This window comes from Callionymus lyra, chromosome 14 (genome assembly GCF_982586985.1).
Source record: "Callionymus lyra chromosome 14, fCalLyr1.hap1.1, whole genome shotgun sequence".
NCBI lineage: Eukaryota > Metazoa > Chordata > Actinopteri > Syngnathiformes > Callionymidae > Callionymus > Callionymus lyra.
Window position 1 is genome coordinate 20,131,212 of NC_141831.1, and position 60,085 is coordinate 20,191,296.

Genomic DNA, 60,085 nt, shown 5'->3' on the forward strand with positions numbered 1-60,085 from the left:
TACACTGTATTCTTTTCACGACATATGTATTATGGTGTAAAAATATAAAATACATAAATGAGTATTTGAAAAAGAAATGTAATTATAAAATGATTTGTATAATGTTAATAATTTATTTTTTGTATATGTCATAGATGTTATGTATGTATAATATTTGTATGGTTATATTATTTTATACTTAATATTACAGACTTAAGTGTAGTATAAAAGGTAAAATACTCATCTATCTACTTGGGTATTTCAGCTAATATATACTGTTTATTGATTATTTCTATATGTATGCATGTGCACAATATAAATAATACCTTAAAGTAGTTTGGTTTAGCTTTAGTAAGGTAAGGAATTAATTAATTTTGGAAATAAATATTAGATAATTCAATGTTATATATAAATGAATGAAAAAATATTATAATAAAATAATGATTATACGAAAATATCACGTTAAAAGGACATTTAAAAAATCAAATTATTATATCAAATATAAGAACCCTAAAACAAGAAGAGAGCAAGTTCAGACGGAGTATGGAGCTTATGGTTGTCCAAAGTGTCTTAAATTACATTATACTTATTTGTATGTATTCAATTATAATTTAAGGAGAATTGTATCTATTTGATTTGTCAGGTGCTTCCCTGCTTCCCTTTGCACCCACTTAGAATTAACAAGAAGGATAAAAAAAATGGTAAATCTCCCTTAGTTAGTCTTCAATACATTTGTACTTTATTTCATTAAGTTTGTATGTATTTGATCTTTTCAATCACTGACAAAGTACTGAGGATAAAACACACACTGAAATAATCTTGATCAAACATTCATTAGAAGCAAAAGTTCAAGAGCCAACAGATCTTAGAGGAACTTCTTAAAAGATCCTCAGATTCTCCAGCAGCTCATTGAAGAAATGTTAAACCCTGCGAACATCATTCTTCTGACCTTTACATCCCTGACTGGCCACTTTAATTCTCTGTTCGCTCTTCATGGTTAAATTGTCTTGAAGCCGCACGTTTTCTCTTTTTCCGTCGCGAGCTCAAGACTCTGCGATGAAAGGCAGAAGGAAGTTAAAAAAAAAAAGCTTTGTGTGTGAATGCGTGTCAGGCTTGCGATGACATATGCTGATGTGAAAAGTGTCAACTCAACATTAGCCCGGAGGTCCCAGACCGTTGTTGGAGCACGGTCAGCATCTTTACGGATCTGCACCCCGACTGTGGATGGACATTGTTTGGCAAATATATGAATGAAATTTTAATTTCTGGATAAAATTCAATCTTTAAAAGTATTTCTTTAAATACATCATAATCCAAATTTAATTTCAATGCTTTTTAAAAAAAATGTTTTTCATGTATTTCTTTGTAGTTTTTAGTGAAATTAAGTGTTTCTGTTTTGAGTTATTTTGCCAACACAGACATATTCACATAACGATCAGATAACCTCCTTGGCAGAGTAAATAATTCATTTTTGATTCCCTGGTAATGATGGGTTTATAAAGCTTCAGGAAGCAATGTTATTTTTATTAAAGACCACTAGATGGCACTCTCTAAACAATTGCTTTAAACAGCTTTGATACTAAAACTCTTGTATCATTTTTAATGCACCACCTACTGAGCTCTAAAACAAGTTAATCAAAAGTTATAAGTCATTTGTTTTAAGAGCGTAACCCTTGTGCTATCATTCGGTTGCTGCAGACAAATGTGTTTGTGGTATCCCTTGTGTTGCCTGTGGTTGAAGATGAACGACCTCCCTGGCTCCCAGAGAAACATAAGCAGTAGCGGGTCACCTTGACCCAGATATAGGTTTAGAGGTCAGCAATAAAAATGCCAGACATTGAAAAAAAAACTCACCCAAAATGGATTCAAAGTACCCTAAAAAAAATCCAACGTTTTAATGGCCACACTTTTTCTGACGAGTGAAATTAACAGACTGTTTCCGTTCTGTCTTTCAATTTCTGTTGCTTCGCTCGGCACTCTCTTATCTCTCCACAACATTGACCACGAAGGAGAAGAGGGGGGGAGCATTTTCTCATTTATTTCCTTTCGCAACATCTCATTTACATTTCACAAACTATCCATCCATCCAATGGAACATTATCATCCTTCCATTTTTTTCACTTATCCCTTCCAGCAAAACCCCCTTATCTCCCTCCTGCATCCCTTATCCTGCTTTCACCTGCTGTCCCCACTACTCCCCCCCAAGTCTGTTTCCCTCCCGCCTCCTCCCTCTTGGCCTATTTTTCCACATCCCAGCTGTGTCTCACAGCTTCGCAACATTCGTTTATTCAGCATTAATCCAATTCTTCCCAATTTTCCCAACTGGCGGTTGCAAGACTATTCTTTGGAGCACCTCTTCACACCTGTCACCGGCGTGTCCTAGTTAGACTAATCCACCTCACTGTTTTACAGTTGGCCTTTTAGCCAAGTGCTAAGGGAACTTGATAGAAGTTTAAGGAACCACTGGATAAGTGCCTTACTTATGAAGGTGTGCTGATGAAGAACAACCATCCAAAAGTGGAAAAATGGACTCAGGCTGTATAGTTTGGTTTTACTTAAGGTAAAGTAGATCAGCTTCTGCTGATGTAGAAGGATGGGCCACCAAAGGAAAGAGGACCACAGGATCAGCGGGGTGACTCGGTTCTTTATTGAAGAAATCTCAGCTTTTAAATTCAAAACACAATTTGTTTGTTGACCAACGCCTGAGCATCATCAGCTCTTCCAAATCCTCAAATATATTCAAAAGATATGGGTCGGCCCTGGGAGGCATTTTTCTTGAATTAAAATGAAAGGAATTCTGGACAATCAAAGTCTACATCCATTAACGTCATGGAACCAGGCTCTTGGATTCCCAGATTTAACTGAAAACATAATTGTTTCGCTCCTTTCCTACAAGACATTAGATGAAAGACTTTCTGGCTAAAAACATTTACTGGATCGAGGAATTTTGACCCTTTCTGATCAGGGGTCGCGGAGTTCTTTCGCGGCCCTGTTGCCATGTCAACGTGTCGTTTTCGGGAGCGGCTCTACGGCCATTTAATTGCAGAAGTCAATGAGTTCCTTCGTGGCCTTTTGGCCACATACATACTCTTTTGGGGGCAAAAACTCTACAAATTCCCTAAAACTGCCTGGGCAGGATCTCCAAAGTGTCAGGGTGCGGAAGGAAACCCAGGCCCAGAAAGTGTCTGATTATCAAACTTGACAGATTTATTATCAGCAGGCAGAGGGATCGTGACAGGTAGTCCAGGAAATATACATCCGACAGGTATGATATCCAGAAAAACAGGTCAAGGGCACAGGCAGGCAGAAAAACGAGAAGATGTACCAGGGGTCAAAACTGGGAAGGCGAAACAATCTCGAATAGGGAGTCTAAAATGTGAAACACGAACTAGACAAACACGGGACAACAAGTGTGACGAACCGACAAAGACTGAGGGAGAGTGAGCAGAATATGAAGGCTGCCAGCAATCACTGGCAGCTGCAGAACACAAGACAGGTGGAGACAATAACAATCAGCAAGGGGAGGGACCGGAAAGGAAACCCCTGAGTTATCTATCATAACCTCAGGTTCTACGAGTTGGTGCGAAGCCCTCCAACGGCTTCGCTATGGGTTTACCCCGAGGCACCGCCTCGTCTCTGAGAAAGCTTAATGAACTCGCCACCCAGGAGGGGGCAGTACCTTCCTATAAAGGCGGGAAGCACCCGCCGCACTTTCTCCAACTGAAAACTCAGCGAGAAGGGCGGCCGCTGGGCGACGAGGTTGGAGGGCTTCGCACCAACTCGTAGAACCTGAGGTTATGATAGATAACTCAGGGGTTCTACGTCATTGGTGCTCCGCCCTCCAACGGCTTCGCTATGGGTTTACCCAAAAGGCGAAGCCTGACGGGATAAATGTACCCCCAGCTGGACGCCGCTCCTGGAGCAGCATCACTAGGGCCCCGCCGGCCCAGGGTCCAAACCCACTTGAGCCGTGGGCCCTGAGGGGGGCACAACAGCGCTCAAAATAGTATGAGCTACTGATCCCGCCGTTACGTCGAGGAGATAGGCCTTAGCGAAGGTAGACGTGGACGCCCAAGAGGCTGCCACACCCCGCAAAAGAGCCACTGAGGCTGCCACGCCACGGGTGGAATGTGCCCTCAGACCGCTAGGAGCGGATCCACCCGCTGCTCTCTGCCGCCAAACGTGACGTCCTCCACGGTGCCAGTGCTTGTAGACAGCGCTGTCGGGGAAGGAACAACCTCCGGTCAACATAGACATGTCCGGACTAGTTCCACTCACCTCATCAGCTGTCACGCTCTGTCGGGCACGAGCGCTGGTCGACGTGGAAGTAAACACAGCTGACTCAGCCGGTCTCGCGGACCTCTGCTCGTCTGTAAACAAAACACATGTGGTTGGAGTCTGCCCCTCATTCGTGTGGACAGACTCCGTTATTACAGTCTCGGCATGACCCGGGCGAAGGGGTTTAAACCCTCCTTCGAACTGTGTTCTGAGAGGAAATTCACGCCGTCTATGAACGGCGGAGCATGTTAGCTTAGCATTAGCGGCGAAAGTCTCTAATGACGCCTGTGAATACGTCACACTCACAGGCGGAAACACATGCACGCTACCAACATCTCTCTCAGAACGAACCACAGAAACGTCATACGTTTTCTTAGATTTATTTACATAAAGCCCTTTGAAAGAATAGGGGGGAGGAGGGCTCCCCCGAGAAGAAGCCTCGCCTCCCTCGGTCTTCGCTGGCTCCGCTGCGGCTGCTGGCTCCCCGGCTCCTGCTGCGGATCCCGGCGACGCTCGCTCGTCGCCCGCCGCGGCTGTTGCCGTTGCTGCTGGTGCTGCTGGGTTGGCTGGCTCTGGTGACGCTTTCCCCCCGCTTTCTCGGTCCACGGTGAGCCTGTCGAGCGCACCGCACAGGAGAGCCATGTTGTTTGCGAGGGAGACCACCTGCGTCCCCCCCGTATAGGATCTGTTAAACAACATCGCCGTCAGCCTGTCTTCAGCTCTAGGCAGAGCTACAGGGCAGCCTGGCCAAAGTCGAGCTCCCGGGTCGGGGGCGGCACGTACCGTATCCGAGGGCTCCGGGACACCGCGCCGCCAGTCCACCCCGTCCACACGGCAATAGGGTCCGTAGGATCCTACGGGAGGCCCTGAAGCCATGGGAAAGGCAGACCCTCGCCGCGCGTAGCCCCAGATCTCGTCCAGTTTAGGACAGACAACCCCCGGAACCGTAGGCCTGCGCGCTTCGTTCCGCCCGACCTTCACTCCGCATGTAAACGGTGGTGGCGCGAGTGGAGGTGCGGGGGGGAGTTCGACCCCCATGCGGTTCGCCGCGGCGGTGAATATGCGCGGCAGGGCGTCAAGCAGGTAGCGAGGAACCGGCCCGGTTCCCCCGACCGCTTCGACGTCCCCCGGCTCGGAACCGAACAGGGTGCTCGGATCCGCCTCATAACACCGCCGGTCGTCCTCCTCATCGTAGTCGGCCCACGACCTGACTGGAGGACGCGGCGTGCGCCGACGGGCCTCGTATGCTCCCCGTCTCTTACGGACCTCCTCGGGAAGCATACGGCAGGCCCCACAATCCGCAAGTGCGTGATCCGGGCCTAGACAGACGAAGCAGAGAGCATGCGTGTCCCCCCTCCCCAGGGGGGTGTCACACGTTAGGCACAAAGACATATCCACGTCAACGTTCATGCTCACGTCCGTCATGCTGTATCCAGGAGCTTTCTCGCTGAGTTGAAAATGGAAAAAGTGTGGCGGGTGCTTCCCGCCTTTATAGGAAGTGGACTGCCCCTGCTGGGTGGCGAGTTCATTAAGCTTTCTCAGAGACGAGGCGGTGCCTCGGGGTAAACCAATAGCGAAGCCGTTAGAGGGCGGAGCACCAATGACTTAGAACACAAAGGTTCATGGGAGGTTGTTTTTGTCTTGTTAGAGCAGGTATTCTACCATGTTCCGTAGGTTGCTAAACTTGAATTATAGGTACCAAATCCAGGCCTTTTTTGGGGGCAACAGTGGCTCGGGTTGAAAATAAGTTTAGGTAGTGCCCTTGAGCAAGACATCTTGCCCGTTTCTAGTTTGAATTGTTTGTGGATGGACATGGTGGACGTTAGTGGAGCTGTTTGGTAGTGATGTGCTCATGAAGATTCATGAAACAGTGTCCTATTTTAAGGGCTCAGAAGTAAGTAAGTGAGTAAAAGTTATTTGTAAAGCACCTTTCTAGACCAGGGTCACAAAGCGCTTGAACAATCAAAAACAATAGACAGTTAAAATATATACTTTAAAAGACACAAAACACACAAACACAGGAGTCCAAGAAAATCAGGGAAAAGCCTGCACAAATGAAAATGCCTTAAGAAGGTTGATTTTTTTTAATTATATGAGGTTTGAATGAGTTACCTTTTAAGTTACAGATTGAACAGCAGACAGTGACATCTAGTGGGCTCAAAAAAAATCTACTGCTTCATGAAGCTTCGTCAACCTATCACTACTATTCCGTACAAATCACCGCCAGGATATCAGCTCCAGACGTAGCTAGCCACCACTACTGTGATACTGAAATATGAATAAATACTGGTTTGTATTTAACTGGGTAGGGGTCTTGTTAAGAGAAATAAGTGGTTGTCATTCAGATGCACTTCCCACTAACTTCTTCTCTTTCTTCGCGTCCTCAACGTCCTCTCTTCCCCTCCTGTCTCCCCAATGAAACTTCTGATCCAAGTCTTTCAATCACTTTGAAAAAAGCTTTTGTCTGCAAATCAAAGGGGGAAAAAAGGGGGGCATCCACAATAGCGCGTCACAAAAATAGCATCAATAAGAAAAAAAACCTTCTGAAAGCAAGATGTCTTATTATACTTCCAAGAAGACGGATCCAGAGTTGGTTTTAAAGTCTGCTTTAGATCTTGATCTGAAGTTGAAAATAATGATTGCTGTCCTAATTGTTCAAGTTCAAACTGGATTATTTATGAATGAGTTACATTTCTATAAGTTGCAATTTCACGTTATTTTGACCAATTTTTAAAAAACTTTTTTCTGACAATTGAATTAGTTAGTCTTTTTTGTATGAATGCAAAAAAGAATAGAACAGAATTTCCCAAAACCTTTGCTGTTTTCCAAATGATTAAAATATATCAGTATAATTCAATGTATTCTAAAACTTTTCCAAATAAATGTAAAGGTTACACTAGTACATAAAGCATTTTTTTATATTCAGAAGTTCTATGGAAGTTAATGTATCACACTCAAGGTTTAAATGGTATGACATACAACAACAAATATAAACCCAATTTATTTTATTTTTTTTCACTGCCTGAGTAGCTTCAAGGTCCCAAACGAAACAAAAAAAGGAGGAATAATAAAATAATAAAATGTAAAGAAGGTCAGGTCTTTTGTGTTTTCTAACTCTGAAGTAAAAACTCCTTAAAACGAAAGTTGATAAGGTCACAGGGAGTTACTTATTCAGTTGTTTATTTTGCTTCTCTCGATTGTCTCAACCATTATATCTTTTTATAATTTGACAACTCGACAGTTGACAACACAAAAAATGATTAGAGCTTAGCAGTAATTAAGTACCACCGTAGGATATTAACATTTTTTCCCAAAAGGTAAAGTCTTGTTAGTCCTAACTGACGTCTGGAGACAACACGTTCAGTTAGGATTATAAATGTATCTGTAAATAGTCAAAGAGAAGCCCTCATATATATCACACAGTACATAAAGGTGGTCATAATGTTTTGGCTGATTATGTCAAATTGCACCCCGGTTTAATAATTGACAACAAAGTTATATAAAAGGCGTTTTTGTTATCTAGGACACCATAGAGATGGAGCAGCGGTGATGGTTGTCATGGTGACGGCAGTTCGATTTTAAAATGCGCCCCCCCCCTCCTTTTTAACTGGAATATTCTTCTTTGAAACAAAGCAGACACGACTTGTTCGACGCCACCACCGGATCCTGCATCACTTAAATGTATATATATATATATTCCTATATCAAATGGAGGGATTAGGATTATGCCGGGATTGAAGCACAATCTCGCTAACCCAGTGCAGTGTGAGCCAGCGTTCAGTTTTCATTTCTTTAAGACAAAATGATGTTTGCTGAAAGCACGTATTGTGGTGGAGAATTATGACATGCTGTGCCGGAGTGGTTTAATTAATGCTGAATAATCAATCTGAGTCAGGGAGAGTGATCCTGCAGGGATTATGTTGATGTTGCTTTCAGCCTGGTCATGCAAATCCACCCACTGGTGGGCTTTGACTGGAGACCGCCGAGTGTTTCCCGCGGCGATCACTATTGATAAACTATGACAGCGTGCGTTAAAAAGAAATGGACTTTAGCTACGTGAGGGTTTGAATTAGCAATGGGGATTTTTATATTGCTTTTTAATTAAATTGTTTAATAATTAACAACGTGAAATAAACACCACTAACTACTGGGAACTATTGGATTCATAGAAAAATACGATTTTTGTTTTCTATATGTTGCAATTGCTGGTGTTTGACTTATTTGTCATAAAAAAAATACCAAAATCAATAAATAAAGTATGTAAGGAAATAAAAATGAAGTTGAAAAAAAATATGTTTTAGTTATTATGACTGGATGATCATTAAAATAATTATGATTGCATATAAAACGTACGAGTAAAAACTATTGAAGTAATCAAAGTCGACAAAAAATTATAAATATATATATTTTTTTTATATGTATAGAACTATGTATATATATATTATTCAACAAAAGTGTGAAAAAGTCAAATTACGCATGAACTTTAAAAAAAATTAATTTCATATTGCAACAAAAACTTTTTCTTATAGAAGAACAATAAATAAGAATTTTAAAAATAATTATAAACACCAGAATAGAGAAGACATATTAACATATTAACTATTACTAAGATACTTATTTACATGTGTATTAAGAGCAAATAAACCACTTATTAACCATACAGAAGTATTATCGCTATTAACAATACTCTCTGGTCTCTTTTTAAGGAAAAAAGGAAAAATATACTAGTATTGATACCATCCCAATTACTTTAATTTATTAATTCAAGTATTTAATATTTGTAACGTCAAACATATTTAAATCTTAACAGTCTTTTCATACTGGGGGAAAACACTTATCTGCAAGTATTGACAACATCCTAATGACTTTACATATTCACATAGATTTTTGAGTAATAAGGACGATATGAAAACCTTTGATATACTTTTTAATATCATGATATTAAGGGTAGAATATTGTCACGATGAAAATACATATCCTGAACATGAAAAAGTAATTTGAATGGTGTAATAAATCCTACTATTTACACAAAAGTGTGTGATGAACCTGAAACAAGTGTGTATTTTCTCCGTGACAATATAATGATTGAGAAGAAACACCAGTGATGTGGTTTCTAGAAGCTCAATAGTTGTTGTGCTCGTCAGCGTGTCGATACTTCGATCCTGCTCTCTGAGCTCATTTCAAGACGACGACTGCTGATCATTGACTGATCGGCTGGAAGGTCGGCGCGAGTCGTTCCGGATAATTCGACTCCATCAAAAGTTGGACTGCGGCTGTTCGGGTTTCTGAACTTACAGCTCCACGGCACCAGGTCGGGAAATCTGTGAAGGGTTATTGAGGAATGAACCGCAGTTGAAGGAATCAAATCTGACAAGTTGATGAACCACTTTGAGTGCAGGTGATGATGCACCTGGAGAAAAAACATAACTTTAAATCTTAAAGATTGTCCCTCAAAATGTAAATATATTATCTATTTTTTATTTTTGTTTTCTTTTTCTTAGTTGTTTTTTATTGTAATTGTAACTTTTATATGACTTTGAATTGTTGTTGTATTTCAACTTACCATAACAGTCTATTTTTATTCTTTTTTTTTTATTACATTTTTGATATATATCGTTTATATTTGCATGTTTATTTGTACTTTTTTAATGTTTGAATATAGCAAGATGCAGGATTTACATTTAGTTATAAATTATTTTCTATAGTCAACACAATAAGAAAATACATATTTGTTTTTATATATATTTTTGTTTTCTTTTTCTTAGTTTTTTATTTTAATTTAACATTTATACATACAACCTTTTTAACTGTTGTTGGTGTCTTTCAATTTATTTTTATCCATTACAGTCTATTTTTATTTAATTTTTGTATTGTATTGTTTTATACATCTTTAATATTTGCATGTTTATTTGCACTTTTAAAAAAAATAAATTCTATATTTATTAAACTTTTGTTTTCCTCGCCACGATCTCGAACAAGGGTCGCCTCTGCGTTACAGCGCCATCTGTATCTTGATCTCCTGAGCTATAAATGTTTCTAACGGGGCAGTACATGAGCGCAATGTGTTGTTTTCATCCAACAGAAAGTCATAAATGATACATTTGGGCATCAACACATCGATCCTTCCATCCAAGCGGCCGTCCATCCTGCCAGTTTACAGTTTTTACCATCTGTTATTTCCAACATGTCTTATCTTCAGACGGCTTCTTTTCCAAAAAAAATCCTTCAAGAGTTTAACGTCTTCATCAGCTTTATTATCCTTCTGACTTACTGACTTTAAAAGTTAGAAAACAATAGTTATATATAAATATTTTTTCTTACATATTTTTTTCTTGAAATTTGGTCTCATTAAAAAAGGAATTATTTTTTGTTACAAAAATGAAACAGCCGCTCAAATGTATTTGTAAAAACACTAACTAAACAAACACATTTTTAATTTAATGAAACAGGTATTTGGTATTAAGATGTTAAAAAATTGTTTTACGTATTTTATTTCCATTTTAGGAACTTGATAATATAGAATAATCAGTACTGATGGGCTGATGAAGCTTCATGAAGCATTGGTCATGTCTTAAGCGGTCAGTAGGTGGCGCCATCAGTTTAGAAATGACATGGTGTTTCATTGGAACAGTTGTTCAAACAAAAAAAAACAGTGCAGAGACTGCCATCTAGTGGACTCTGAAAATAAGGACACTGCTTCATCAGACCATCACTACCAATGAATGACCACCTTCCTTTCGTTGGCTAAGTTCTGGACTTTCACTCCTTGTCCGACCGTCTCGATGGATGTCGTCCCTCTTCCCTGGCAGGTGTTACGAGATGTTTACAAGTCTGCTCCAACAAATATATAACCAAATAAATCCCTCAATTAAATATAGGAAGTCGAGCCAACTCTAGTCCTTTCATCAACCAGGTCTATTTTCCACTATGGCCACTAGATGGTGACAAAGTGCTTTTCAAAGCGCACCATATGGAATTTACTTCAATTAATTTAATTAGCTGTACACAGACTCAAGGCAGGAATCTGATTATTCTACATCATCAAGTCACAATTTTTTTTCTTTCTTTGGGTCAACGTCTGCTTGTCTTTTTTTTTTCAAATCCCTTATAGGTATTTGTTGCAGCCGCTCTCAATAGCATCAACGTCACGGCACTCATCAGCTCATGCTCGTGACATCCACGAGATGAAAGGTCAGACTCCATCGCTCGTTACGCCGATTGTTTGGCGAGAAGAGCCGCTCGGGTTTTATTTGCCGCTCGAATTCACACAAGACCAGAACAGCTGCAGCGGGTTGGAGGTGTGCAGGAAGCGACTTGAAGTTAGCTGGTGAGCAGATGGGCCAGCTGGTGGGTTTCCATGGTAATGTGAATTTGACCTTATTTTGCGTCTGCTATCTCCGCTGCCCCCTCCGCCACACGCCCACGAGCACCGGCAGCTTCTTTTAAGAGGACTCGCATTAGCCGGAGATGTTGTTAAGACGGCGTCCGACATCACAGAAGAGGCTCAGGTACGGTGTATGTGCCATACAGCCGCACACGCTGTACTCGCTCCTGCTCATTCCACTTAAGCCCGGGGGAGGTCCGCCGTGTTCCTCATTAACATGGCTTCTGTCCGCGGCGTGAAGCGTGTCATCAATCTTCCACTTACGACATGCCAACAACAAGCACAGGAGATGCAAGTTGAAGAATATATTGAAGGAAATGTCGAATAACAACATGAATAAGGTGATAACTTCTTCTTGTTCGTCATGAAGATACAACTCTTATTTTTGTAATACAATTACTATCAATCGTGGACGGCTATTGATTTGATTTTAATGGGTTTTCATCTGGTCTGGCTTTGGGGTCCGCCACCCCCCCTCAATGAGAATCCAAGTGGTGTTGTTCATTGTTTATTTTAATGTCATCTTGTCCTTTTTTATACAATCGTTCATATCAAATCATATGCGATTTTCTATTGTATACATTTCAAAACAACAATGTTCTACTGTAATCAAATGACGCAAAATAAATATAGATATCATTATTTAAGAAAATCACTAATATTTTAGAGAGGAAAAAATGCAGTTAATAAGAGTAACATTAGATTATTATTTGCAAGTGATGGTTCGATGAAGCTTCATGAAGCGGTACCATTATTTTCAAAGGCACTAGATGGCAGTCTCTGCTCTAACAACTTCTAGTATGAAACCTTAAATTATTTTTTTAAAGGACGGCGCAACAGAGTGAGATAAAAAGAAAAAGAAAAGGATGATACTTCATGAAGCTTTGTCAATCCATCACTATCTTTTGGAGTATTTGTTAGTTGATTGTGGTTTCGAGGTCGCTGGCTCAAATCCTAGAGAGGTAACCAGTGTGGCTCTTAAGACTGGGTTTTAATCCCAACTCTACTTGTATACAGGTGAACTAAAACAATTAGAATATTGAGCAACACTTTGTTTATTCCAGCAATTAGATTGACAAAGTGAAAATAATGTCAATGATATAGGTTCTTAAAAGGTAGCTAGCAAAGCATCCTGGTCTTCCATAACATCTGAGCAGTGCAACAGGCTGATAGCATCCATGCCACAGCGCATCGAGGCAGTAAGTCATGCAAAAGGAGCCCAACCAGGTACCAATTACAATTTCACCTTATTATCCATGCGTTTGTGTCTTCTCGTTTAGACTATTGTAACAGTTTATTTTTATGTCTAAACGAGAAGGAGCTGTCTCGCTTGATACATCTGATCCAGCCTTACTTACTTACTTACTGGTTATTCTAATTGCTGGAATAAACATTTGCACGATATTCTAGGTTTTTGAGTTTCACCATGGTCTCAATTTCTCGAATTTCAAGTCCTTTTTGGTGAAAGTTATGCCAGTTCTCAGACTGACATAGCAGCTGAAACTTTAACTATTGGTCTTGGAGTTTCTTTGTTATCTGTTCTTTCTTGGTCTTAACTATGAGCCTAGTGGCAACTTGCTACACCTGATGTTATTCAGAGAAAACATTGATTTTTATTTTAGCATGGCTATCCGCAAAATGTTGTTTGATTTTTTCCAAATAGCTTTAAACCAGAAAATTGTTTCGCCTAATGTCCATTAACAATAATCGGACTGTGATGTGACCGATGACAACAGTTGTTTTCGGTAGCTAATGTCTGACAATATCAACTATTAAGGGTGTTATTTGCCAGCCTTTGCAGACACCTACAGGCTTTTCCCATCAGCTGTTGAGCGATTTGCTCTCCCCCTCTCTATCTGTCATTCGCTCACCCCTCACCGTTGTAATCCTCAGAGTCAATGCCGTGGCTTAAAGTGCAGTGTCAGGACAAACACGGAACCACCAGGTAGTGGACGAAGGGTGGCGGCGGTGGTGGTGGGGGGGGGCAGACAGCTGTGTAGTCAGCATCGCCGCTGACATCTCTGCACATTACATTACACAGGAAGTAATTCCTGAACAAACATGTTGTGGTTCGCCATCAGACATATGCTATTTCATTCATGCTTCTTTCTATTAGAGGCCCAGACAGCTACACAAGGCCCATTTGTACTACATAGAACAGAATGTCAAGATAAACTGTAAACTCGTAGAATTAGAAAAAATGATTTGACATTTTTAGGAGTTTGTGTTTATTATGTGTTATCATGTGATACAGATAGATCTAGTGATCCAGTGAAACATGTGGAATCCTCGAGAGTTGCTTACCAACAAGCTAGCAAGTACCTCAACTAATAGGAGAGAGACTCCTCTTGCAGATTTGCTCAGACCGTTGACCAGGTTTAACCTTTTTATTGTAATAATACAGGGCCATAAAATCACATTCTCTCTCTTTTGTAACTATCTTCACTTCATCTTTTACCTTGGGATGCTCTTGTCCACTCCCTTAGTAGTAGGACTATTACACCCTCTTTGCATGTGTGTTGTGCAGGTGAGTTTTGCTAAGCTACTACCACCTGTCCCACCGAGGGCTTTGCTATATTTGTGATGCTCTTAAAGTTATTGAATTTGATTGGATATAAAAATACAAGGTATTAGATTGTGGGTGAAAGAAAAAATGTCAAAATTGTTCACTTTTGGATAGACATTTTATCGCAATATAAAATACAACTATAAGCCATAGAATGCCATGATATTAAACAAAATATTACCTGCCAAATAAAGTGGGTACAATATCAACAAAAAATATCCAAATTACATTATTTACTATTCATGACTTGTAAGAAAGCAGGATGTGAGCATACGTGCTTCAATTGACTGTAAAGTGTGTGTAACGGCAGACGTATATATATCTACACATGGCCTCATCATGATGAACAATTTCAGTCGCAACCTTTCACATGCGTGCGTAGGCGTCTTTGCTTCTGTGCCATCTTCTTCTACATGACCTAGTTGACCTCTACCAATGAGAATAGCTCGGTTGCTATGGCGTCTGGAGGATTTCTCTTCTTTTTTTTTTTTTCGTTCACCATATGCACACGGAGGAGTTGCAGAAGAGAGAAGTTCTATATCGTTGAGAAATGCCTCACGCCTACACCAGGTTGATGAGTGGTACAGAAGAGCAAAAAACTCAAAACAGCGTTGTCAGAGAAATGGAAGAGCTTATTTAAATTCAATAGATTTGTAAAAAAAATATGGTTGATTCATTAGGTACAAAATTCATGAGGGCAAGGTATAAATAAACAACTTAAAACTAGAGTATTTTTGGGTGTTTGGAATTGTTATTTATCCCGAGTCTGAACCTTCCTCCAAAAGGCATTAAAATGTCTTCTACTTTTTGCACAGTTTTCTAAAATAGATTTTCTTTGGGAACATAAGGTTGAAAAATGAACTAAAGATGGCTAAAAAACATGGTTGTTATGTCTGAAAAAGTTATATCTGTCCAAGATATCCTCAACCTCCAATTTCCAGGATGAGGCTACAGCTACCTGGCATACTCTCTGATGGATAACAGGAGAATATATTGATTGGAAAACTGTGTTAAGTGACATGCAATATGTTGAAAAAGCCCCTAAACTACTGATATTATCATATAATTATGTTACCAGTAACCAATTGGGCACAAGAGCTTGTTGTGTTTGGATGTAGACTCAATACAATAAGGTAAAGTATTGTTAGAGACATAAACAAAAAATATATATATATAAAAAAAAAGGAATGGACGAAATACAGACACAAAGCTAAAGAAAAAGCTGAAACATCGGGAAGCTGTTAAAAGAGTAACTAGAAGTCAACATAGATGTCAACACAACATACATGAACACGACAACGATATACTCACACCTATGTTGACTAAGGGTTGAGACGTTTTTCAGAGTAATGTGTTCCTTTTTAGAGTTATAGACAAAAATGGATGTTCATTTTAATGTAGCGTCTGATAGACAGTTGTCGTCTTCATCCTCCTCCAAAAAAGACACTTCAAAACATCCAAATACCTCCGTGGTGCTCGCCTGTAACGTCAGTCTTGCATTGAAGCCTCGAAATGAATCATAAACAAGTCAATATTTTAAGGTTGTTTGTAGCAGAAGCTTAAAGGCTAACATGCTACACAGACAGGAAGTACAGGAGTAAATATTGCAAGTTCTTCCGGTGTAGAGAGTAGACTTTTTCTTCTCGTCAAGGCTTAAACACACAATGGTCATTACAGACGAGCACCACAGTAGTATTTGGATGTTTTTAAGTGTCTTTTTCTGAAGACTAAGACGAAGACTATTGCTGAGCATCAGTCGCTACATTAAAATGGACCAACATTTTTGCCTATAAATCTAAAAGGAGTACTTTGAAATGTATGCCAACCCTAAATTGACATGAGGGAGACTTGAGTTGAAAAATGAGTGAATTTGGGGTGAACTATTTCTTTAAGGAGCAAAAGGGAAATCCATGTTACCAGCATAAGGATTAGGTCAACCTGACACCACGGACTAGAACAAGGTTTATAAACAGTTTCAAGCTGGCAGTCAAAGTAAGGGGCACAAAGTGGAAATAAAACAAAATCAAATAATATTTTTAAAAACAGGACACGACACCATTCATGCAGTGTGCAAGAATGTGATTCATGACACATTCCATTAGTGACATGCTAACCGGAATTAAACCACCACCTTGCAAATCGGTCAAAGCAACTGTTATTGAGCCTTGAATCATTATTTCCATGATGTCGCCTATAAATGAATACTTTCTTTCAGCCTGTTTCAGCGTCTTTTTAAAGATTATACTCCAAAAATATTTCACTTATCCCCAAAAAAAACCTTTTTACTGAAAGTCATTTTTTAATCCAGATTCCTTTAGTTAAAATACATTTTCTTTTGACTTCCTTTATTAGTCGATAAAACAAACCTGATGATGATCCTATGTACCTTCTCTGGTCAAATACACAACCTCTGGCCACGGTCGGTTCATCGTCTCCATCTTTGATCCTCCTTGACGCTCTTCATCTGGAGCGCTGGAGTGCATGGAAGGAGGTCGTTTGTCACTGATTCTGGGGTTATTTTTAACCGTCCTCTGTGTGCAGTCTAATCAGAACAGGATGTTCCTCATCAAATTAGGCAGGAAATATATTTTGGAGAAATGAGACTGAAACATGGAGCGTGATGGAGCGCCCGCTGATCGATTAAATGTGAAACACCTGAATCAACTTTTCTCAGTCACGATTTTTCAGCACAACTTTCGACTTCACGACTTCATAATATACAGAGATAACTAGTCATGGTCTGATGAAGCTTCATGATGCAGTGTCATGTTGTTTAGAGGTCAGTAGGTGGCGCCATCAGTTTAAAAATGATGTGATGTTTCATTAGAACAGTTGTTTAAAACAAAGGAAAATAGTGCAGAGACCGCCATCTAGTGGACTCTGAAATGAATGACACTGCTTCATAAAGCTTCATCAGAACATCACTATAAATAATATAATCTATTATTGTAAAGTATCAAAGTTAATTGATTTAATAAGGAGAAAGAAATGATATGGTTTTGTCAAATACATTTTGTATTGATGTTGAATGAAGAGTTTACACCCATTTAACACCATAAAATGTATTTTCCCAGGTCTTTCTGTGTCATCAATGTATCGTCTTAGTTTCAGGGGTAAAAGGATGTCACACCTGATTTTATTTCCACATCTGAAACTTTTAAGCTTCCTGGAAGTGAATCCTGTTACGTTAATCCGGCAAGCCAAAAGAAAGTTAAGGGCAAAAGAGTCAACCTACCTGCAAGTGGATTTTAATCCCAGCGGGCAAAAGGTTCTTCGCAAACAGACTCGCTGGAAGTGTTTTGCAAGAATGATTTTAGTTTAAGCAGCTGCCTTCTACTATTTAACAGTCTGTGTTGATAAGCCCTGATAAGAACACACAACGTTTGGATTTCATTTTGTTTTAATTCCTTGCTTGTCTTGGAATTTAGGTGTCAAATTAAAGATTAAATTCATTTAAAAAAAGATTTCGATTTATTTCATGGTCTGGTATCTTCATGGATCGTTTCAGGTTTTTAAAACATTGTATTTTAACTGTTTGAATTTAAATTTCTCCAGGGATGCATAATTGTCTGAAAAGAAAAAGAAGAAACACAAAATAAATTGTTTATTGCATGAATATTGCTTGCGTCCCTCTCTTAACTACACAATAGGGAAAATGGGAATAATTCCGAACACAATCCAAAAGCTATTGTGACTTGCAGTGAGATCGTATATTCTTTTACTGAAGTAATATAATATCACAGATTTTCATTTTACTGCATTTTAAAGTTTTATTTAAACTAACACTTGAGAATGTTTTAATGTTTTTCTCAGTGTTTAATCACTTTTGGTGGATGAGTGTGAGCAACATTAAATAGGTCACCTGGTTGAGATTCGGGTTGCAATATTTACCTATATTTAAAGTGATATCATGCTAATGGCTACTTTAAAAAAAAGCATGTTAATACTCTTTATTTGGTTCTTAAAAAATAAAAAAAACAAGGATGTTTTTATAAATAAAGGTAAACCAGTGCATGTATCCTGCATTATCACTTTAGCAAACTCATACTTTTGAACGTTTCACAAAAACAACTCATATATTAACATTCCACACGACTTCTTTGGTTCAATCATTCATATAAACTTGTTGATTTAGACTCTTTCACTGACCTGCAATGTTTCATTTATCCCTTCCTGTTTCTTTTCAGCAAATAAATTCCCTCAAATTCCCCAAGTAGCTCACTTAGAAGCGTGAGGTCGAAACAATCGACAAAGGATCAAGGAATCCTATAATCATGTAAAATTCTTTTATGATACGGTTGACGAGGATGAAAAACATTATACATCGATGTGGAGACTTGTCTGCCGTATATTTAAAAAAATCACTGCTACTGATCAGACAGAAATGCTGCTCGATGTAAACCTGGTTCTTTTAGGTTCAATATGAGATGTTTGGATTGTGAACTCTTCAGTTAAATCATTTATATACTTTGATATTAGAGTCACTTATTATTTTTATTTTTTATTTTTTTATTTTATCTACATTTGTTATATTCTTTACTGTGTTTCACAACAACATATACTTGTCCTGTGTTGTTTTATTTCTGTGTACTTTTATCGCTTCTGATATGACAATGAAATCTGACCAATATTTCTTAACGTAGAAACATATAATAATTGCTTTGGTTTTACATTATTTTGGAGTTCATAGAAACAAATGTTTGAAAAAAAAAATAGAACTGTGAACTAGTTCATTCTTGGAGTGGTAAACTTTAAAGTTCTCAACGATGAACTGAACTAGTTCATTTTTTTTTTAAATTGGTGAACTGAACATTGAACTAGTTGACATAGAAAGTGAACTTTCCCGACAATGACAATGTTGGTCATTTGAAGTCTGGTCAAGGGCCACAAATGACCTCTTAACAATAGTTTAAAGTAACTTTTTAATAGAATCAGATGTTTTTGTTGACATGGTTGATCATTTATGGGGCTATTAAACTAAAGACAGTAATTGATGAATTTTCAATATCACTATCAATATGTGGAAGAATGAAGCATCTAACTGTCCTCTGAGACCACCTTAGATCAAACCTATTGAAAAAAAAAGGTAAATAGTGAATAAGTTATAATTGAATTGCATATTATATCATTTTTCATACATTTTATTCAAAGAAAGAAGAAAAAGTTTTAAATTTGTTTGAGGAGCAAAAAAAGTCAAATACAAAAGTTAAAATAAAGGTAGATAAGGTCATTTTTTGTATTTTCATTCCTTTTAAATATCATTTTCACTTTTAAACATGATAAAAAATGCTTTATTTTTTTTAATATTCCCCAAAAGGAAAAAAAAAGTCCCCAAAGAAGGATCTTTATAGACTTTAATGAGCTTAATAATAATAATAATATATACAAATTGTTAGCCAGCTAAAGCTTTTATTAATGATAATAGTTTATAATAGTTTTACTGTAACCTCAGGGTTGCATAAGTCAGAGGGCTGTATGTAGATGACACTCTAGGTTCTATACATCACTGCGTTGAACAGCTAACCTTGCGTCATTTTAAAATTGAGAGCGCCACCTACTGACCTCTAAAAAAACATTTTTCATGAAGCTTCATCATCAACCCATCACTACATCTTGTATGTCCGTCACCCGTAAGCATGACAAGCAAAATACTAATCATAACATCATATTAAATATTATAATATAACATTCATTTTAATGTTCATTCATTGATCTTTATGTATGATTCATTTTCAACACGTTATAGTTCAAATACACATTCTCCTCACCTTGTCCTTTAAACCTATTAACCAGCAAGTCCAATAAACACTTTTTCTAGATATTTTTCTTTTGTTTACTGAGTCAACTTTACGTTGCTTTGAAAGGACAACGTTACATTATCATCACTGGAGCTTCTTGTGTGTGCCATGAATTGGTGAAACAATTTTTATCAGCTCTTTGATACAGCATTCATTATTTATGGCCTGAGGACTAGTCAAAATTGCTTGAGAGGGGTGCCATCTAGTGGACAAGAAAATACTACAACCACTGATGGTCTGATGAAGCTTCATGAAGCAGTGTCATGTTGTTTAGAGGTCAGTAGGTGGGGCCATCAGTTTAAAAACGATGTGATGTTTCATTAGAATAGTTGTTTAAAACAAAGGAAAATAGTGCAGGGACTGCCATCTAGTGGACACTTAAAATAATCACACTGCTTCATGAAGCTTCATCACTACTAGAAAGTTAATAAAATATTTGTTAAAAACTTGAAATTTTCTCAAACACATTGAACTCGATGAAGCACATAGTTTAAAACAAACTTGGCAAACGTGGATGTAGAAAAAGATCAGATAAAATAAAAGATGAGAAACTTTGTAAAAATCTGCACCGAATCCCATTTCATCCTAATAGAATTGCCAAGTATAATATAGACCTAATAAAATGTTTGATACAAATGGTTATTAATGTGAAAAGACTTGTTAAATCAGCCAATTTGCAAGATACTTTGTGTGAAACAGACTTTGTGTATCAGAAAGTCTAAAACTTGGATAATTGAGTCTGAATAGACTTGGCGGACTGGTGAAAACCAGAATAGATTGAGCCAAATAAGACTGGACAGACTGGGTAAACAAAGCAAAAGAATAAAAAGTGATATTGTGTTGTGAGAAGTTGTGTATTTATTCTGGGATCCTCGTGACCTGCATCTTAATATGTCGGTCCAGCTGCGGCGTTTCTTTAAATGAATGTGCAGTTAATATTCATGCACGCTGCCCCCCCGCAGGCATCTTCACACGTCACTCGTTGTGTGTCTCTCCCTGTGCACACAAGATAAAACATATGGTGAGTCATTGTGTAGGAGTGCTGCAGCTGAAGGAGGAAGAAAAGCAAGAGGGGGATTCAGGTTGTGCACCAATAGGGGGCACTCTACCCTTTCGTTGATTGGCTGCAGCGGCCTACAAACTGCTCGGCTGCACATTCAAACTTCCATTTTGTTCCACTTTGGAGAAGGTTTTAATCACCAGCCACACACAGTTGTGAGCCATGACATCACTGGGTTTGTGTTGCGCCTCTGAATGGAACATTTTGTGACTGAATTACATAAATATGCGAGTCACAGAGCCACGCACAGACCCGGCACTGCCATCTCATGACATCTCTCATCTCATCAGTGCCGTGGAAGCAGCAAAGCATTCGCTGTTGCTGTCGCCTTCATGCGTGAAATGAGAATTATTGGCTTCCACGGCTGCAAGTGTGGAGAGCGCTGGCAAATGATTCTGTTTCGATAGAGAAGTAGGGTATCGACGCGGAGGAAGATTGTGACCAACAGACACCGTTGAAGATATAGTTGAACTTGATTCTCAAGAAGAAACAATATTTATAACGTAATTAACAATGTAACAATGAAGAAATGATCTTATAAATGATTATATTATATTATGATAATGGTTTTATTATTTTATTTTCTAAAAAAACATTTAAATTTTGTTGTTTTGTTATTATATTGAAATTAAACCATTCATCTCCAATGTTTCACTTCATTTTACTAATAATGTTAAATGTTTCTTATTATAATTCTTATTATTATAGGTTAATATACAATAAATATATACAATAAAATTTAGTTTTGAAAATGTTGTATTATAAATTATAATTGTTATTAATTGTTATTATAACATTGAAACTTTATTTTCTCTCTCTTGGTTTGTTTTTCTTTCTTTGTCTTAATTACAAGATGGAATTGAAGGACAGTTTTTGTATTGACACCCGATAAGACATTGACTTTCGTCTGTATATTTCTGTATATTGTAATAAAAGTTAATATTTTACCGAACATATTTGACTATGTTTAATGCACCTTCTTAAGCTTTCTTACTAATCTGTCTTTGATGAGGCTTCTTATGTAATTACAAGCCAAATGGAAACCATTATTATTGCTCCAGATTTGTTTTTCTTTCTATAAGAAATGTGTTATTACATTGTTTAACGCAGGCATGAGTACAGTAATGAAATCACCTCTTTAAGATTTTCTCTTTAGCTATTTTTGGGCTGACTTTTTTTCTTTTCATTTACTCTCATAATTTCAACATTGTATTTGTTCTTGTTTTTTTGGCAACAATATATTTTTTTTTTCATTCACAATCAAATGTCTTTTTGAATATTTTGAATTTGATTTATATCTTTTTCATGTTTTATTTGTTTCACAAGCCAAATGTAGACCATTGTTATTGTTACAGAATTGTTTTCCTGATTCAAATCTGTGTTGTATTAGAACATAATGTTTAATGTAGGCATGAGCACAGTAATGCAATCACTCTCTCACTACCTGCATATGTTTCTCTCTTCTAGTTTCAGGTTCAAGGTTTTACTTTTGATTAATAATGTTTAGCCTTTTTTATTTTTACACATCAATATATTGTATTTTCCACATGTTATTTAATTGAAGTTATTTCCATTTTCATCCTCGAATGGCAATAAATATTATTACGCTCAGATAATTTAACATCACTTATTTTATCTACTTAATGATTGCATTTAATAGACAATTTTGTCTATTTTTATGAAGATTTAACCATTGAAATTTCTTAAGTTCGGATTTTTCTTCTACCAACAATTCCATTTCCAAATGTTAGGAATGTATTGGTCTTAATTCAGATAGCTCTCTGAATGACCAAAATATGTTTTTCCAGGTTCGTTTTTTTAACTTTTTTTAATTACAGGATATATTGTTAAATGTAGGCATGAGTGCAGTAGTCACTTACCTCTTTCGACGAGACAGATTTAAAAATGATGATTAAATTAACGAAAAACATTTAAACAGTGAAATAATTCATCTTTATTCAACATGTTTTTTTACACAATCTCATCAGACTTAAACATGTGTCAATAGAAATAAAAATACATTTTCTTCAAAAACAAAAAAAACAAACAAACAAACAAAAAGCACATGTCAAAGTGGAGCGACTGTGGAGGAAGCCGGTGATGCAAAAAAGCCCGTCTGTGATGCAGCTACTTGTCAAGCAGGATCCACCATTCTACCTACGGATCACACCCACAAGAAACTGTACAACGACGACGACGAGCGCTCGGAGAATCCTAAACTGCACCCACGACGCTCGGTGGCCCTGATGCGAGAAGTGGCCTCTTGGAACGGGGAAGCTAATTGGTGTCGCTCACCAGAGCGGCAGAATTATGCATTCTACAGAGTTCGCAACCTTCTACATTCAACAACCCCTAACAAGCGCGACGGGTTCGGGGGGGTCATGCAAATGAGCGGCTCCCTCGGTGCCACAGGGGTCAGCGTCCGGGCGAAGGGGTCAAGGAACAAATCGATCGAGGCGCTTGATAACGGCAATCAGCACAAACACTCGAGCCTCCACCGCAGCTTATCTCTGGTCAGGAGGCGACACATTCTGGGAATATTCTGGAAAAACTGCATTTTTTTTTTCCCTCTCGCTAAAAAATGTCACACAGAGAAATATTTTTGAGGTTTCATTTACTCTATGCTAGCTGTATCCTATCTTGTAATGTAAAATAATTAAAAAAAACAATATTTTTAAATTAACCCTAACCCTCATGAACATTATTATTATATACTTTTTTTAAATGTATCTTTATTTCATTCCTTCAATAACAAATACATTAGCTGAGATTTTTCTCTTATTTAAAAATGTTTTGAAATATGGAAAAATATGTTCTTTCATTCAGATACATTGAATTCATTTTTGACAATCATATTCATCATATTAAATCAAATAAATAGTGTTTAATGCTATTATTGTCATTATTCATGATGTGGATTATTTTATATTAGTTATAATTACTTATGATTGCAGGTTAGACTGTAATTTAACTCTAATAAAATACATTTAACTGATATTATCACTTTCATTGATTCATATGATATTAGATTAAATATTACTACCCTGGTTAAAATAAAATATAAAAAGTTTAAATATATTTTTGAAAGCTATGTATTATTAACATACGAGTTAAATTAATTAGAACAGGTTATAGTTTTGTTGGCTGTAATAAAGGTTTTGGTGATTAATGAACCATTAAAACGATATTCATGTTGTTTTCTTGCCTTATTTCACGAACACACAACTGTGTATGTCGCACACAAACTGACTCAAACTCTCTTCCGTATTCTTTGTGAGCTACAAAAACTTGACATCGGGGGTTTCCACATCAATTTAAGACAGAAGCAAAGTCAGTAAGTGAACAATTAACCAGATAAACATACAATAAATGCATGTACAGATTTTTCATTTCAACTTCTTTTGAAGTTGAATTAGTTTAATCTTTTTGGCTTAAAACTGCATGACTTTTCTACTTTTACCTTCTTTCTCCATTATCAGTTTCTGCCCTTAGATTATCCCAAAAAATGTTTTGTTTTGTTTACTAAAGCATCTGCTGAAATAAAGGATGTGTTCAGGTGCTGATAGAGACGTTAGTGATGTCATCTGTAAGGGAATAAATACATTGACGTATAACAGAAGCAAACATCTATCTATCAAAATACAATAGGTTGGGTCGTGGGGGCAGCAGTCAGAGCAAAAAGGCCCAGCCTTGACTCAAACTACAAATTCCTCTTTTGAAACTGAGAATATCCTGTTGGTACAGCAAAAGTTTATAACTTTAAAATGACAAAACATATAACATTTATTCTCAGATTAAACTATTTTACTTTGGCATATTTTACTTTTCATGGGCGATTTCATCTCAAAATATAAAATGATTGCTTTTCCTTTTTTGGGAAATATTATTTTTAACTTCTCATTTATTCTATTTTTCTTGCCTGGGGAATACATTGGAAAACAATGATTCATTTTATATGAAGTTGCTTTTTTTAATGACTTTTTTTCCCCTTTTCTTGGGTTTCATATTATGGCTATATCCCGGTATAAAGTGTGGCCCCTAAGGACGTAGTAACTCCAAAGACGATAGAGAAGATGGCGTTATTTGAAAATCAGACTTTGTGAAGCTTCATCATCACTGTTTTATTTGTGATTTTTAGTGGGCTACGGTCAGGTAAAGGAGGGGTTTCAAACTTTTTCCGCCGTAGGCTGTTAATATACGGTCCTCCAATTTTATGACCAAGTTCTCTTTGTGCGATGTCGGATGGCGAAGAAATGCCAATAAAAATATATTACTTTTAAGTTTTTTTTAGCAAGATTGAGCCTCCGGATGCTTAAAAGGAAGTTATGCGTTACAATCGAGTCACTACAAGAGTTTATAGCTGGTTGTCCTGCAGTCAATTGAGTTAGAAATCACTGATGAAAAGTGATTTGATGAACTGAGAGCAAAAACTGATTAGTTTATGTCAAACATATCTTACTTTAAGTTCAATTTCAGAGCTACGTTGCTAACGATGCTAACTCTTCTGAACCAAGTCATAAAGACGATGATTGACGCTTGATATATTCCACTCTTTTAGCATGAATCAAATGGAAAGAATTCTTCTCTCCACATTCCCACCTGCATGGTAATTATTAAAAAACCCCAAAAGCAACAGTTGGCCCCAGAACTAAACCAGCATTGCAAAACCAAACATAAATAATTCAGCAGACGACAGGAATCCATATTCTTGGCATCACGTCTGAGCTTTTTGTTTTTTTGTTTTTACAGAAGTGTGGATGGAGTCAGCGGCTCCACTCCAACAAGGCCGCGGCGACGGCGGCGTCAGACGAGGGAGACAATGGCGAAAACGACGGGGGTTCAGCCGGAGTCTGTATTGCATTAGTAATTGCATTGCATAAGTTTTATTCTTGCAAAAAAACTAACACTGGAGATGCAACATGCATTATTCACTTGTCGTACAGTGTTACAGAACTAAGCTCTGCATGCTGGTCACAAATCATACATGGAAAAAACAGCAACACTATTCTAAAAGTGTATTACAAATTACAATTTATCACCATTTTTTTTTTTTAACCAAATGAATCTATTTATAAAATTTACAGTCGTACTATTAACAAATGTGCATATATCGTGGTTTTCGTATCCGCGTTAATTAACAGTAATGAGATCCAACTCTATGGGATGCGACAGCTTATATTCCCACACATGGGTTTGCCGTGTTACTTTCTCCTTTTAATTGCATACAGTGAATTATCGTGTGAACGAATGCACACGGGGGTTATTAATGAGCATGTTTTGGCATTTTGTGTAATTGATGATGACGGGGCTTTAAGTTAAGGCTCCTTTAAGAAACGCAGCTGCCATCTTGTTTTAATAATTGGGAGCCAGAGGACGGGTTTACTGTATATTTTTATGAAGGGAAGGAAGCATGCACCTCTGACTGGTGGAGGTTGGAGGGTGGAAGGTTCTCCAGGGACTCGCTTGTTGTGTTGAGCGCTGCGTTGTGGTTAGCTTGAGGATATTTTCTACTTGTTGTTGGGCTACTTTGACCACCTTGGAGTCGTTGTAAAACTACAAAGTGTGCAATGGATAGAGTGGGTTCCGATTAGTACTTTTACATAAATTAAAAATGAAAAATAATTATACACACTACTTTGTTTTGCTGGTGGAGAGTGTATGTGTAATTGTGGGCAGATGGCTTAAGTGATTGTACAGAGAAGGTAACTGCCATCACAAATATGCTTTCCAGTGTAAAATTATTAAATCTGTTTTTCAGAAGTTGATTGATTTGAATGTGCATCACTTGTGTCACATCTTCTGCATATCTGGTTGCAGTGAAGATACAAAGAAGAAAGTATCCATAAAACTTCTTGTTTTCTCGTAGGTTAATACTAGTGCTAGTGATGGGCTGATGAAGTTTCATGAAACATTGTCATGTTGTTAAGAAGTCAGTAGGTGGCGCCATCAGTTTAAAAATGATGTGATGTTTCATTGGAACAAATGGGAAAAGTGCAGAGACCGCCATCTAGTGGACTCTGAAAGTAATGAAGCATCACTACCTGTAGATAATATTGTCCTCAACCACCCTGGCACGACTCGGTACTGGTATGTGATGCATGAAATAAATATATTCTTACTTTGCCCCTTACAACTACAAAATAATTACTATTGACAGTAAAACGGATAGGTCCATTTAGAGAGAAACAAGCCAAGGTGATTACATTCATTGTTTTTATGTCAATTGTGTCTTACTATTTGGTCGTACTTCTACTTGTAGACTGGTCTGTTAATAAAAGCCTCTTTTCTAAACCATCACAGAAGACATTATTGATGTCTTATTATGTCTCTCTTAATCATTGCCACCTGTTTAACCCTGTCTACACTCTCCTCCTCACCTCCCTTGACGGATTCGCTGGCTCATCAAGTTTTAGCCCAACATTCTACACAAATAAGCACACCCAAAGAGAGATCCTGCTAAATCTGTTATTAACAATAATGTTTTGTCCCTACGATCAAAGCAGAAGAAGGTGTGATCAAATTGTTACACTTACTAAGCAGCATTGTGTTATCTCCGCCAAGGACATTATCTTATTGTCTGTGTTTATCCTTTTGTTCACAAGATATATTTTAAAAACAACATATTTCAATGGAATATCAGGGAAATTGGAGAAGGTAACAGCTGATTAAATGTCAGGGGTGTTCTGGATTACCATCTGGATCTGGGATTTCATTAAAGAATGCTTCACTCTTTGGTGGGGATAGTTGCAGTTTTTTTTGTGTATGTTGTGTGACTGAGTTCTGGCACACTGCTGCCTGTTGAACACATTACTATCAATCGTTAAAATTGTCATACAGATGTAAACAACTAAACTGTGTTTCATTCAAACTAAACTGTGTTGTAAAGGAAAAGAAAAGACCTCATACCGTATATTAAAAATATTTTCCAGCTGATATCAGATGACCTCCAGGTAATTTTTCTTAATTATCTTTAGTTATTAACTTTTTGGTTACATTGGAAACAACATTAAAGCCTTTGGAAAATTCCGCCTTCCCTCCTCCATGGAGAGGTTCATGCTATTGTGATCTGTGGTACAATTCTTTCACGCCGTCACACGTAAACAGAATCCAACGAGAACACGCGTCGCTTCAGTCGCTTGAGCACGCATCATTCATACTGAAAATAAATACATCCAACAATTTACAGCCCAGATAATCTCATGGTCACTGGTACTGACCTAAAATTGAATCATGTGCTTTCCTTTCAGGGCAAGAGCAGGGAGACAGATGGAGATGTATATTTTTCGGAAACAGGCCCTCAGTCCCGGTGAGCTCCGTGGGTCGTGTTGGCATTAGCGGCCGGTTCATCTCCGAATACAATGCACTGAGGCGGCGAGACAGACTGCTTGGCGAGCATCTTTGTCTTTATTTACTGTGTTGTGTGTACCATTTATGTATCTGTGTGTTTGCATATGTTTCTTAAGTGTAATATCCAGATTCTCCAACTCAGACATTGTCCCTGGAACAGACAGAGAAGAATTGTTAGTACATGGATACACGTATTTGGTAGTTATGGTCTGATGAAGCTTCATGAAGCATGTTGTTTAGAGGTCAGTAGGTGGCGCCGTCAGTTTAAAAATGATGTGATGTTTCATTAGAAAAGTTGTTCAAAACAAAGGAAAATAAAGAATAGACCACCATCTAGTGGACTCTGAAAATAATTACACTGCTTCATGAAGCTTCAGCAAACCATCACTAGTATTTGGATGATCACGATCTGGCGATCGTCCTAAAAGTCCAACACTAAAGAAGATCAAACTTGAGAAACATATTACTGCCATATTCCAGGTACAAGACTTATTTTATCAGGTCTTTTAAAGACCAACCAATCGTCTCGAGGGGTGATTCCTTTATTTTGTGTATGTGATAATACACATTTTATGATTCTCCTTCCTGTCCTCTATCTCTCATTCATTCACTAGTACTTCAGACTATTTTGAAGCATAATCAAAATCTCTCACTTTATTCGTTTTTCCAACTTTAAAACAAAATATCCAAGTCTTTTGTTTCGTAGTTCATGTAGCATTAGAACTACACAATTTTCCGTAACTAATGATGGTCTGATGAAGCTTCATGAAGCAGTGTCATGTTGTTTATAGGTCAGTAGGTGGCGCCATCAGTTTAAAAATGATGTGATGTTTCATTAAAACAGTTGTTCAAAACAAAATGGTGCAGAGACCACCATCTAGTGGACTCCGGAAGTAATGAAGCATCACAACCTGTACTTATCCATGAGGCATTTTGTAACTGCTACTGTCTGTTACCATGGCAACATTTAAAAAACCTATGTAAATTTAATGTGGTTGACAAGCTATTAGATAATGAGGTGCTGGAGAATGGCTGTCTCTTCATATTTTGTGTGTTATCTTATTTCAGTTTTTCTTTCTGTACTGCCACCACAAAAGATTCCTACGCCGGTTTAAAACACTGGCAATGAAAGTTTATGATTCTGATATAGATCATAATAATAAGTAAAAAAGAAAATCTTAGCAATTAATAACTGTTTTATTTTCTGGTCATTTTACTTTGCCACATATTCTACACAATTCAACAGGACCAAGGTAGTCCATGATTTATTTCCTGTACTTCCTCCGGTTTTTGAAAGCTCCATGTTGAGTCCATGAGGGTCGATACATGATCCCATAACACGGGTGAAAGCTCACTGGTCACACCACTTTCTAAAGTGAGGAACACCAACTCACGGATGTGCAGGAAACACATTAAACGGCCACACAGACTACAAACGGACCGAGCGGGGACGCATCTTGAGAGAAACATGATAGATGGAAGATTGTTGTTTACGGTGGCGCCTCTCGTTCTCCTCCTGAGTGGCCTGTAATTGGATGATCATCGCTTCAAAGTTATAGCTGCGGCACTAGAAAATAGAAATTGGGTCGGGGAAACGGCGTTTAGTGATTTTGATTTATGAGCGTCAATAAAGACGCCGTTTTTTTTTTTCTTCTTTTTTTTCGGGGCCCTGCGTTCTGATGGGCAATAAAGAGGAGCAGAGCTGCACCCGACTCTGACACTCCTGCTGCCTGCCAGCCACGGAACCAGCAACCCGTCAGTCAACCAGCTGTGGCCCCTCATGGGAGGAAGTGTTTTCAGCAAATGTGTTTCCTTCATGACGCACTCTGAATAGAGCTATTCATTAAAATAGCCTGCAGTCTGCAGGCACTTCTGCCATCCCCTCCACTCTTACTCCTCCTCTTCATCCTCACAGAAGGAGGCGCACACACACACTTGCACCTGTGCACACACTTTCTTTAACCTCCTCTATGGAGCCGTTGTGAAAGCCCAGATCAAAAGATGCTTTTTATTTGTATCATTGAGGTGAACATATATTTCAAATTTGAGTAACTATCCGTATAGCTCGGCTAAAAACATCCCCTTGAACATCATCTTTACAATGAATTGAATCAGGATAAAAATAGAGGAATGTGGTACGGTTTCTCTAAATAGTTATCCGAGTATTAATACACAATATACATTTAAAAAATGAAAGAATAAAAGGCAGTACAATCCTAAAAGTAAAATGTATTTAAAAATTCATAAAAATATACATGGCAAGAATTTTTTTTTCTCTTGATAGTACAAACACGTTTAATTTAAAAACTGCATATTGTGTTTTTCTTATATTTAAAATGGTTTTGGCAAACCTGCAAAAAAAAAAGAGGCGAAACACTTTCACGCACTACCAAGACATGAGAGAAATCAGCTGTTGCAATGTGAGACTTGTTAACCCTTGTGTTAACTCAGGGCCAAGGTGCACTTTGACCCAAAAGCAACACAAGGGATAAAACAATTACGTTTGTTTTCGGGCCTCCGGGTCACCTTGACCCTGAGATAACACAAGGGTTAAAGCTACATTCCTGCGAACAAAAATGACACAACTTGGCAGGCTCAGAGGAGTTCTCAGTTTTATCAGGATTACTCTCTAAAATTGTTGTTGAAGATTTTTTTTGATCATCATGAGGAGAAAAGATTTGTTTGTGTGTTTCGCCAACTTAGCAAAAGAAATAAAGCGTGGAAAAAAACATTATTCTCAAGTCTGTCAGAGAGACAAGGATGACTTACACTATTGTTATCAACCAACTCCTTCCTCTCCAAGATGCAGTAAGTCCCTGATCATGATTATGTTTTGAAGTTATTATTTATAAAGTTTCCCCCCCATCTAAAATCTTGGCAAATAAGAGGTTACAAGATCAGAGTCCATTATGACATAACAATGGGCTTCATTCCTCTTTCAGCCAGCTGTAATCAGGCCCGCTTTGTTCATACAATGAGTCCCTCGCATGTAAAGAGTTCTGGGATGGATGACATGAGTTGATAAACCTTGATTTACAGAGCAGTTGGTGTGATAATGGAAAACAAGATTTATTCCAAAGAAAAGATATATTTTTTTCAGTGGGCGGGGCTTAAGAACATTTCCTAATGTAAAAAGTTTTGCAGGAACAGACACATACTAATGAGTACAATAGAGGTCCAAGATCTATTTAAGAGACACTTAAATCAACACATTTGTTGCCCTTTATTCAGTGAGACTTAGCATCCATCTCAACTAGGTTTTAAACGTTTTGTGTGAATATCCTGCTGCTCCACCAATCTCTGAGCCTGACCGGTCGTGGTCGAGGGAGAACACAAACCGGCAATTACAACTTTGACAACAACTGTGATCAAGCACACAATAGAGGTACATTTGAAAAAGACATAAGGTGAATTATTTAGCAGCAAAAGGTTCAAGCTTTGTTCGGCCTCTGAATAATGAAGGAGCTCCGGCGCTCGGAGCAGAAGTCACTTATCAACATTCCATCACCATTGACTCTAAACGAATACAAAAATATCACACGTTTTTCAAGAAAGACGTGATGTATCTACATTCTACTTCTGCTAATGGCTACACAACATGAACTTAGCCTTAACTCAGCACTAACTTAACAGCATAGAGTCCGATGGATGGATGGATGGATGGATGGATGGATGGATGGATGGATGGATGGATGGATGGATGGATGGATGGATGGATGGATGGATGGATGGATGGATGGATGGATGGATGGATGGATGGATGGATGGATGGATGGATGGATGGATGGATGGATGGATGGATGGATGGATAACATGACAGTTTCATGAAGCTTCGTCCAACAGCACAGCACTATGCTGAAAACTGAGTTAGCATGTAGCTCATACCACATTTCTGATATTTTAAGTATAAAATATCAGAAATGTATAAAACAAATCTACTTGAAATAGAAAAAAAAAGAGTCTTTTAAAAAAAAAACTGCAATAATCTAATATGAAATTCCATTGGGTATCACTCTGCTAAAATAAAAACCTGATTGTTACATAGCTAGGGAACGTAACTTTAAACATTAAGCTAGATAAAATCAATCTGCTAATGTCTATGGGTGATGTTAGGAATGACTAAAAAAAAAAAATTGAATTCCTAAATTCTAAATTCCTTGTTTAAAACTACCAGAAACTGATATAGCATTTAGCTAAATAGCAACATTCCAGCAAGCCTTACTGCAAATATTTACAATTACAAACAGAACACCATCTATCCGTCCATTTTCTACCACTCATTCCCTAATGAGGGTTGAAAGGGGGCTGGAGCCTATATCAGTTTTTTCGGGTGAAAGTCAGGGGACACCCTGGACAGGACGCCAGTCTGTCGCAGGGCACACAAAGACATATATGCCTAGACACACTCATACCTACGGACAATTTCCCCTCTAGACTTAAAATTCAAAACCGATGGAAAATACAACTGGACACTTACATTTTATTCAGCATCACTCTACTAATGGCTACATTTCAGACAACATACATTCCTGATTCCTGAATCTAATGCCTTAACACCGATTGTTGCTTATTTGTAAATATTGACTTAAATGTAGCATTTAGTTTAATAACTTCACTCTTCCATTCAGCTGGAAATCAAACTGTACCGAACAGCTGACCTTCATCAAGGTCGTGAGCCTACATTTCTAATACTGTCCTGATTTGGGCTTGAAAACATGTGAATATACAGCTAGCATTAATAACGCAGCTAAGCATGAAAATCTGCAGTATATCTTTCTTCATAATTTTCTTTTTTTTACATTTTGGATTGTAATTAATTAATTAATTAATTGTAATTAAAAGGAACCTTCCTAAGGAATTTATAAAGTTCTATTTATCGATCTATATATCTTTGTCAAAGCATATATATTGTATATTTCCTGGAATATAGATGGTAGAAAAAACTTTGCCCATTTCACAGATGATCATTTCTCATTAAATATTCATAACAACACATCAACTAAAATATAAAAGCCAGAAATTAACATTTACTAAGTAAAAAAAAAAAAACCTCACAATTCTGAACTTTAGTGTTCTGAGGCGTAACCGCCTCCTCACTCGCTCCAATCACCCTGATTGTTCCCGTCTGCTGCTAATCACCTCTCACCTCCTTATAGCCATCTGGATTCATGGACTTCTGTTTGAACCCATTCCATGAAATCACTGCCCTGATTCAACAACATATTAACTCGACTTCTTAATGCATATGCAGCGTTTGATACGAATCCTCCAGAATTCCCCAGACTTTTCTTAGATCAGACGAATCTTCCTCTTTTCTGTCATTTCTCCTGCAGCGTCATATTCTGTTTTTGTACAAACTACGTCACATCCTGACATCTTGCTTGAATCAATAAAAATAACCAAGCTCCCACACACAACGATGTAGATAGAAAAAGCATGAGTATATATTCATTCGTGCGCTCAAAATATGGGAAGGAAAATCAAATTTGAAAGGTGGATGAAGGGATGTATAATTAGGTCTAACACTTGTATAGGAAATGCAAAGAATCCGAAACTGAGTCAAATCAAAAGTTGTGGGCAAAAGGAGGCTTTTTTTGTGTGGAAAAATAGAAGCAAAATAAAGAGAAACAATTTAAGAGCAAATAATTGTCAACAACAATGGAAGTTAAAAATATGGAAAAATCCATTTTTGACACACTCCAATGAATACAATGAATTACAAGAGCTACTCAGCGTCAACAAAACACCAAACTGATCCTCCATTTCCTCTTATTCCTACCATGATTGTCTCTCTCTAAATGTCAACTACCATGAAGAGGATGTGAAGGAGACGTTGATCCTCTCACCTGGACATCTCCATGGTGTCCTTGGTCAAATAGACGATCCAGTAGACCAGGTTGAATGCACCGAACGAAAGAGGGAAGAGGATGCGTGAGTACTTGTCGATGATGCTCGTCCCGGTCAGAACGTTGTTGTCTGGTACCGCTGAGCCCTGCTGCAGGAAGGCTTGAGCGTTGACCGGCGGGTTTGGGTAGGTTTTCGCTGGACGTTCGAATATCGGCGCAGAGTTTATCCTCTTTTTCAACACGTTACTTGGATCCTGGAAGAAAAAAAAAGAGTAACACAAATTAGATTTTGTTGCATAATCTAAGGAGGTAAAAGCATTGCTGTGTCTCAAATCGCATACTAGCGTACTAAAAGTTAGTATTTTTAGTGCGTTAGTGCGTCTCAATTCTTAGTATGCGAAATTTAGTGCGCCATGCACACTAAATTGGCGTACTAACATGCCCACAAAACTGAGCATGGTTCGATGGACACTAAACACACTAAACAGCCGCCAACTTAGTGACGTTTTAAACGGAAGTTACGTCATATATAAATGCATATATATGCATATACTTACAGGTGCATTTTCCGCAGCAGTAGGAGGATAAACACGTCTTCGGTGCTGATACCAGCTTAAATATCTTGCGATTATTTAGATTCTCATATTTTTTCTTTATTTATTTTTCCAAAGTTGCAAAACGTGCTGCCAGCAGGTGTCGGCGATAGCGTTCAAACAGCTGGTTGAAACATCGTTAAATAGATATAGAAGAAGAAGTTGTCATGTGATTTCCGGTTAGTGTGTAGCAGCAGTGTTTGATTTGAGACATACTATCTGTGGAGAATTTGCGTACTAGTTAGTACGTACACTAAACCTATGCATACTAACTTCTAGCATACTAAGAGTAGTATGCGATTTGAGACACAGCGCATGTGTAGAGTCGAGGTGCGGTTGTGCCAACGCTAACACTGAGGGAACACAATCTTCACTGGTTTATTTTTTATCGTTATTGTTAGACAAAGACTTGTGAGATGAAAACATGTTGAACAAAAGCTGTTGCTCACAAACTGACACTTGCTTATTGCCTCATCAACTGTCAATACCAGCGAGTCCACAGTACGAGCTTCCTGCTACGATAGTCAAAATTTAGATACAGAAACGCCCACACAAGTGCAACACGTCACTCAAAAAATGCACAAATATCCCAGCAAACTTCCCATGAATTACTGAAGATAATACACAAGAAACCTGCTTTGCTACACACCCACACAATAACACACGCACCAACTAAAATGTTAACACCCAACACATTCTTCTTCTTTCAGTCCCATGTTTTAGTCCATTAAATACTGCCAAAACAAATGCTAAATAAATAATTTTGTAAACGCAACAAAACCAACATCAACACACATCCATACAAAACATACTCATAGAAATGGATATATTCTGAAATTATCCATCAGATGCTTCTACAGCATACATCAGGGAAGTCTAAGGTTAGATCCGTCTTAAGTAGGACCAAAAAAAAATTGAGAAAAGAATATATATACACATAGTTTAAGATTAGATCTTCTAACAAAGAAAGACACAAGACGTTTTTATTGCAGTGTTTGCTGCAGTTTGTGAGCACCTGGTTGGCTGCCAGTTGTGGAAATAAGTCTTTTATCGACACAAACAAAGACCATCACTTGAACAAAGTAGCTTCTGCAGGGCAACAACAAATGAAACCACATCGCTACACACTTGTGACGGGTTAATGAGGTTTCATGCAACCGTGTCATAATGTCAGAGCTGGGTAAGTGGTGCTCTTAGTTCTTTGAAAAGAAGTAACGTTTATAGGAATTTATGGTTCAGGGACGACTGAAAGATGTTTTGTAAAAAAAAAACTCATCAACCTACCACGTCTACACACTCGGCAAGAGCACTTCACACACACTTGTGAACACTTCTAAACAACACACTCAAGTGTGCCTGATAACCATCATGATTTATAATTAGATTTTACTCTGCGTCAAAATGAAGGGTAAAAAAAATCTGAAAAGAAAACAATAGTCGATCAAATGTATATCTGTGATTTATTGATAATCTGCTCTTTATACAGCACACTTGATCCACTTCATCTTTCTGTCAGCGGATCCATCAATAAATTGATTGAAGGATCAAATTCTTCTTTTTTTATCCACAGCATTTGGACGATCCCACTGTGGAAGTAGTGGGCAGATGGTCCCGGAGTAGTAGATGTGTGGATGCTGTCTAAGTTACACGCTTTAATGTTGCTCTACAGTCGAGCGCCAACTGCATGGAAAGGTCAGTGTGGTAGGTGTTGAGTGGGAGCGCACATGCTTGTAAATGAAAGGTGCCTGATATTGATATGATATGTAAATGTAAACCCACCATGTGCTGTACTGAGGACAAAAAAAACATCCACGCCATCATATCCACTAATCGGACTGGACTAGCTTTATTGAAAAGCGGTCGCTAAACTTTAGCCTTCAATTAAAGAGTTAAAATAAAATGACCTTCGTGTGAATGGATTAGCAGTTCCTGTGTGTAGATTTAGCACCTCTTTTTACACATTTTGTGGTGTTAATCATGGAGTTTACATTAGAATTTTATTTCCTTCTTAAACCAGTTACCCTCCTAGTCTCATGATCTTGTTGCGCTTCACAATATCGTTTTTTTTGTTTGTTCATCGGGGATATAAGGGATGAGCATCAGTGGTAGTTTAACTGACATCAGACATCGCCACATTTTACAGTACAGCCTATGTAATGTTAATTACGCCACAAAAACCACAAAGCAAGTTTTATTTAATTAATTTTGTTCATTTTTTATCCGTACTGTGAGCAAGTGGTGGGAAAATCTGTGGAGTTATTCGCTAGTGGAAAGATCATGAAGCTTTATGAAACGGCATCCTTTTACAGAGTCCACTAGATGGCGCTCTTTGCTCTATTATATATCGCTATATGAATTGTTATTTCATTGAAAGCCCTCATCATTTCTAAACTAAGGTTGTCCCAATATAGGACACTGCTTAATGAAGCTTCATCGCTTGTGATCCAAAATGAGCCACTTATTGATAGACTAGACTCGTACATACACATTTATTTTCAAGGGGTAGCGTCTCTGTGGTTGTAAATTTAAATCAAACCAAATATAAATGTAAGTTGTTGAAAGCTTAAGCAGCTGTTCTTGAAGTAACATTTCTTGGAGTGTCAAAATGGTTGATTGTTCACTCTTGGTTAATGTGAAATCAGAACCAGAATCTGATAAATCTATTGTTAAAAAGTAATGCATTCTGCTGATAGTTTCGATGGCTAGATTTTCACTAATGTTGTAATGTTGATTTCAAGTTTTGCAATGATGTTGCAAAGACAAATTCTTAACTACATGAGTTAAATTCCACATCTCAGCCCACCAAGTCATTTTATGTGGCCCATTGTTGGCTTGATATCCAAATAAGTTGATGTGTATATTAGTGACCAGTATAATGGTACCAGATAAAGGGAAATATATTATAAAGATCAACAATATTAAAACTTGAATTCGTTTGGTGAGACCGAATACAGAGATAATAAATTTACCCTCAAATAATTAAAAGACAGTATCTATTAGTGATACAGTGAGTTTGATGAGGCTTCATGAAACTGAATCAGTTGTTGAATTTTAAAAGTCCACTGGATGGCACTCACTACCGTTTAATCTTCTGCTCTGATCTACCAATTTTATGGCATCAGTTTCTCTAAGGGTGCCATCTAGTGGCCTTTCAAACTGTATCAGGCTTATTGTTGGTCTGATGAAGCTTCATGAAGCAGTGTCGTTATTTTAAGAGTCCACTAGATGGTGGTCTATGCACCATTTTCCTTTTTTTTTTAACAGCTGTTCTAATTATTGATGGTCTGAAGCTTCATGAAACAGTGTCATGTTGTTTAGATGTCAGTAGGTGGCCATCAGTCTAAAAATGATGTGATGTTTTATTAAAACAGTTGTTCAAAACAAAGGAAGATACTGCAGAGACCGCCATCTGGTGGACTCTAAAAATAATGGCACTGATTCACGAAGCAGACCATGACTAGTTCTAATGAAACATCAAATCATTTTTAAACTGATAGCTCCACCTACTGACCTCTAAACAACATGACAGTGCTCATCAGTCATTACTTATCACTAGAACCAATATCACACTCCTACATAATGTTAGGTAAAAATACATTTTATCTGCCCCGCTACAACTTCTTAAGGTTTTTAGCCCTTCATGTTATTGAATTTTACACCACTTTTTTTCATGGGTCTTAATCACTTTTTTAGATTAACAGCAGATAAATATTAATGTTTTGTTTGGAAAGTGGTAGCAGGTACGGAAATGTCTCAAAAACAATCCCACCAATCAAAAAAGTCTGAATCTGAAGCACTCTCATGGCAAGAACTAAACAAAAGTGTACGACCTAGACATCAAAGAACTCAGACTCATTAGTCCGTTTATTATAAGTGCAAGAAAGTTTGATTTATTGACGATCTGAGTGTTTGGGCTGATTATGCTTCAATAAAAGAGTTTAGTCTTTGCACTCTTTGAATATTTTATCACAGAAAAGCTTTCAAATTTCATCCAGCTGAAGTGGATGGTCTTAGATGTTCATTTCAATTAATTCTTTTGTTTTATTTTTACAAACAAGCCTGACAAGTGGAAGGTGAAAAGCGATAAATATCTCATTACTGAGGCACCGAAATCTGGGTCTGAGTTACTTTCCATGTCAGAACCGGTACCATTAACTCTCCAAATATATTTTTCTATTCATTATGGATTCAAGCTGTACTTTCTTTTGGTCCATCGTTGGTGTGAATAGTTCTCTGTCATCATGTCAGGGACTGGTGACCCGTTCCAGGGTCAAAAATCAGAAAAGTAAAAAATCAGAAAATTGCAATGGTTTAATTCCAAGGCAAGACCAACGTGGTTAGAGAGCTTAGAATTTTTCTTAGTAACCCAAATCAACTCAATACCAAAAAAAGGTGAGTCCAGGCCAAGATTTTTTGAGAAAGCCAAGGCTGGGAATGAAGATTATGAAACCTCAACTATTTTCTAAAATTTGTCTTGCAAATGCTAAAAGGTTGACATGGGACATGGAGATGATTTTGAGGATCAATAGTTTAATTTCCCTTCAGCATACGGGGGCATCAAGACGATCAACTGTCAAAGCTAAACTGAGACCACAGATCGTCAACAAAAGAACAAGAACTGAGCCACGAAAAACCATTTCCAAGGACCAAGACCGCGTCTGGAGAGCTACAGGTTTACTAAATACTCCTTGTTCTACGGAGCTACTACGACGATGACTGTACTTCACGATCTGTTTTTTCTTTCTGCTGTTCCTTTAAATCGTGACAGGAGAGCGGTCATTTCTATTTCCAGCAACATTGTCTTCTCTCCTCATTTCTGTAATGTAGAGTCCTCCCTCCTACATATTTTTTTGTGAAAGCAGTCATTTTCTATGATGCATCCCTCCCACTTCTTCTCGCATCTCCATGCACGCTCGCTCCACCAAAACAAACCCTCACGTTTTTCCCCTCCACCTTACTCCACCAGGGTGGACCAGGGCCAGCTCTCTTAACCCCCCAACCCCCCACCCACCACCCCCCCGACGCTGTGGTGGCTGCCCTCCGTGTGAGCCTCCAGTGATCTGCTGGATATTCCCTTAATCTATGTCTCTTACATAATCTGCAGCAACATCGTTTACAGAGCCACTGGCTGTCTCCTCATGTCACTCTCAGTGGTTATCACAGGGCAGGAGGGATGACCGCAGGACGGACGGATGATGGACGGATGATACACTCGACTGCGTGTGCATATAGATCACACTTCACGAGCGAGGGGGGGATTGTGAGGACATCAGTGTGCGCAGACGTGAGCCGAACCTTCAAAACTAGGACTGGGATGGAGGGAAAAAAAAAGAGAACACATGAAGAGCACAGCAGGGAAAATGGAGCATGTTTGTGTGTGTGTGTGTGTGTGCTTCCGGGGGATGAGTCTTGCTGAGAAAAGGTCCATAAAAATATTTGATTGTGGGTTAATTTTATGTTCTATGTCTAAAGGGAGCAACACAAAAGCTGCTACTTGGATCCAAAAAAGTAGCAACAGTACCTGCCCCTGACCCAGAAGATGAATAAATAACTCTCTTGACATAGTTTGTCCTCAGTCAGCCCTGGTTTACGATGACCTGTCCCAGATGAGCTTCAGACCAAAATAGTCAAAGTAAATTGATCATCGAAAAAAGCCGAAGTATTATGCTTGATATGCAGAACAACATTCTGACAGTTGCCATAGCGACGACGGCTCCACATTTCTTTTGTAACACACAGAAAAAGTTTTTTTGCTGGAGAGCAACTGCAAAGATACAATATTGATATCCGGGAATATTTGACAAGAGAGGACAAAGAGAGCGCAGACCTCAGCCAATACACTCACTTTCTATCCTGTACGGTCCTTTTCTTTGAATCTAAATCCTTTATTTGATTAATTCAGTAGTTCAAATCCTTAAAAAAATATTGTGGATCCAGACGGTAATCTTTTCTTTGTCCCAATTTTCAATATTTCACCGAAAATCTATTGAAATTATGTTTCTGAAAGGGCCATTTTATACATTAAGACCTTTTTGAAGAGCTGTCAAGCCAAACAAATGAATGATGAAATAAAAATAAATAAAAATAAAAGACATTACACAAATAAGAATGTATTGATTTGATTGAACGTAAATATTTAGTTTGTTCATCCTTATAACCACAGAAATCATAAAGAACCTATAAAATATATTTTATAAAGAACATATTTATTTTAGTTATTTTGACATTCAAGAAAGACAACAGAAGATCCACATTTATTTTGTAACACAAAGACTTTTTTTTTTTTTTTAAGAGCAACTGCAACTGCAATAATATTGATTTCAGGGAATATTTGACAAGAAAAGCACTAATTGCGCAGACATCAGCCAATACACTCATCCCTTTTCTTTTGACCTAAATATTTATATGATCACATCAGTCATTTACGAATCCTTTAAAAGATATTGTGGATCCAGATGGCAATCTGATCCTTTAACAAAATTCCATTACATTTTGAAATGGTCAAATTATATACTGGGTCTCTTGTGAAGAGCTGTCCAGCCAAACAAATGATAGATTGTAAATATATATGTTACATAAATAAGATCATTTTATTGTAAGTTGTTATAATTATTATTATTATTTTTTTTAAATTAAAATATGCCCAGAAATCACCATTAATTTATGAAATATACTTTATTTTAAACATATATCTTTGATTTAATTTGACATAAGAATATCTCACGGCCCAGGTCTGTGATAAAATAAATATTAGATTTCACAAGGAGTTATTTTAAGAATCTAAGTGATCAACTAAAAGTAGGAACAATCTCTAAAAAAAATTGATCCAACCATTTAAAAGAAAGTTGAAGGTCAAATGTAAAAATGCGTGGCAATAGAAAACTTTCTCTACAGAGACTTTATCTTTAATTTATGGATCAATATTTTCAAGATCACTCCGATCTTCAGTCATCATCTCAATCTTTTCAATCATCTTTTCACTTCATCCTCTCAGCCTGATCAACCCTCCATCTCTCTCACATCTCTCAAAGTTTTTTTTCCCAAATAAACATGTCTTTAATCAAGATTTCCAACCTGAGCTTTTTTACTCAAACCAGGCCGTCTCATTTAGGGAACAACATCACAGGCAGACTGTCTCTTTCAAGCATGTTCTCATTGCTTCAAATAAAAAAAAAACTTGTCACCAGAGACATTTAATTATGAGTCCAAACTGGTTAATACATCACTCACGGCGCATTTGTCAAGTGTGGGGAAAAAACCTGGCAGACTTACTGAGGAAACGTCTCCATCGGCGCCGCCGGCTGCAGCTGGGGCCGCACCTGCAGCTGCCGCCTCTTGAGCTGCCGCTTTCATGGCCGCTGCCTTCCGCAGCTCTCGATTGGCCTGCAGGGTGGAGAAGTAGTTGACGGCCGCGAACTCGATTAGCGCCGAGAAGACAAAGGCGAAGCAGACAGCGATGAACCAGTCCATGGCAGTAGCGTAAGAGACTTTTGGCAGCGAGTGGCGGGCGCTGATGCTGAGCGTGGTCATGGTGAGGACGGTGGTGATTCCTGCAGATATAGTGGTGATGTTAGAAGACATGTTTTATGCTCAACTGTGGAAGAGACAGAAAGGAGTTCTTAAGTTTACAGTGGAGATTCTGTGATCAACAACCAATACTTTAATGCATTTTAGCCTTTAAAAACGCTCTGTTCTGATTGGTCTTTCCCATAGTTCCTTGCTAGGATAGACCCCTTCGAAAAATTTGAATAGTTCACCTGTCATTACAGGGTTGTCCACAACATTCACACACAAGACCTAAAAATGCAATATACTAAGACATGTTACCCCTGGAAATTGGTAAAAGTAAAAAATAATACGGAACAAAAATTATTCTAAAGGCAAGTAAGTGTTGACTTAAGTTCTATTGTATTATATATATTTATTATTATAATATATGTATTCTGATGTATGTGTCTGTTTGTACAAAACTCTTGAAATCTTGTTTATAATAACCACGCTCACTCTGCTGTGATTGGTCAAACATTGAGGGTTGTCACCACACGTCATCAGTCCTGGAAGTCTCCACCTCCACGGGACTCGTTGTATAAACAAAGTGGGGCGTGATTACAGCTGAAGTCCAAAGTCCATTATTGCATACGATAATGGACATCGCTCTTGTAACCTTCTGTTCGCCAAGATTTCAGACAGGGGAGACCTTAATAAAGTAATAAGTTGGTCATGATGAGGGACTTTCTGCATCTTGGAGAGGAATACTTCAACATTTGAAACGTGTGAGTGAGTCAGAAAAGTTTGTTAATTATAAAGATCAAACTTTTTTTTTCATGCATCACTAAGAAAAAAAGTCAAAATATTTACTGTAAGAGAGTAAAGGTTTTGAGCTTTCATCTTCCTGCAGTGAGTCTCATGGGACTGCATTCACAAGTTACAAGGCAACAACCTCAAATGGGAATATGCAAAATGTTTTTGTTTTTTTTGTGTCAAAACTGCACATGAATCTTGGCTATTGAGGCTCCCATCACCTCACCTCCTGGTATAACGAGTAGCATTCTCCTATTGTTGTGAATCATTCATCAGCCAATCATCTGCTGCAGACATTATTATCAGGACAGGCTAGCTCAAGCAGTTGTTGGGAATAAACAATAAACAACATACTGTATAGGCAGCAGAATCCATAGAAAAAGGAAACATCTGAATGTGTTATGTATGCCAGTCAGAAAGAGTTGACCATGATAAGTTATTAGTCTTGCATCCCCATCAGTTTTCCACCACCTTGTCAAAATTGGGTCATGAGTCATAACCCAAAAATCTCAGGGGCTTCAACCTGCTGCCATTTGTAGCCCATGAGATGATTTACTGTGGCCTTCCATTTGATGTCTGGGTTAACATTTGTGCATTTAAATTGACTCGGTCTTGCTATTATGTCAGCTTGGTAAGGAACAAATATCATTAAATGGTATCACTTATAAAGCTCTGAATATATTGTTTAGATCGGAATCAGCTTTATTTACCAAGTATATATTGACAATATACAATACATAGAACTTTTCTTGGGCTGTTAGTAACCCTTTAGAAAAAAAATGCATTTTGTACACCAAGAAGATACAATTTATATCAAATTAATAACAGAATAATACAAAAAACATGACATAAACTCAGATGAAACCGAAATCCTCATCATATGCATCAAAGTCACTCTTTCTAAAGTTGACAATTTCCCTCAATATCGACGGATCATGAGTTTCCTCCCATTGTTTATAGCCTCGTGACCTGCCTCCTTGACTATTTTTACTCCCTCCTCCTTGGCGTCCCTCAAAAGTCCCTCCACAAACTCCAACTGGTAAAAGTTCTTCATCACCAAGACACCCCACATCATATAACCACCATCCTCCAGCAGCTTCACTGCCTCCCAATGAATCGACAAAATTGTTTACAAACTGTTCCTTTACTCTTTCAAATCCACAACCTCGCCCCTCCCTACCTGTCTGACCTCATCCAGGCCAACTTATGATCCTCCTTTTCCACCCATCTCCCAGGACCATCTGCCCGCCTCAGCAGTATTAACTCTGGAACTCTTTACCACCCGATCTCCGTAACTGTGACTCTTGCCCCCTCATAACCCTTTCATTCTTCTGTTACCACCATGTTTTATTTACCCGTTTTTATGCTGCGACCTTCTGGTTTTATTTTGTTTTGAATGTATTATGGGATTCCATTGTATTTTTCTGTTTGATTGTTTTCTTTGTGAAGCGACCTTGAGTGCCCAGAAAGGGCTTTTATATCAAATGTTTTATTAATTTTATTAAACTACAACAGATAAATCAAGACTCCTGAACCCCACTTTAAAAAGAATATATCTCTGAGAGACCCCAGGCCCAAGAGTTTGAGAGCCATGTTCGATATTATTGAGTCTCTCACTGTATCTAAAAGAGAGAAAACAGTATCTCAACTGCAAAAGCTTGTGGCCACAGTTGGGAGCAGAAACATATTCTATCGAAAAACAAGAAAATAAGTTTAAGTAGTCTTATATTATTCTATTACTTAAGTTTTGGATTCAGGCAGAAACCTTCACAAAGCGAGGCTCACATGTGTCAACTTAAGAAATTAAAAGTTTTAATTAATCTGATGATTCTGGTAAATGATCTTTACTAAACTATGTGGTTCTCAATGATTTATAAACTGATTTTTTTTTTTTTCATATAACATCTCTGACCGCAGTTTTCTGGTCAATGGTCTTGATGCTAAAATGCATTTCAAATACAACTATATAATAAACTATCTGACAACCCTCTCGCCTCTATTTGTCTTCTGAAACTTCCCAAATGTTCCAACGCCTTCCCACACACACACAGCTGGTTATTAATGTTCTTGGTATCTCTTTTTTTTTTTTAAATAAGGGCACTTGCCCTTGACTTCACCCTCCATGATTAATATAGTACATCTTCCACCTGCACAAGTGTGTGGAGTAAATTACCAGTCGAGGACTCTTCATTAATAACAAGGTGCCAATAACACGCTGTGTATTTTTCAATAAACAAAGTTAGAAATATATAAACCTGAAATACCGTTCTGATAATATTACTTTAGCAAGGAAAACATATTTAATATATATATATATATATATATATATATATATATATATATATGCGTGATAAATTAGAGTCAATGTGTGTCTTTATTCCTTAGATAAATAAATACATTAAATAACTGAACTTGTATAATTCATTGAATTACTTAATTGATACTTTTACAACCAATGTTTGCATTAGTAATACTTTATTTATTCAACTTATCAGAATATAATTGTGCATCTTTACTATTAATTTTTTTCTTCCATTTCATAAATTAAGCATTAGCTTAACATATAGTATATATTGATAATTAAATCCTATGTAATCCTATTGTAAAATAAATGGCAAGAGTAGAGGTTGAATAGCTTTATTGTTTGTCTGTTTTACCGCCTTAGTATAATTTGAGTGTTTAGTTATTTTAAATATTTTATGGGCCGCTTAGAATTAAGAGTTTGAAATAACGTTTAGGCCCTTGGGTCATGAGTAGGGATGGATACTATTTAGGTCCAATGAAATACTGGTGCAAAACTGATACTGAAACAAAAGTGGTGTCTGAAAACAGTTCTTGAAGAATAAGAAAACCTGAGAAGAATTTACAAAAGTCTTTGTTCGACAGAGTGAAGTAATTGCTTTTGAAACAGATCCATTCAATAACTCGTGATTTAGAGTAAAGCTGTTGTGTCTACACCGACTCATGGCAGCGAATGTGTCTCAGGCAACGAGAATCTGGCGACATGTAACATCTAGCTTTGAGGAGTTTTGCCAAAAAGTCACTCCAGGGCATGCTAATCCATCTGAAAGCAGACTTAACCCGCGGCCCCTCGTGAACATGCCAATAACATGGACAAAATATCTGTAAACATTTTTGGAAAGGGCATCAGTGACGGCTGAATCAGACACAATTAATATGGAAAGAAATGGGATGAGAACCAGTGCATTTACATTTGTGGCTATGATTCCCGTAGAGGTTAAAGTAGACCTAAGAAATGTACAATTTAAATCTCCTTATGACTCAATCCGGTCCAATCCCAGACTATTTTGTGTATTCCCGTGTTTAGAAATCATAGATCCTTTTCCTGGCTTGAGTCAGTGCTAAAGTGCTGTCCGACCACTTTAGTCAGCAAAATGTTATTCAGTGATTCTTTGATTTTTCAATTCACTTCAGTCAACTGACTACCGTATTTTCTGTACTATAAGGCTCACCCTCAATAAATGGCCTATTTTAGAATTGTTTTCATAAATAGGGCGCACCGGATTATAAGGCACATAGAATAAAAGATTCAGCCAAACGTTTGACTGGGGTTGCATTATGCATCCACTAGATAAAGCTGTGCTAAAGGGAATGTCAACAAAACGGATAAAGTCAAACTTTATTAAGGGTTCTGACAACTCCGTTCACTCCCATGGTAACGATGTTCAAATGATGTTTAAAAGGCTTCAAGCAGTAGCGCGCAAGACTGGTGTTGTGAGCAGACAAATGTTGAGTGCGCAGCAGAGAAGTTGAGCGCGTGTATGACAGCTAGAGCGCGCGTGTATGACTGGTTGAGTGCGCAGCAGAGTGATTTTGAGTGTACAACAACCAAGACACACTCGCTCAAACCGGTGGAAGTAATCTAACTCCATAGACGCCCACCATGATGTGACGTGTGTCGTTATTCCCACCCTGTGATGACGTAATGACGTAATCCCGCCCACGGTGTGTCGGCTCAGTCGGTGCAGAGTCATGAAAGTGTTTGTAAACAAGTCACCCACCAGGTAATGTTCATATATAAGGCGCTCCGGATTATTAGGTGCACTGTCGTTTTTTGAGAAAATTAAAGGCTTTGAAGTGCGCCTTATAGTGCGGAAAATACGGTACTTGATTCTTATCCACTTCCTGTTTTGAATCAACATAAAACATTGTACATATTCGTTGAGCCATTTTGTGGCCAATTCAATTCAAAAAAGATGTTTCAAGCAACATTAAAACAAAATCAGCAGAAAAGAGGAATCATGACTCAAGGGTTAATGTTCAGTAAATTATTCTTGAAGATCCTCAGCTTTTCTGTACATCTGAACCCGTTTTCTCAGCTTTTCCGACGCGACCCTCATTAAGCTAAGTCGGATAAAGATGCTGACAACTAGCATCTCTTTTATCGGCCCATTAACACATATCTAATTCACTTTTATCAAGCTAAACCAAGCAGGCAAATAGGGCCATTGAACACCGCTGCCCGAGCTTCCACCCAACGTACACTGTAGCGGCGCACATTTCATTAGCAGCGCAGGAAATTAAAGGGGGATTTAATGTGTCTCGGAATGTCTGAAAAGCAGTTTCAACACCCCACTTGAGCCGGGGAAGTCGCGACACGAACTCGGAGCGATCGACGCGGGCTGTCTCCAGCTTAAGGATAAGTTAAATGGTTCCAATGAGGAGGTAAGAAAAGCCTGTCAGGGTGGGAGCGAGAGGATAAGAGAGAGGGAAAGAAAGGGAGAGTGTGGGAGGGAGGAGGATGAAGAATAAAGACAGGATAGAAATGAAATGCTGGAGGCATTTATGGGCTTTTATAAGAAAAGGTACAAATTAGGCCACACTCAATTAAGTATGTGAGACTTGTGCTCAAGGGACTTTAAGCTTTTAGAGACCACTGACAATACAGCGCGCAGCACACTATAGCTTAATGTACTGTCAGCGTAGCACACGCATTTCCGCTGCTTTTGTCTATTAACTTCCATGGCCTCTATCGTCATCAAACTTGTTTGTACCTTGCATGGCGTCCCCCTGCGCCCGATACTGTGGAGACTGACGAACAGCAGGAAGAGTGAGCATAATGACTCCGCACAGATGGGCTTTCCATATGGGACCCTAACTTCGGTATTGAAAGTGACAACAGGAATAGGGGCTCTGAAGGATTGTGAAACGCTCTTTGGAGTGCTGGCTGGACCCCCAATCCATGTCCAGTGAAGAGAGCTACGTGTTTACAAACTTGTCCAGAGTCTGATAAACGAGCCCATCAGAGCTTCTTCGTAAGTGTAGACCTACTTTCGCATCTGTCCAGCTTGTATCTGCTATCCTAGGCTTGTCCTGGAAGACACTTCATGAGCGCATCAATTCTACTATCTTCACTGTACATTCTCACGATATTTACCCGGACTACTTCCTGTCTGTGTCGCTTTTTATTCTTTAAATTTCCGCTACAAACAAGCTTATAAAATAGACTTGTTTAAGATGGACCTTTTAGACGAGCACCAAGGGGGTTTTTGGATGTTTTTAAGTCAAAGGAAGTTGAAAACAAAGCCCACATACTTCTCTGAAAAGAATCCCAACCCTTAGTCGACATGAGGGTGAGTAGAAAATGAGTGAAGTTTGAATTTTGGGTGAACTATCGCTTTTGACCTAAGACTCCTTAAAGGGCAACTAATGTGAAAACCTAACTCTCCTGACTCACTCACATGTTTCAAATGTTGAGTCCCTCATCATGACCAAGTTATTACTTTATAAAGTTCTCCACTGTCTGAAATCTTCGGCAAACGATAATCATTATGATTATGTTTAAATATTATGACATAAAAATGGCTTCACTCCTCCTCCAGTCAGACCTAATTATGCCCTGCTTTGTTTATACAACGAGTCCCTAATAATAATCATGCACGTTGACCAACCTCCATGATTGGCCAATCACAGCATAATGGGTGTGGATATTGTAGGATTTAATCTCGAGAAAAAGTGTTTCCAGTAGGCTGGGTTTAAGAACATTTTATAATGTTAATATTTAAATAAAAAGATAGTTTTGTAAAAATAGACACATACTGATGAGTACAATAGAGGTCCAAGATCTATTTAAGAGACACTTAAATCAATATATTAAATGGTTAGTAGGGCTGTCGGATTTTAAATCACAATTATAATGGGCGTAGAAATATCACAGACATGTTTAAAGCAACATAAAGTATAATACTGCCGGTCTTTAAAGTCTTTTAATGACTAAATTAAAAGTGAATAATTGAGCTCAGATTAACATTTAATTGACATGGCCTTTGACAAAACACGATAAAGAATTATGGGAGTTCTAACACAATAAAAGTGTGCCATCTGCAGTCCTCTTTTCCTCATGTTTTTCTTTTCTTTAATGGAATGGCGGTCTTTATACAGGAGGAATTTAGTTGAATAAAACATCGACACATCAGCATATTTGGTGAAGAAAAAGTACCCATGAAATAATGTGCTTGAGAAAAATGCAGATACTCAAAATATTTACTGTTTTCTTTCCACCTAATAAGGGAAGAGACAAAGCACATGGAAGAAAAGTGTATTAGCACTAGTTGTGTGGTTTATTTTCATGATATTATAACATTTTTCACCCATATTTTATTTAGAAACGGCACAATTATAATTAATACCTGCAGAATGAGTCAGTAGAACTCATTTGGAGTTGTGGGATTTAGTGATTCTACGAACTAAAACCTTGACTCACTTTTATTCTGTGTAAATGATTGAATCCCAACTACTTGTCATTCACTACTTCTTTGAACAACTTATTAACAGTGATTCATGACACAATGAATAAAAAAAACTATTTTCAAAATCAAAGGAACCGTTCAAATCCAGGCAGGAGGTATTGTTTGTGTTGGACTTGTATCTAAAAACAATGTCTTTCTGGTAGAGTTTTGCAAAAACAAGAGAGCCACATGAACGATTACATCACAGAACCAGATTTTCAGATCAGACCAGTAATGAAGATCCAACTGATTCATCAAAGTTAAGTCTTTTTTTTATTATTATTCATCATTCCCTTTGCTCCGCAGCCACACAGTGAAATATAACTTTGAACATTCAAAACAGACTCAATAATTCCAGAGTCCAGAGTAACACTTATCCTTACAGATGCTCTGCGAGCGTCCCTCAGTGTCTGCCTCTGCTCCCGGGGCTAAAGGTTGGTGACAACTGTAGCGTAATGAAATGTGAAAGAGCGGAACCTGTGAGTGCTCGGAAGTGGGCCAAGTAAACAGCTTCCCCCTCTTGGCCCTTGCATGACCAATTTAGAGAAAAAGAAAAGATATATTTATTTTCAATTAATTCAACAGAGTGTAGGAGGAATAAAGAGAGAAGAACGATGGTGCCGTTGCTAGGGCTCCTTCTGGTTGCTGGTTGAGCGAAAAAAGTTTTACTAAAGTTTACAGCAACTCTCGTCTGCAGTGAAGTGGGCGGAAGGGGTCAGAAAAACAGTTTGACTTTTTGAGAAATGCGTCTCCGGCAACACAAACAGAAATCGGTGCTTTTTTTTTTGTTTCTTTTCTCAATAAAAAACCTTACCGAAGACAGTCCGAGCTGGAACCGACTCCTTGTTAATCCAAAAAGAGACTTGTGCCAGGATTACGGTCATGATGCAGGGGATGTAAGTCTGGATGAGGAAAAAACCCATTTTCCTCTGGAGGTGGAAGTGGACGGTCATGATGACATATTCCCCTGAAACAACAGAATTCTGTTCTTAATTATCTTTCCATGGAAGTTTTATATCAATAGATTTCAGTTCGAAGGATTTTGTTTGTGTTAAACAGAAGTACAAATTGAAAGAATACAAAAAATAATAAAAGTTCATAAATATACATTTAAAAATCATAATAAACTAAACAAAATATTGTAATAAAAACAATAAATAAATTGGAAAAAAAAGCAGACATTAAATAAATAAATAAATCTGATTAGATCAAAAACAAAAACAATTTAAATAATCTTTAATAGATATATAAAGTGTGAGAAAGTCGTCCAGATATTTCTTTAAACACGTCTGAGATTGAGATTGCACTGATGTACTTCTTTATGCTGCTGTTCAAAGGGAAACCGTACAATCCCTCTTCGAGTTGGTGATTAATGACCATCATTTATCAGGACTCGAGGGATTCGTTAACCCAGATTTGTTTCTCTATAAACGGGGACACTGGATGTTCTGGAGATAAAACACCTGGTAGATTGATAAACAAGTGCCGATGTTCAAACTACTCTAAGGAAGGATCTTAAAGAGTTGGTCGTTGCTGTTTTGTTTAATATGATTTAGTTAGAGAAGACTATGTGTTCCAATAAAAATGTGTCTTTGACATATCAACGAAAAAAAGCCATTCCTCGGAGGGAAGAAAAACAAAGGCAGTTCATTTAGCTTTTGGCTCTGAAAAAGCAGTAACTTGGCGCCGGAGTCGGAACGAAACAGACCAACAACCATCCTGGCAGTATCTGATGCAATCGCCAAAAGAATGAATAAAAATCTCCGTTTTCTTCGCAAATACTTCTGAGAGAGAGATGAAGACATTGAGGTTTATATCGGGAGGGACAACAAAAGACAGACATCAGCGAGTATTTAGAGAGACGCCTCTGGGGAGAAGTTTGGAGACGATGCATGAAAAGATGGCTGAGACGGATGAAGAAGACAACGACTACCATGTTGGGTTCATAGATTTCGATGAGTCGAGCAGCTCCTGTACTCAAGGCTATGTCGGAATGTTTTTTTAATGCAAACTTTACGATGAAACTATGGCAACAATGGTCATGGTTTCTTCAGTTTGACCTACCTGTGTTGGATTTTAGTCTCTCACTGGACACAGTTTGTCCGATGAGGTCGTACTGGAGGAGACTGGACGACTCCTGAGGCACCTCCACCGACGACAGAGGGCCTTTCTTCCATGTATAGACGATTTCACTGATGGGGTAGGCATCTGGAAAGATGACCAGTCAGCGCTTTAGTTAAAGATCCAGATGGACGGCTGGGATTGAATTGTCCACTTGGGAAAAAAATATATTTTTAAATATATATATTTTGTAAAAATAAAAATTAAACATGAATAATAAAAGTCAATTCAACCAATGATTAAAAAAAGATGTAGCCTCAACATCTGAGAGAACAAAAAGAAGAAGAAGAAAAAACGTGGGAAAGCTTGCAAAAAATTGCAAGAAGCAAAATTGAATTAAATTTAAAAAGAACCCTTTGAAAAAAGAATACATATTATTTATATAAATTGTTAACCACAATTAAAATAAATATTAATAATTTTGAACATAAGTAATACAGAAAATAATTGTTAAAATAGGACAGGAACCTGAAAATCGAATTAAAAATTGACACAATGATCTATAAAAACGTGACCAAAATGAAATGTATGGATTGAAAAAATATAAATGGAATTAAAAAAGTATTGTGAAGAAAAAGAAAAATGTTTTTTTACCAACCATTATGTTTTTTTGTTTTTTTTTACAAACAACATTAAGGGAAATTAAATATCATATATGAAATTCAACAGAATCACATATTAAAAGAGGCATTGACACTGATTCTCTCTGAGATATTATTGGAAAACCCATCGAATCATCATTTAGGAAACGCAAACAAACTCACAGCTCCCGAACTTGAGCGGACAAGCGTGGCCGTCCATGGGGAAGTTCATCAGGCGCATGGGGCACTCTGCATTTATAGTTAATCTGTCAGAATGGACGAGAGAAGAGTTTGAGATTCATAATTGAAACAACACCAACGGTCGTGCTGTGACATGAGCCACACAAAGTACAGTATACTACGACTCCGTCTCCTTGGCAACACAGTCCTAACTATTCATGCTGTCATGTGACTCTCCCGAGGAACTCAACGAGTAACATTTTGTTTTCAGTATCATGGAAATTTTTACCAAATAAAATTCACCTTCGGAGGCATATTTTACATGTTGTCATGGTAACTTTTTATGTTGATTTCTGTCTTCATCTGCTGCTGTCGAACTGCCCACGAAAATATATTGGTGCACTATGTTAAATCATTAATTAAAAAACAGAGATGGATAAATAAAGAGATAAATGAAACAAAAAATTTGTAAAACAACAAATATTCTTTTTTTTCTTCAATTTTTTCGAACAGATTAAATGAAATGAAACACATTTCTGTTTATATATTTAAATGTTAATAAATAAAATATTAAACTAGTAAAATAATGAAATTAAACATCCAAGAACATTATTTAATAAGAGGATATAGAATATAAGTTTCAATAAAATAAAAAATAGGTATACTTAAATAATGATATATTAATTAGAATAGATGATGTAAATGAAAATTGACATGTTTTGTTTTAAAATAATTATTAAAATAAAAAAGAACTATCCAAAGATGTCTCAAAATCTCGTTTACAGTTTTTTTTTACAGTTTTTTTTAACCTCGTACATTTTTCAACTTGATCCCTGAATCATTTATTTAACAAAAAAAATCTATAATTCATTTGTGATCCTTGTTTTAGAATACCACAAAGGATGGCCAAGTGTGACATACTTTTTTATTAATTTGTTTTTGTCGGGCTCGCATGAGACGAAGCTCGTTCTTGGATGTAGTTTAACTTCACGTGTGGATCATGTCTGTGCTCTATTCCGGTCCTGGCAGAGCTCTGAAGGTCAGCCCGGTTACCTCATGGTGTAGAGGATAGTTCCGTTCTGCATGATGCGGAACAGCTTGTTGGGGGTGGTCATGTTGTGCGAGATCGACCTCTTGCCGTTTCGGAAAAACGTGTCGGGTGTCCAGATCTTGCTGACCATCAGGTTGTTGAGCCGCAGGATCTCGATGGGGCCCTCGAATTTCAAGCGCTCGTCGATCCAGGTCTGACGGAAGAACACGTCCATGGTGTATTCCTGGAAGAGGGAAGGTGGGTTAGACATACTGGATCACGCCTACTGCTGGTAGCTGCTTCTGCTCCTGCTGCTACTCCACTCAGCCTGGAGAGAACGGCAGATGGGTTTGTGAGCCACCGTTTCAGAGGAACCTGGCAGGCTGTGTCTGTATTTTTATTTGGACCCGCACTTCTAAAAATATGTATCCAAGATCAGGATGTAGGTTACTTCACTGTATTCACTTCTGTCTCTTGTATGGCCGAAGCTCTCAGTCCAGCCATGCTCTCCGTCTCTCTACGAATCTGCATATTCCCTCTTCATCATTTCATCCTTTTATTTAATAATGAATAATGCTTTTCTTTTCTTCTTTTCTATCCATCTATTCATCCATCCAGTACTTTGAATATATCTGGACTTCATCCATCTATCTATCCGAATTTCTATTCTACACATGTACCAATTTACTTTGCACATTCTGTTCATCCTTCCATCCATCCATCCATCCGTCCAATGTCTGTACATACAAACAATATCTGCCACTGTCAAATCATCATCTACACAATATCTCCATAGAAAACTACATGTTTATGTCCACCCTGTTTTTGTATCTCCATCCATCCATCCACCCATCCATCTATCTATCCATACTTTTGTTCATCACATAGTATGCCTCTGAATGTCTTGTCCATATTTGTGTCTCTTATATGCTATCCATCCATCCATCTATTTATCCATCCATCCAATCATCCATCTATTTATCCATCCATCCATTCATCCAAAGTCTCTCTATTCATAATCTATGATTGTATGTATACCTCTGTATCTACCATCCATCCATCCATCCACCTCTTTTCTCTATATCATTGCCATCTTATATGTTATCTATATATGCATCCATTCATCCATCTATGTATCCATCCATCTATTTATCCATCCATCCATTCATCCAAAGTCTCTCTATTCATAATCTATGATTGTATGTATACCTCTGTATCTACCATCCATCCATCCATCCATCCATGATCCATCCACCTCTTTTCTCTATATCATTGCCATCTTATATGTTATCTATGTATGCATCCATTCATCCATCTATGTATCCATCCATCCATTCATCCATCTATTTATTCATCCATCTATTTATCCATCCATCCATCCATCCATCCAAAGTCTCTCTATTCATAATCTATGATTGTATGTATACCTCTGTATTTACCATCCATCCATCCATTCCTCCATCCATCCACCTCTGTTCTCTATATCATTGCCATCTTATATGTTATCTATATATGCATCCATTCATCCATCTATGTATCCATCCATCTATTTATCCATCCATCCATTCATCCAAAGTCTCTCTATTCATAATCTATGATTGTATGTATACCTCTGTATCTACCATCCATCCATCCATTCCTCCATCCATCCACCTCTGTTCTCTATATCATTGCCATCTTATATGTTATCTATATATGCATCCATCCATCAATTTATCTATAATCCATCCATCTCTAAAAGTGTATGTCCCTCTTGCCTTTGTATGTCCTTTTCATCTACACAGGCCATTCGTCCATTCGTTCATCTCGCTATGACCCAGGCTTCTACCCAAAGTATCTATATATCTCTGCATATATGTGCCTATCAAATCTTTCCAGCCATAAAGTAGTTCAGACTTCTTTAGTAATCTGAGTCTAATCCATCCACCCATCCATCCGTCCATGTGATTTCCCTGTATATGGGTGTCCTTCTTTACTAATCTTTCACTTGTAGAGTTTGAAAATATATATCTAGTGGTATTTTACTCTATCCATCCATCCTTCTAGCAGAATTGTTTAATATCAAAGTTTTTATTTGATGAGAATAATATTATTTTTGTTCAATAAGATTTGTTAAACATGCAGGCTATCTACCAATAAACCATTCATCCATCCATCCGTAATTGCAGTAGCTATTATTACGAATGACATTGAATATATGCTTAACAATTTTCCAACCAACAATATTTTAATAACTGAAAACCATTTTTCTATGGCAGCATTGTTTAAAATCCACAAAATAACTTTGGTGACGTAAACAGTAGTTACTCTTAATGGATCCCACCGGTCAGAAATCTGAGCTAAGCTAATATGCTACAAGAAAAAGCAGTGAGTCATGTTAACTAAAAGACTATTTAAATCTGCGTCATGACATTTCGGACTTAACATGTTCGTGTTAATATCTCTATGCCTGAACTAGAACAAAACTTCCGATTTACAAGACTCATCGTCAGCTTCTCCTCATCGCCACTGACATCATTTATTGACGCTCCTCCGTTCCAGTCAAGTGGATGACCCGATTGACTGGCACATCAGTTTACATGTGAAAGTGCCACCCGCACATCCCGTGGTGGCTCTTGGAGTGAGCATTATATGCTCTAGAAAAGTATCTAAAGCCTAAAGCCTGACCCATCTAAAGTATCACAGACATATAGCCTCCCAGCCTATCCCATGTCAGGAGTGGCCGGCCACATCTCGCTCACTAACGGAGGATTGTCAACCAGATTAAAATCCTAAGCTCCACTAATGACATCCTGCCCAACTGCTGGAATAATGAAGGCTGAGCGAGCCATGACTTGAGGCAACATGCATATAGATTCACCAGGAAAAAAAACACATAGCATCTATACATACACTCTCTGTTGTGTTAGAAAATAAATTGCAAACTTAACCTTGGCTTTGGTTTACGTACCATCTCAACATCTGAGACTGGTCCGAAACTGGTGACAAAGATGTCTGTTTTGACTTCTGTGACCGGACCTGCAGTGGGAAATATATATTATTGGTGTATTTAACAGTGATCAATATGTGGGATAATCAACATTTCCTTCTCAAATACAGATTTAAAAACTGTCACCAAACTTTATTGAGCATCAAAACCTGCGTGTTTTGAGTTAAATAATATTCAAATATACCTCCAAATCCAGGTCGTAGTCTGTTGTCGTATCCATCCAGTAACCTATCCAATATGCGCGTGATGTTGTCCAAATAGATGCTGGTGTCACCCTTAGTTCCCCAAACATTGCTGCAACTATACATTCAACGAAAAAGGAAGGGATGAGGCGGTTTTTAAAGTAGTTTGTTTTAAACAAACATCCGCGCCCGGTCTGCGTTCGCCGTGCGTAAAAGTCGAAGAGTTGCCATACTCACCAAGACAGAAAGAAGCACGCAAAAAGGAACGCCATGCCTCGCAAACTACGAATCCTTTGCTCTGGACTTTTAAAATCAGCATATTCCATCGTTTAGAAACATGATTCAACGCAGATCGGTTCTGGCTTTTTTTTTCTTTTCCTTGTTTAGTTAGTAAAGCGTTCGAGGATGCCGCGCCACTCCAGCACGACTTGACTTCCCCTCCAGTGCGGTTGCGCCTCAGTCTGGATCGCTCAGTTGGAGGAAAAAAAAAAAAAAATCTGAGGAGTTTTTGAAGAGAAAGGAGAGGAGGGACGGCGGACAGGACCGGCTTTTCCGAAGTGTGTTTGGCAAAAAAAAAAAACATTCAACGAAAATCATCGGAGCGATGATACTATTAATAAAGAGGTGGGGATTAAAAATATATAATAAAAAAAAGGATCAGGCAGACGGACGAAGTAAATCTCGGTATATGTTTGAGTATTTATCCTACACAGACATAATGAGAAACGTTTGAATAAACATGTTTGATGATTTAACATCAATATATTTGGTTAATAAAACTCAGTTACATAATCATTATTATTCTTATTTTATCCTTGTTGGTTTTCGAATATTTATAATATTTTGAGCAAGCACACATGCAGTAATACACACCCAAGTACATATATTTAAAAAATAATTTAATACATTTAGTCAGATAACCACTATATATTTAGATTTGTATTCATTATTCCAGTGGTTGAACTTAAAATAACTATTGTGTAAGCTAATGTTTTCTCTAAGTGTGTTAACTTTAACTATTAGTAAATATAAATAAAGCTGCACAGATTTTATATATATATATATATATATATATATATATATATATATATATATATATCCTACTCTACCACTGTGATCCTATAACACCAGGTTCAGGTCTGGTACAATTCGGTAAGGCATAGGTGGCTTATTTATATTATCAGTTTTATTACTGAAATGATATCATTTTCTGAAATGGGTTTTATTTATTTTTTTAAATACTGACCTTCTCCAGAGTAACAATATTCTATTACTCTTGCCAATATGTTAGTTTAGATTAAGTTTACGCCCAAAATAAAGTCTGTCAACTAGCCAAATGACTAAAACACCAACTCCATTTAGCACCATTTGTTGTCAAAAAAACAAAAAAAACAACAGCCCATGGCTTCTGCTGATTCAGTGTTATCGTGAGATGTATTTTTCATGCACTTAACGTCTGTTTTTAAATATATATTTTATTTATATATTTTTTTCAGCTATTCATGCTATTATAGTTTTGCCGTTTCCTCTAAAATGTAACCACGCTTCCGTGCAAAATAGGTTGGGGAACACCTTCTATTGAATGACTTCATGGTCAAAGCTGGCTTTCATAAGGATGTTAATGAATATTTAAAGAATACGTGCTGATGTGTGTGGAGGTTTAAAAAAAGGAAAAACAAATATTTACTAAATTGTTGTAAAACAATGATAATAGAGTACTTTATTTATGTCAGGGTCACAAGTGATACCACAAACACATTTGTTTTGGGGCCTTTGTGTCACCTTGACCCTGAGATAACACAAGGGTTAAATGAGAGGTAAAGTTATAATTAAGCTTTAGTGCCAAAATAAACAGCTTATAAAGTCACGGCCAGTGGGCTGATTGAGGCCTGCAGGACAACATTTTGTGGCCCCATTCTTGATGTGAAAGTCAAACCTCACGAAGGAAGTGAAAAGGGATGAAGACTTTCTGTCTGATAATTTAAGTTTGCATTCACATCTTCAGCTCTAGCTTTTCAGTTACATCCATCCTCCCATCCATCAATCCCAAAGGCAGGGGCAGGAAAAAATAGGTGAGTATTCCTCCCACCTCCATTTGGTGGGGGGAATACACAGATTGTCCCCGGTTGATCAAGCGATTTTCAACCTGGCCTGGGTTTGTCTTGGGCTCCTCCCATTCCAGAATACTAGGGGGACACCCTGGAAAGGTCACCAGTCCATCACAAAGTCCTTATGACTATGTATGAATATTTGAATAGTTATAATTTCCCACTTGTTTGTACTCTACGATCGATTTTTATCAGTCAGAATAAATCCCTTCTCAGATTCTGTCACTTTACAGAGACACACTGATGCAGTAGCTCCAGAGTCAGAGTGAAGCTGCTGGGTTTGTGCTGCTAGAGTTGAAGCACAATGAACTCTGATTCATATAGTGGTCGGTTGCTAAGTGGAGTGGGCGGCAGATGCATTTAGAACAACTTCAAACTTACAACATCCATAAACCAGAGGGAAACGGAGTCGCTGGTTCTCACCTGTGTGGCAGGGATTTCTTTTCTGCTTCACCAATAACAATATGTTGCATCATTTATTCTCTCTGTAGCTCTGGAACTTACCGGCACCCAGCCTGCTATTCGTGAGCTGAGGAGTTATAATCTCTAAAATACAGGGAAAAATAGAAATAGCAGCTACCATTAGGATTATAACTTTATCATGACACTATTATTAGGTAGAAAAACAGGGAGTATTAGAGTAAAAAGTAGATTTCTTTGGTGAGTCTTGGATACAAGACAATTGAAAAAAAGTAAGTAAGTAAATAAAGGTTATTTGTAAAGTGCCTTTCTAGACCAGGGTCACAAAGCGCTTTAACAAACAAAAACAATATACAGCTAAAATACATGCTTTAAAAGGTCAAGACACTTAAGACAAACACAGGAGTCCTAGAAAATCAGAGAAAAGCCTGCACAAATAAAAATGTCTGAAGATGTTTCTTCTTCAGTCAGTAGATCCATCAAACACGGAGAGAGGAAGATCGTTCCAAAGCTCAGGAAGCTTGATTCTGATCCACAGACCTCTGAGCCCCACATAGTTGACCATTAAAAACT

The 60,085-nt window shown here is 37.7% G+C and overlaps 1 protein-coding gene across 1 annotated transcript; it reads right to left on the minus strand.

Annotated features, from left to right (window-relative positions):
* Nucleotides 1-22,960: 22,960 nt before the first annotated feature.
* On the minus strand, nt 22,961-57,518 carry gabra6b (gamma-aminobutyric acid type A receptor subunit alpha6b). The gene is made up of 10 exons (XM_087807420.1): nt 57,222-57,518; nt 56,987-57,102; nt 56,764-56,831; nt 53,837-54,057; nt 52,787-52,869; nt 51,966-52,109; nt 50,716-50,868; nt 42,124-42,401; nt 34,259-34,512; nt 22,961-28,563 (listed from the first exon to the last, which is right to left on the minus strand). Exons 1-10 carry the CDS (start codon nt 57,308-57,310, stop codon nt 28,551-28,553), a joined length of 1,419 nt encoding a protein of 472 aa, XP_087663546.1. The 5' UTR covers nt 57,311-57,518; the 3' UTR covers nt 22,961-28,550.
* Nucleotides 57,519-60,085: the final 2,567 nt, after the last annotated feature.

Bases quoted from the DNA above. Each gene is read 5' to 3' on its own strand.
- gabra6b (XM_087807420.1), bottom strand. From the start codon at position 57,310: ATGGAATATGCTGATTTTAAAAGTCCAGAGCAAAGGATTCGTAGTTTG. The intron at 54,058-56,763 runs GTACGTAAACCA...TCCCTCTTCCAG, and splicing joins CAGTCTCAGATGTTGAGATG to GAATACACCATGGACGTGTT. The intron at 50,869-51,965 runs GTAGGTCAAACT...CTGTTGTTTCAG, and splicing joins GAGACTAAAATCCAACACAG to GGGAATATGTCATCATGACC.